This window comes from Macaca nemestrina, chromosome 13 (genome assembly GCF_043159975.1).
Source record: "Macaca nemestrina isolate mMacNem1 chromosome 13, mMacNem.hap1, whole genome shotgun sequence".
Classification (NCBI taxonomy): Eukaryota; Metazoa; Chordata; class Mammalia; order Primates; family Cercopithecidae; genus Macaca; species Macaca nemestrina.
This window is the reverse complement of record NC_092137.1, coordinates 102,945,609-103,017,697: the sequence shown is the minus strand read 5'-3', so window position 1 is coordinate 103,017,697 and position 72,089 is coordinate 102,945,609. Positions and strand designations below refer to the sequence as shown.

Below are 72,089 nucleotides of genomic sequence, written 5' to 3'. Positions count from 1 at the left end.
GATGGAGTCTCACTCTGTCACCCAGGCTAGAGTGCAGTGTGTGAGATCTGGACTCACTGCAACCTCTGACTATTTTTAGTAGAGACGGGGTTTCACCATGCTGGCAAGGCTGGTCTCGAACTCCTGACCTCAGGTGATCCACCTGCCTTGGCCTCCCAAAGTGCTGAGATTACAGGCATGAGCCACCTTGCCTTGCTGTCAGGGTTCTTTAGAGGGACAGAACTAATAGGATAGAGGTATATAAACAGGGGAATTGATTAAGGAGTATTAACTCACACAATCACAAGGTTCCAGAATAGTCTGTCTGTAAGCTGAGGAGCAAGGAAGTCGGTCCAAGTCCTAAAGCTGAAGAACTTGGAGTTGGATGTTTGAGGGCAGGAAGCATCCAGCGCAGGAAAAAGATGTAGGCTGGGAGGCTAAGCCAGTCTGATCTCTCCACATTCTTCTACCTGCTTTTATTCTGGTCTTGCTGGCAGCTGATTAGATCATGCCCACCCAGATTAGGGGTGGGTCTGCCTTTCCCAGCCCACTGACTCAAATGTTAATCTCCTTTGGCAATACACACCCAGGATCAATACTTTGCATCCTTCAATCCAATCAAGTTGACACTCAGTATTAACCATCACAGTGGATAACACATTGAGCTATATCAATGTGCCATAGTACACATTGCCCTAGTACTGCCCAGGTATTGTCACCCAGTTGATGACATAACTGAGTCTTCAAAAGGCTAATAACTGGTCTATGAAGCCCTTGCTTAGGATGATGGGAACATGACAAGACAAGCAAATTCTACGATCATAGCCCAGGGCAGTCCTTGTTTGCTGTAAAGTAAGTTTCTTAGTCAGAAGCAATGCTATGTGGGTCAGGCACGGTGGCTTGTGCCTGTAATCCCAGCACTTTGGGAGGCCGAGGCGGTTGGATCACTTAAGGTCAGGAGTTTGAGACCAGACTTTCCAATGCAGTGAAACCTCATCTCTACTAAAAATATAAAAATTAGCCTGGCGTGGTGGTGGCATGCCTGTAATCCCGCTACTGGGGAGGCTAAGGTGGGATAATCACTTGAACCAGGGAGGTGGAGGTTGCAGTGAGCCGAAATCTCACCACTGCACTCCAGGCTGAGTGACAGAGTGAGACCCCTGTCTCAAAAACAAACAAACAAACAAACAAACAAACAAACAAACAAAAAAGGAAGCAGCAGCAGCAGCAATGCTATGTGAATAAAAGTGAATAAGGCACGCTTTAAGTCCATAGGTGATGGTTTTATTAGAAGCACTGTGGGCAGAAAGGCACATCCCTATGCAGAATAAATGTCTATTTCAGCAAGAACATACCATAGCAGTGGTGCAGTGAAGCCTAATTTATACAAATACATTATCTTGGAAATGTTTTTAAAATATAAAATATAGAGAGTAAAGGGGGAATATCCCAATTCACTCTCCTCTCTTACTTCTCCCCTTCCCCATCTATGCACAATCCCAGTATTCTCCCCAGAACTCTTTTTTTTTTTTTTTTTTTTTTTTGAGGCGGAGTCTCGCTCTGTCGCCCAGGCTGGAGTGCAGTGGCGCGATCTCGGCTCACTGCAAGCTCCGCCTCCTGGGTTCCCGCCATTCTCCTGCCTCAGCCTCCCGAGTAGCTGGGACTACAGGCGCCGCCACCACCCAGAACTCTTGACTAGTCTTTCAGCTTGTATTCTTTCTGCCTTTTCCTGTACATTTACACCCATATATGTGCATACAGGAATAGACTTTTTTAAAAAAAAAAAGGGAGAATAGGCTGCTATCACAATGCTGTTTTACAACTTCTTATTAAAATTATTTTTCTTCATTAGGTCTGAAAATATTGTTTTGATGTGCAGGGAAGATTATGTGTGAGATCTCTGCCTCTAACTCTGTCTCTATGCCTATGGCTACTTTTATTTATTTATTTTTGAGATGGAGTTTCCCTCTTGTCGCCCAGGCTGGAGTGTACTGGTGCAATCTCAGCTCACTGCAACCTCCACCTCCCGGGTTCAAGATATTCTCCAGCCTTGCCTCCTGAGTAGCTGGGACTTCAGGCATGCACCACCAGGCCCGGCTAATTTTTTTTTTTTTTTAGTAGAGACAGGGTCTCACCATGTTGGCCAGGCTGGTCTCAAACTCCTGACCTCAGGTGATCCACCCATCTCAGCCTCCCAAAGTGCTGGGATTATAGACATGAGCCACCGCCCCCAGTTTATGGCTACATTTATAGCTACATCTACATCTAGATCTCTAGAAATATCGACATCGACATCTACATCTATATCTACATAAAACATTATAAAATAGTGAGCAGCCATGAACCCATCAGTGAACCTAGAACTACAACAAAACCAATAACTTACATCTATATGTATATTTCTTATCTATTCCATTTCCTGAATCTCTTGGTGACTACTTTTTGAAGTTTTGCAGTTGTTATTCCATTGCTTTTTTTTTTTTTTTTTTTTTTGAGACGGAGTCTCACGCTGTTGCCCAGGCTGGAGTGCAGTGGCGCGATCTCGGCTCACTGCAAGCTCCGCCTCCCGGGTTCCCGCCATTCTCCTGCCTCAGCCTCCTGAGTAGCTGGGACTACAGGCGCCCGCCACCGCGCCCGGCTAATTTTTTTTTTTGTATTTTTAGTAGAGACGGGGTTTCACTGTGGTCTCGATCTCCTGACCTTGTGATCCGCCCGCCTCGGCCTCCCAAAGTGCTGGGATTACAGGCTTGAGCCACCGCGCCCGGCCACCATTGCTTTTTAAAAACAACTTTTGATATTTTAAAAGTTTCAGGCTCATGAGAAAGTGTAAAAATAGTACAGAATGTTCTAGTATACCATTTACCTAGCATCCCCTAATAATAATATCTTGTACATGTTAGCATAGTACATCATCAAAGCCAGAAAATTAAGCTTGGTGTAATAATATTAATTCAAGTACAAATCTTATTGGATTTTGCCAGTTTATATGTACTCTGGTGTCTGTGTGTGTGTGTGTGTGTGAATAGTTATATTAAATTTTATCATGCATAGATTCCAGTAGCTATTACCAAAACCAGGATACAGAACTGGTCCATTACTTACAACCCTGGTAACCACTGATGTGTTCTCCATCACTATAATTTTGTCATTTTATTGTTTTTGTTTTGTTTTGTTTTGTTTGAGATGGAGTCTTGCTCTGTCACCCAGGCTGGAGTGCAGTGGCACAATCTGGGCTCACTGCAACCTCCACCTCCCGGGTTCAAGCGATTCTCGTGCCTCAGCTCCCTGAGTGGCTGGGATTACAGATGTGCACCACACCTGGTTAATTTGTGTACTTTTAGTAGAGACAGGGTTTTGCCATGTTGGCCAGGATGCTCTCAAATTCCTGACCTCAAGTGATCCACCCACCTCGGCCTCCCAAAGTGTTGGAATTACAGGCATGAGCCACCACACCCTGCCTGTTTTTTTTTGTTTGTTTGTTTTTTCACTCAGCATTCCACCCTTGAGATGCATCCAAGTTACTGCACCTAGCAATGCTTCATTCCTTTTGTGTATATGAATGTAAGTTCTGATTTCTCTGGAATAAATAGCCAGGACTTTCATTGCTGGGTAAGTAATGAGTATGTTTAAACTTTATCATAAACAGCTGAACTGCTGAGTAGCTAAATCGTTTTACACTCCCACGAGCAATGTATGAAAGATCCAGTTGCTCCACATCTTACCAGCACTTGGTATTACTAATATTTTTTTCTTTCTTTCCTTTTTTTTTTTTTTTTTTTTGAGACAGAGTGTCGCACTGTTGCCCAGGCTGGAGTGCAGTGGCGCAATCTCGGCTCCCTGCAACCTCTGCCTCCTGGGTTCACGCCATTCTCCTGCCTCAGCCTCCCGACTAGCTGGGACTACAGGTGCCCGCCACCACACCCAGCTAATTTTTTTGTATTTTTAGTAGAAATGGGGTTTCACCGTGTTAACCAGGATGGTCTTGATCTCCTGACCTCGTGATCCTCCCGCCTCAGCCTCTCATAGTGTTGGGATTACAGGCGTGAGCCACCGCACCTGGCTAATTTTTTTTCTTTTAACCATTCTTATAGATGTGTAATAATATCTCATCATAGCTTTTAGTAATATTTCATCATTAGGGAAATTTGCATTTCTCTAATGACTAATGATGTGAAATACTTTTTTATCTGCATGTTTGCCATACATATATACTCCTTGGTAAAGTGTTTCTTATCTGTTTTCTGATTGGAGTTTTTTTCCTTTCTGTTGAATTTGGAGAATTCTTTATACATTCTGCATACAAGTCCTTTGTTGGATGTGTGATTTGCAGAACTTTTATTACAGCCTGTTGTTTGTCTTTTTATTCTCTTAACAGAATCTTTCGCAGAGCAAAGTGTTTAACTTTGATGAAGAGCAATTTATTGATTTTTTTTTTTTTTGTCTTGTAAATCATGCCTTTGTTATCATGTCTGAGAACTCTTCACCTAATCCTAGGTTATGAAGATTTTCTTCTAAGAGCTGTATGGTTTTTTGTTTGGCATTTGGGAATATGATCCATTTTGAGATAATTTTTGCATGAAGTCTGAGGGGTGTAGGTCAAGGTTATTTTTTATGTTTATTTTTTATTTTTTTAGACAGGGTCTCACTGTGTTGCCCGGGCTAAGTGCAGTGGCATGATCATGGCTCACTGCAGCCTTGACCTCCTGGGCTGAAGCAATCCTCCCACTTTCTGAGTAGCTGCGACTGCAGGCATGCACCACCATGCCCAGCTAATTTTTGATTTAATTTTTTAGTTTTTATTCTTATTTTAGATGGAGTCTTGTTCTGTCACCCAGGCTGGAGGCTCATTGCAGCCTCCACCTCCAAGGTTCAAGTGATTCTCCTGCCTCTGCCTCCTGAGGAGCTGGGATTACAGGCATGCGCCACCACACCTGGCTAATTTTTGTATTTTTTGTGGAGACGGGTTTCACCATGTTGGCCAGGCTGGTCTGGAAGTCCTGACCTCAAGTGATCTCCCCGCCTTGGCATCCCAAAGTGCTGGGATTCCAGGCATGAGCCACTGCGCCCACCCGATGTTTTATATTTTATAGAGACGGGGTCTTGCCGTGTTGTCCAGGGTGATCTCAAATTCCCGGACTCACATGATCCTCCCACCTCAGCCTTCCAAAGCACTGGGATCCTGGGATTATAGTTATGAGCCACCGCACCTGGTCAGCGTTCTTTTTTTAACCTATAATATCCAATTGTTTCAAGGCTATTTATTATAAAAGTTATCCTTCCTCCATTGAATCACTTTTGCAACTTTGTCAACAATCTGTTGGTGAATATATGAGCCTAGTTTTGTACTCTTGTTCTGTTCCAGTGATCACAAGTGTCTGTTCCTCTGCCAACACCACACTGTCTTAATTACGGTTACCATGTAATAAGTAAGTCTTAAAATCAGGTAATTTGATTCCTCCCATTTTATTCTTTTTCAAAATTGTTTTAGCTATTCTAGTTCCTTTGCTTCTCTGTGTAAATTTCAGAGTCAGCTTGTCTATATCTACAAAGAATTCTGTTGAAGCTTTGATAGATCAGTTTGGACATAATTGACACTTTTATGGTTAGTCTTCAAACTAATGAACATGGTATGTCTCACTATTAGGCTTTTTTTAAACCTTTTTCATCCGTATTTCACAGTTTCTATCATACAGATGCTGTATATGTTTTGTTAGATTTATACACAGTATTTCCTCTAGTTTTGAGCAATTATAAATGTTATTGTGTTTTTAATTTCTGTTTCCAATTGCTCATCACTAATATGTGCTTTCTAGCATGATTCCTTTTTGTGTGTTGACTTTGAATCCTGAAAACCTACTAAATTCACTTATTAGTTCTTGGCATTTTTCTTTTTTGGTGGATTCCTTGGGGATTCTCTAGACAATTGTGCCCTCTGCAAAGAGGGTCAGTTTATTTCTTCCTTTCCAATATGTATGTCTTTAATTTCCTTTTAATTCATAGGCATATACACCCACTTGATTATTCATTTTCCTATTGTTGAAAACCTAATTTTTATTTTATTCTAGGTACCTCTTCTGATATCGTAAGCCCACATTCTTCATCCAAATCTCTAGGATCCAGTTGTGTGCTGAAATTCTAAACTTTTTGGATTTTATTTTATTTTATTATTGACTTGTTTATTTATTTATTTTTGAGACAGATTCTTGCTCTGTTGCCCAGACTGGAGTGCAGTGGCGTGATCTCGACTTACTGCAACCTCCGCCTCCTGGGTTCAAGCAATTCTCCTGCCTCAGCCTCCCGAGTAGCTGGGACTACAGGCATCTGCCACCACGCCTGGCTAATTTTTGTATTTTTAGTAGAGACGAGGTTTCACCATATTAGCCAGGCTGGTCTTGAACTCCTGGTCTCAGGTGATCCACCCACCTCAACCTCCCAAAGTGTGGGATTATAGGCATAAGCCACCACACCCGGCCTCCTTTTTTGAGTTTAGGAAGATCGTTTCAAAAAAAATTAACCAGGTGTGATGGTGTGAGCCTGTGGTCTCAGCTACTCAGGAGGCTGAGATGGGAGGATCACTTGAGCCCAGGAGTTTGAGGATGCAGTGAACTACGATCATGCCACTGCACTCCAGCCTGGGTGACAGAGTAAGACTCTGTCTCCAAAAAAAAAAAAAAAAAGAGAGAGAGAGAGAAAGGATGTTCATAGCATTCCATATATATATGGGAGTTTATTAAATATTAACTTACAAAATCACAAAGTCCCACAATAGGCTGTCTGCAAACTTGAGGAGTAAGGAGAGCCAGTCTGAGTTTCAAAACTGAAGAACCTGGAATCAGATGTTTGAGGGCAGGCAGCATCCAGCATGGGAGAAACATGTAGGCTGGGAGGCTAGGCCTATCTCGCCTTTTCACTTTTTTCTGCCTGCTTTATATTCGATGACAGCTGATTAGGTTGTGTCCACCAGATTAAGGGTGGGTCTGCCTTCCCCAGCCCACTGACTCAAATATTAATCTCCTTTGGAAACATCCTCACAGAAAAACCCAGACTCAATACTTTGCATCTTTCAATCCAATCATGTTGATACTCTGTTAACTAGCATAGCATCTACTGATATTTCATAATGCTTCCAACGGGTCTAGGGTAGCATCCTGTAATCAGACATATTAATTTTTTTGCAAAGAAAGAAATGAATATTCACACGAAGTAAGAAATAAAATCTACAAATAGCTTTACATCAGTCCTGGTCAGATTTTGCTGCAAATGAGTTTGTACCAAACTTAGGGGGAAAAGATCTTTCTGTTTTGAGAACCTTTTGGATTTAAGAATTGCAGACAAGAGACAGTGAATCTATTATTTGACTTGGAATTTGGTGTTTCTCTGGATTTCTTTTTCTTCATCTGTAGTTTTTGACAGAGTATGTTTGGAGTTTCTCCTCTCATTCATCTGTTTCCATTCTACATGCTGTCTTCTGGGAATTCTTCATGATTTCTGGTCTGTTAGTGACATCTGTTCTTATTTGCTATAATAAACTGATCGTTAAGCCACTTTTCTGTCATTTTACGGGATTTGGGGTTGGCGAGTTTAAGAGATGCGTTTGCACTTGCCACCTGGATCCAGTGCACACCGTATCAGCCTGCTTTCGGCTTTATACATTCATGATGCACAGATGCACACACACAATATTTTTTTTGAATGATCATGTGCTACTGTTGTATTCAGTAAGTAAACATAGTCTTAAGCAGTTATAAATGGGATCCTGCCACCCTGAAGCAAGGCGGATGTTGGCTATTCTACTTGTAAGAGAATGGTGGAAAGACAAAGAGAGAAGAGGCTTGCTCAACAGAGCTGGGTCCCTTGCCACAGCTTCACCACTTCACAAGATGTGGGTGGGACTCAAGGAGGCAGAAAAAGACCAGATGGAAGCATGCCCACGTGCCATCAGTCGTTCCCTGTGGTTGGTCAGATCCTGAAAGATATTTACTGTCTTTTTTTTTTTTTTGAAACGGAGTCTCGCTCTGTCACCCAGGCTGGAGTGCAGTGGCCGGATCTCGGCTCACTGCAAGCTCCACCTCCCGGGTTCATGCCATTCTCCTGCCTCAGCCTCCCGAGTAGCTGGGACTACAGGCGCCCGCCACCTCGCCCGGCTAGTTTTTTGTATTTTTTAGTAGAGACGGGGTTTCACCGTGTTAGCCAGGATGGTCTCGATCTCCTGACCTCGTGATCCGCCCGTCTCCGCCTCCCAAAGTGCTGGGATTACAGGCGTGAGCCACCGCGCCCGGCCTACTGTCTTTTTTCACTTTTCCATATTTTACAGATTTTCTCTGATGACCGTGTTAAGTCTATTTCTTTTTAAATTATTGAAGATTTCTTATGGCTTGGTAAAAAAATGGACACTTTGATTCATATCTTTGCTTTTTTATTCAATCCATTGTACTATGTTTTATTGCTAAATTAAAGAAATTCATGATATTTTGGGCTGAATGATTTTGAAAAAGGAAATCCAGCTTCACATGAGTATATAGTTGAAAAGGTAAAAAACTCACAGAAACCCCTGCAAAACCTTCAGAATCTTCAGGGTTCTTGGCCCACAATTTGACAATTATTTTTCTAGAGTAATTATTTTTGGGGTACACTTTATACTTTTTGTTAAGTGTACAGTTTAATAATTTTCAGTATAGTCATAGAGTTATGTAACAAATACTATAATCAATTTTAGAATATTTTCTTTTTTTTTTTTTGAGACGCTGTCTTACTCTGTCACCCAGGCTAGAGTACAGTGGTGCGATCTCGGCTCACTGCAACTTTCACCTCCCAGGTTCAGGCAATTCTCCTGCCTCAGCCTACCAAGTAGCTGGGATTACAGGTGCCTGCCATCACACCCAGCTAATTTTTGTATTTTTAGTAGAGACAGGGTTTTGCCATGTTGGCCAGGCTGGTCTCAAACTCCTGACTGACCTCAGGTGATCGCCTGCCTTGGCCTCCCAAAGTGCTAGAATTACAGGAGTGAGCCACTGAATATTTTCATCACTTCAAAAATAAATGTCACATTCCTTAGCTATTTACCCCTCAATCATTTATGCTCCTTAGCCTGAAACAACCACTAATCTTTCTGTCTGTCTACATCTGCCCATTCTGAATATTTCGTATAAATAAAATAATATGCATTTTGTGTGTGTGTGTGACGGACTTCTTAGCATGTTTTGAAGGTTCACCCATGTTAAAACATCAGTCCTTCATTCCTTTTTATGATCAAATACTATTCCATTGCATGGATATACCACATTTTATTTATCCATTTATCAGCTGATGTACATTTGTGTTGTGTTCACTTCTTGGCTATTATGAATAATACTGCCACGAATATTCAGGTACAGCTTTTTGTGTGAATGTATGTTTTCGTTTCTCTTGGATATGTATCTAGAAGTGGAATTGCTGGATCAAATAGTAACTCTACATTTAACCGTTTGAAAAACTTACAGATTATTTTCCAAAGTGGCTGCACCATTTCACACTCACCACAGCAGTGAAGGTGACCACACAGACTGCCACAACAAAAAACATTTGTATTTTCTTTTTCAAGAGAAAGAAAAGAAACATTGAAAAATAGTTATGGGTTCTAATTTTGTGTTTTCTGCAAAGAGGAAGTCACTTTGTTTTTATCAGTAAAATGGGAACAACCAACCATCTGGAATTCTCTGACCAGCACAACAGGTCTGTGCTTGCTAAATACCATGAACATAATTCTTTCACGGAAGCTCTTTGAACCTGAAACTGAGTAGTACTCAGTGACCATGGGTCCTCAATCTTAGGAAAGCCTTAATCATCCTTGGCCAGGGAGGCAGAACCGATACAGGAGTATGTGGGGTCTGCCCCCAACCCTCAATTAAAGGGCAGTTTATGCAACATGCCTTCTTTTTGAATCAGAGCCAGGGTCATTGTTGGGCTGAGGTAACATTAATTATTTTTCCGCTTGTCGGATTCCATGAAAAAGATGTGAAAATGGCCTGTTTGTGAAAGAGTGCAGGCAGAGGCTGTGAGCTGATTATGTCAAACCTAGTCAAAGCCTCCTTGGTGTGGGAGATTGTAATCAACAAAGCATGGCGGCATCTGCGCCCAGTTCAGGAGGAGCCCCGTCCAGCCTGGCTCCCCAGCAGAGACAGGAAGCCAGCTTTAACTCTTGCTGGGCTGAATTGCATTGATTATCTAAAGAAAATTTACTCTCCTCAATTTCCCAGTACACATTCAGGGGACAGGGAAATGAAGGAGGTAATTATCCTTGTTTTAGGGGTGGGAAAAGCATTGAATTGCTCTCCTGATAGAGAAGATAGAGAAGAACACAATTCTTTCTGTGACTTGGGTAGCTATACTGATAGGTCAAGACATAGAACTGCAAATCTCGAAAGATGTAGAAATAGACTGGGAACAAAAAGTCTGACAAAGAACTTAGACTTCACTAGCAGAGTGCCCCAGACTTTCTACATAGATGGGGCTCATGGCCTGTGTTCTGTTTGAAAGAGATGTCCTAAGGTGGCAACTGACCTGCACTCTCTTTATGCCAAGTTGAGATTTCTCAATTATCCTTATCAGAGAACTGAGTGGGGTAGCTAATGATGCTATGGGCAAACTAAAGCCCCTCACCCAATGCTGCCATGCCCTGCCCCTGCCCTTGGCAATCCACCCTTAGATCCAATGATATTAATCCCATTGTGCCCAGTTTTCTTTTTTCATAACCAATATTTGTTATGTCCGCTTTCCTTTTCTGAAATAAAATACATCTATAATAAAGTTTATATACATGACTATAAAAGAACAATTTGCTGTAAACATAAAATAAATTGTTACTGGTCTGCAATGAGGTAAAAACTTACACCAGAATAAAAACCAATACATCACTAAGCACACTAGTTTTGTTGACATTGTTTTTAGTCTCCATCAAGCAAGACTTTCTTTACAAGGCACAGTGGCTCATGCCAAGACAGGAGGCTAGTTTGAACCCAGCAGTTCAAGACCAGCCTGGACAACATAGTGAGACCCTTTCTTTATTTAAAAAAAATTTCCTTTTAAGACTTGTTTGTTTGTTTTCTTTTTTGAGACAGAGTCTCACCCTGTCACCCAGGCTGGAGTGCAGTGGCGCAGTCTCGGCTCACTGCAACTTCTGCCTCCTGGGTTCAAGTGATTCTCCTGCCTCAGTCTCCCGAGTAGCTGGGACTACAGGCACATGCCACCATGCCTGGCTAATTTTTTTTGTGTGTGTGTGTGTGTGTGTGTGTGTGTGTGTGTGTGTGTTTTTAGTAGAGACAGGGCTTCACCATGTTAGCCAGGATGGTCTTGATCTCCTGATCTCATGAACCACCTGCCTTGGCCTCCCAAAGTGCTGGGATTACAGGTGTAAGCCACCACGCCCAGCCAACTTTTCTGTTTTTTGTTTTTTGTTTTTTTTTGAAACGGAGTCTCCCTCTGTCTTCCAGTCTGGAGTGCAGTGTTGCGATCTCAGCTCACTACAACCTCTGCCTCCTGGGTTCAAGTGATTTTCCATCCTCAGCCTCCCGAGCAGCTGGGATTATAGGCATGTGCCACCACACCCAGCTAATTTTTTTATTTTTGGGGGGAGGATGGAGTTTCGTTTTTGTCACCCAGGCTAGAGTGCAATGGCCCGATCTTGGCTCACTGCAACCATTGCCTCCCAGATTCAAGCAATTCTCCTGCCTCAGCCTCCCAAGTAGCACCCCACACCTGGGATAATTTTTGTATTTTTAGTAGAAATGGGGATTCATCATGTTGGCAAGGCTGGTCTCAAACTCCTGACCTCAGGTGATCCACCTGCCTCGGCCTCCCAAAATGCCGGGATTACAGGCATGAGCCACTGTGCGCCCAGCCTAATTTTTGTATTTTTAGTAGAGACAGGGTTTCACCATGTTGGCCAGTCTGGTCTCAAACTCCTGACCTCGAGTGATCCATGGGCCTTGGCCTCCCAAAGTGCTGGAATTACAGGCGTGAGCCACCGCACCCAGCCAAAGACTTTCTTGATGAAAGAAGCAAGATGTTAACAGAAACATTCTAGTGCAGACGCCTTATCAGCCTACTGACACTTTAGCCTGCTCTAGATGATGTAACATTCAGAGGCTTAAACCCCTACATAGAGTCAACGTGAATGTTATAGCTACAAGCGAAGACTAATACAGACTTGAAATATTGGTAATTTAATTAAAACCTACGAGTAGTGATGCAATATTCCAAAGTTCTTGGCAAAGTTCAGAATATATCAAGTCCAACTGTCTCAATTTGCAATGTAGTTGCATTCCTGGAAATTTTAGTGCATATTAAACCATTTATGTACAGTTTGAGATTAGGTTGTAGGCTTGGATCATTGGTATCCAAAATAATCAGGTTTATGGTTTTTTTTTTTTAACCTCCTATGTGAATGTCCAGAGGAACGTTAGAAAATCATGCAACCTTCAAGGTGTGAAACTATCTGTCATGCCACAAATCTCTAGCATCCATAGACCTTTTCCATGCTACATGTCAGTAGTGATCCTCCTAGTCACTGACAAGTAAAAATGGCCTCATACATTTCCACACCCTATGGGGTAGTGCCAACCAGTCTAATTCAACCCCTCCCTTAACAGATGGTCCGGGGAGGAAAGTGGCTTCCCCAGGATGAAACATGAGTTTGAGGGGACACCAGGACTAAAATTTAGGTGCTTGATTCCTAATTCATTCCTATTGTCATCAGCCTGGAGTTTCCCAGGACATTCCTGACACTCATCCTGCCCATTTCTGCTCTCTGGCTACTAGTCCTCCTGGCCATTAACGCACTGTTACCTGTAAAGCATTAATGATCTAAATGTTAACTTAAACCCTTGAAAGTCTCTTTGCAAGATTTTGATAAAGTTACCCTCAGGTGATTCTCATATAGAATGCCTATGACTCACACTTCACCAGTCCCTAAAGTTAGTGCTGGAAAATCTATGAAAAAAAATGGTTCTATTGTCAGATATGTTTTGGAAATTCTGGATTAGCCAAAGTTAAAATATTATTTTTCAGGCCCTTTAATAAGTGAATATGTATGTAAATTCCCAATATGGAATATGACTTGACTCATTTTCCAAATTTATTTGCTCATGAACTGCTCCCAACCACCTCTTTGGTGTTTTCTGGTTAAGTAGCTTGTTGCTAATCGGACGTAGATTATTCACATCTTTACCCTCATTTTGTAGATAAAAGAAAGCGGGGAATAGATACTAACTAAAGTGAGTAGTTTCAAAAAGCTGTAGGAAGTTTGTGTATTATTTTAAGTAGAACGTAAAGGAGATAGTTGGGCACAGTGGTACACACCTGTAGTCCCAGCTACTCAGTAGGCTGAGGCAGGAGGATCGAGGAGTTGAGCTCTGGAGTTCGAGGCTACAGTGTGCAATTATTGTACCTGTCAATAGCCACTGCACTTCAGCCTGGGCAGTATAGCGAGACTCTGTCTCAAAACAAATTTTCTTTTTGACAACTGTTTTCTCTTTAAGGAAAAAAGAAAGGAGAGATATTTTTGACTTTTGAATTTTAATTTTCTAATCCCCATGAGGACAATTTTATGTTGGTTCTTTTGCAGTTGGGGAATCTTATTCTTTTCATTGCTTGGGCACAGAGCCTGGACCCTAGTTGTTACCCAAATCGTGTTTGCTAAATGAATTATTCAATAAATTAAATAATCAATAGCAGTCTACTTAAAAGGTGGCAGGATAGCTTCAGGTCATTCTGAGGAGTGGGATTGTTCTCTGTATTTCTTAGGAAGATCAGGAAGATCAGAAAACTTAAAGAATACAGAAAGAGCATCACAGCAAAACCTTTTAACCTCCACATATAAAACTAAACGTAATCAGGACAGACAGGAACAGTTGGGTAGATTATACACTATATAAATTATGGTGATGCCATTCACTATTCCTAAAACGTGTGTTTACAATTGACCTGAGCTGATATGACATATACATAGAAATAATTAAAGAACAATCAGAGATTTACAGTTTTTTTTTATGTGCCAGGGGGTGTTGTGGTTCAAGCTTTGAGATATATATATATATACACACACACACACACACACATTTATGTTTTTTGTTATAGTCTTTTTTTTTTTTTTTCCCTGAGACGGAGTCTCACTCTGTCACCCAGGCTAGAGTGCAGTGGCGCATTCTCAGCTCACTACAGCCTCTGCCTCCCGGCTTCCAGCGATTCTCCTGCCTCAGCCTCCTTAGTAACTGGGATTATAGGCATGCATCACCACACCCGGCTAATTTTTGTATTTTCAGTAGAGACGGGGTTTCACCATGAGCCACCACACCCGGCCCTGAAAATGCTTTGTCCTTCTCTACCATGGGGCCAGGTTGCAAATATTCCAAATTTTTGTACTCTGCCTCCCTTTTAATTATAAGTTCCAACTTTAAGTCATTGCTTTCCTCCTGTACCTGACCATAGGTTGTTTGACCAGGCCACATCTTCATCTCGAACACGTTGCAGCTTAGAAATTTCTTCGACCTGGCCAGGCATGGTGGCTCATGCCTGTAATCCCAGCACTTTGGAAGGCCAAGGCGGGGGGATCACCTGACATCAGAAGTTTGAGACCAGCCTGGCCAACATGGCGAAACCCTGTCTCTACTAAAAATACAAAAAATTAACCAGGCGTGGCGGTGGGTGCCTGTAATCCCAGCTATTTGGGAGGCCGAGGCAGGAGAATAGCTTGAACTGGGGAGGGGGGGTTGCAGTGAGCCAAGATCGCACCGTTGTACTCCAGCCTTGGCGACAGAATGAGACTCTGCCTCAAAAAAAAAAAAAAGAAAAAAAAATTTCTTCCACCACTCTTAAGTTAAACCTTCCACAAATTCCTAGATCATGGACACAATCCAGCCAAGCTCTTTGCTAAGGCATAACACATTCGAGGTTTGTTTTTTTTTTTCAGTTTGAGGTTCCTCATTTCCATCTGAGACTTCCTCAGACTGGTCTTTACTGTTAACATTTCATCAGCATTTGTGTCACAGCCACTTACCCAGTCTCCAAGACATTCCAAACTGTCCCTCATCTTCCTGTTTTCTTCTGTGACCTCCAAACTCTTCCAATCTCTGCCCAATACACAGTTCCAAAGCTGCTTCCACATCTTCAGATAGCTTTCTAGCAGCACCCCACTCCTCAGTGCCAATTTTCTGTGTCAGTTCATTTGTATTGCTCTAAAGGAAAGCCTGAGGCTGGGTAATTTATTTAAAAAGAGGTTTATTTGGATCATAGTTCTGCAGGCTATGCAAGCATGGCACCAGTATCTGGTCAACTTTTGGTAAAGGCTAAAGACACTTATGATAATGGGTGCCAGATGTGGTGGCTCACATCTGTAATCTCAGCACTCTGGGAGACCAAGGCAGGCGGATCACCTGAGGTCAGGAGTTCAAGACCAGCCTTGCCAACATGGCCAAACCCTGTCTCTACTAAAAATACAAAAACTAGCTGAGCATGGTGGCATGCACCTGTAGTCGCAGCTACTTGGGAGGCTGAAGCAGGAGAATCACTTGAACCTTGAAGGTGGAAGTTACAGTCGGTCGAGATCATGTTGCTGTACTCTAGCCTGGGTGATAGAATGAGACTCCATCTCAAAAAGACAAAGAAAAAAAAAAAAAAAGAAAAGAAAAGAAAATAAAGGAAGAAAGAAAAAAAGAAACTTACAATCATGGTGGAAGACAAAGGGTGAACAAGTGCAGGGGTGTCATATGGTGAGAAAAAAAGCAAGAGAGAGAAGGGGGAGGTCCTAGAATCTTTTAAACAGCCAGATCTCATTACCACTGGGAGGGGAAGGATGTCATTCATGAAGGATCCACCCTTATGACCCAAACATCCTACTAAGCCTCACATCCAACATTTGGAATCGCATTTCAACATGAGATATGGAAGGGACAAACATCAAAACTATACTATATCTGTGATCCCAACACTTTGGGAGGCTGAGGTAGGAAGATGGCTTGAGGTCAGGAGTTCAAGACCAGCCAGGGAAACATGGTGAAACCCCATCTCTACAAAACATAAACAATTAGCCAGGCATCATGGTGTGCATCTGTAGTCCCAACTACTCAGGAAGCTGAAGTGAGAGGATCACTTGAGCCCTGGAGTTCAAGGCTGCAGTGAGCTATGATGGCTCCACTGTACTCCAGCCTGGGAGACAGAGCAAGACTTCATCTCTGGCCGGGCGCGGTGGCTCAAGCCTGTAATCCCAGCACTTTGGGAGGCCGAGACGGGCGAATCACGAGGTCAGGAGATCGAGACCATCCTGGCTAACACGGTGAAACCCTGTCTCTACTAAAAAATACAAACAACTAGCCGGGTGAGGTGGCGGGCGCCTGTAGTCCCAGCTACTCAGGAGGCTGAGGCAGGAGAATGGCGTGAACCCGGGAGGCGGAGCTTGCAGTGAGCTGAGATCCGGCCACAGCACTCCAGCCTGGGTGACAGAGCGAGACTCCGTCTCAAAAAAAAAAAAAAAAAAAAAAAAAGACTTCATCTCTAATAATAATGATAATAAATGAAAGTTTTCTTAGTCTATCACTTATTTTTGGCATTGGGATTTGCTTACTTTTTTTTTTTTAATCTTATAAATGGTACTAGTAGAAATATCTTTGTCTGCTTCATTTTTGGTTATTTTTTGAGGGGGTTTATCTTCCAATGAAATTACCTAACCATGCCTATTATAATATTTGCAAGTTACTTACCTGATCCAACAATTTGCAGCTACCAAGTGATGTGCAAGCGAACCTGTTTCTCGTAATCACAGAATGTTACCCTTTTCATTTTTGAAATCAACTCAGTAGAGATATAATAATATCTTACACCTATTTGGTGTTGCATTTTTTTCCCCTCTACTGGGAAGCTTGTAAGTTTTTGAAGTGATCATAGACTGTCTGCATTTTCTTGAGTATAAACTATATTTGGTCATATTGAGTTAGTTACTCACTGTCACCCGGTTCTGTTGAACATTTAATAATAATGAGACATAGTCAGAGATGGAGGTGATGATATTGACCAATATTGGGCAGAACATAGCTGCTCATTTAGTCAAAGATTAAGAAAGATAAAGAGCTATTTTAAACCCCCCAAATAGAAGATATTTACAACAATCACTAAATGGAAAGGATTAATGGCAGACAGGACTTCCACGCCTCTTGAAGATTTGCAGGGTCCATCCATATACCAGTAGAAATCCTGAATACAATCACTGTCTTTCTTGTCTTCGATTCTAAAATTCAGACGCCTACAGGGACAAGGTAAGGAACATAAATGTGTATTGGGCCAGAGGATCACAAGGTAGTGGGGGGCGAGGACTAGGAAAACTAGCAAGTGATGCCCACCTGTGGCATTCTTATTAAGGAAAACATTCTTTGGGCCAAGCAAAACACATCTGTGGGCAGAGTTTGGCCATTGGCCAAGACTTCTTTTAGAGACAGTGTACTCGAAGGAGTGTACAGGAGCCACACACAGGAAAAGAAAATAAGACAAACAGGAGAGGTGTGAAAAACATGTCAGTAGACTATCTTTTTTTTTGTTTTTTTGTGAGACAAAGTCTTGCTCTGTCACCAGGCTGGAGTGCAATGGCACGATCTCAGCTCACTGCAATCTCTGCCTCCTGGGTTCAAGCGATTCCCCTGCCTCAGCCTCCCTAGTAGCTGGGACTACAGGTGCGTACCACCATGCCTGGCTAATCTTTTGTATTTTAGTAGAAACGGGGCTTTCACCATGTTGGCCAGGAGGGTCTCAAACTCTTGGCCTCAAGTGATCCACCCGTCTCGGCCTCCCAAAGTGCCGGGATACAGGTGTGAGTCATCACATCCGGCCATCAGTAGACTTTTAATACTACTAAGACAAATAGTAGCTCAATTCCAGTGAATGGTAACCAACACTCTGCCTCAATTACATAGCACAAGGTGGGGACTGTGGCCAATTGAAGAATGCATACCCTGACTTTTTTTGTTTGCTTTAAACCTATTATTATAGACATCTAAAAATACATGCAAAGAAGAGATGACAGCATAATGCAGCCCCTTGAACCCAACACCCAGTTTATCAATCCTAGGCAGGTATGAAAGTCTTGGTCCATTTGTGCATCTGATGAGTGGAAACAGCTACTATTCTATGCTAGCTTGGAGTTATATGCCAGTAGAGAGGTCCAGCACTGCCAGGTTTTTAAAAAATATATTTTATTTATTTGTTTATTTTAAACACAGTATATTGCTGTGTCACCCAGACTGGAGTGCAGTGGCATGATCATAACTCACTACAGCTTTGAACTCCTGAGCTCAAGTGGTCCCCCCTCCTGAGCCTTTCAATTAGCTGGGACTATAGGCACACGCCACCATTCCCACCTAATTTTTGTATTTTTGTGGAGACGGGGTTTCGCGTGTTGCCCAGGCTGGTCTTGAACTCCTGGGGTTCAAGCAATCCACCTCCCAAAGTGCTTGGATTGTAGGAGTAAGCCACCACACTCAGCCCAGCCCAGGTTTTTTTTTTTTTTTTTTTTTTTTTTTTTGAGACAGAGTCTTGCCCTGTCACCCAGGCTGGAGTGCAGTGGCGTGATCTCTGCTCATTGCAACCACCACCTCCCAGGTTCAAGCCTCCCAAGTAGCTGGGATTATAGGTGTGTGCCACCACGCCTGGCCAGTTTTTGTATTTTAGTAGAGACGGGGTTTCACCCTGTCGGCTTGGCTGGTCTTGAACTCCTGACCTCAAGTTATCCGCCTGCCTCAGCCTCCCAAAGTGCTGGGATTACAGGCATGAGTCACGGCACCCAGCCCAGATTTTTAAAAGAAACTAGACATTTTGATTTTTATTTAAAACCTTTTAATTGTTATTACACATTTATTTATTTATTTTTATAAACTAATTTTTTTTTTTTTGTAGAGTACAGGGTCTTGCTATGTTGCCCAGACTGATCTCGAACTCCTGGTCTCAAGCAATTCTCCTACATTGGCCTCCCGAGTTGCTGGGGTTACAGGCATGAGCCACTGTGCCTGGCCACTATTTTTTATATGTTGCCGATTTGTTTAAAACTTTTAATTTTGGCCGGGCACGGTGGCTCATGCCTGTAATCCCAGCACTTTGGGAGGCCAAGGCGGGCGGATCATGAGGTCTGAAGATCGAGACCATCCTGGCTAACACGGTGAAACCCCGTCTCTACTAAAAAATACAAAAAATTAGCCAGGTGTGGTGGTGGGCGCCTGTAGTCCGAGCTACTCAGGAGGCTGAGGCAGGAGAATGGCGTGAACCCGGGAGGCGGAGCTTGCAGTGAGCCGAGATCGCGCCACTGCACTCCAGCCTGGGCGACAGAGCCAGACTCTGTCTCAAAAAAAAAAAAAAAAAAAAAAAAAAAAAAAAAAAAAACTTTAATTTTTATTTATTTGTTTTTCCTTTTTTTTTTTTTTTTGAGACGGAGTCTCGCTCTGTCGCCCAGGCTGGAGTGCAGTGGCGCGATCTCGGCTCACTGCAAGCTCCGCCTCCCGGGTTCACGCCATTCTCCTGCCTCAGCCTCCCGAGTAGCTGGGACTACAGGCGCCCACAATCGCGCCCGGCTAATTTTTTGTATTTTTAGTAGAGACAGGGTTTCACCGTGGTCTCGATCTCCTGACCTTGTGATCCGCCCGTCTCGGCCTCCCAAAGTGCTGGGATTACAGGCGTGAGCCACCGCGCCCGGCCTTATTTGTTTTTCTTAAGACAGGCTCTTGCTCTGCCACCCAGTCTAGAGTGCAGTGGTATCATCATAGCTGGCTGCAGCCTCAAATTCCTGGGCTCAAGGATCCTCCCATCTCCGCTTCCCCAGTAGCTAGGACTACAGGTGCACCACCACTCCAGGCTAATTTTTTAAAAGACAGGGTCTAGCTATGTTGCCCAGGTTAGAGTGCAGTGGCTATTCACAGGCATAATCATAGTACAGTGTAAGGCACCCCTGAAGTCCTGGGTTCAAGCAATCCCCCTGGGCTGAGCCTCCCAAGTAGCGGGTCCCATAGGTGATGTGCTACTGTCCATGGCTACTTACTTCACATTTTTAAAACATTGTAGAGGTCACGATTGTGCTGTCAGTTGATGATTTGGGGTAATAACATATACCTGGAGAAAATGCTGCTGGTGAGAGAGGAAATGCAGTTAAATGCTGGGCTGATTCTGGGACCTTTGAGAATATCTGTGCGTGAAAACAATTGCACTGTCAGTCAGGCCACTGCTGGACCTAGAACATTGCGTGATGACCCTTCTAGCACATTATCCTCAGCACTACAAGGATTTGGTCACAGGTTTACCTCTTACCTTAGACATTGAGGTCTTTGAGGAAACTCACAGTCTCTCCCCAGGGCCCAGCACATATTAACAACCGTAGTAGTTTGAGAGATGAATAAGTGAACAAATCAGAACATGAGAGTCTTTGTGTCATGTTTGAGTCCTAAAGTCACTCGTCACATCATCGTGTGGAGGTGTCTCCAGGTCTACCGACATGACTATTATTTTCCTTGTTGCTTAGGAAAAATGTTTTACATTCTTATTAATTAAAATTTGAATAATTAATGCTATTTATTTTCTGAACTTCTTTCCATTTTTTGTCTTTTAGGAGGTCATGAATCAATTAATTCATCAAGAATAATGTGATTTGTGGTCACCTCAGAAAATAAAAACCTAAGTTATTGATAATTAGATGATGTTGAACAGCAGTGTTTGAACACTGAAGACCGTCAGCTGTTTGAGAGAACTGTGCTTTAGACTTAAAAAAATGGATATATAATTTGCATGCCATAAAAGTCATGCTTTAGAAGTGTACTACTTGGTGGCCTTTAGGGTATTCATAAAGTTGTGCAATCATTACCACTGTCTAATTTGAGAACCTTCCATCAACCCCCCCAAAATCCTCATACTCTTGAACCCAGGAGGCAGAGGTTGCAGTGAGCTGAGATCATGCCAGTGCAGTCCAGCCTGGGTGACAGAGCGAAACTCTCTCTCTCAAAAAAAGAAATCCTCATACTCCTTAGCAAGCACTCCCCATTTCTTCCTCCCCTAGCCCCTGGCAATCACTAATGTACTTTCCGTCTCCATGGATTTGCCTATTCTGTTCATTTCACATGAATGTAAATAGAGTCATACACGGTTGGCCTTTCGCAACTGGCTTCTTTCACTCAGCATAATTTGTTTTGTTTTGTTTTGTTGAGACAGAGTGCTCAGGCAATCTTGGCTCATTGTAACCTTCACCTCCCAGGTTCAAGAGATTCTGGTGCTCCAGCCTCCCAAGTAGCTGGGATTACAGGCATGCACCACCATGCCTGGCTAATTTTTGCATTTTCAGTAGAGATGGGGTTTCACTATGTTGGCCAGGCTGGTCTCAAACTCCTGCTTTGGCCTCCCAAAGTACTGGTATGACAGGCTTGAGCTACCACATCCACCTGTAGCATAATGTTTTTCAGGCTCATCCACATTGTAGTATGTATCATACCAAATTTGTTTTCATTACTCTGTAATATTCCATTGTATGAATACACAGGTTGAATAGCCTTTATTCAAAATGTTTGGGACCAGAAATGTTTCAAATTTTGGATTTTTAAAAAATTTGGGAATATTTGCATTATACTTACTGGTTGAGCATCCCAAATCCAAAAGTCCAAAATTCTAAATGTTCCAATCAACATTTCCTTTGAGCATCATGTCAGTGCTCAAAAAGCTTCAGATTTTATATTTCAGATTATCAGATTTGGAATACTCAACCTGTACTACATTTTATTTATCCATTTATCTGATGATAGACATTTGGGTTGTTTCTACTTGCTGGATATTGTAAATAATGCTGCTATGAATATTCATGTTCAAGCTTTTGCATGGACATAACGTTTTCAGTTCTTGTGAACTAAGAGTAGAAGTGCTGGTCAATTTTATTCATAGGATTGTATAGTAATTCCATGTTTGACTTTTGAGGCACTGCCATACTTTTTCCAGCATGTAAGTGGCTGCACCATTTTACATTATCAGTAGCAATGTATGAGGTTCTGATTTTTCCTTGTCTATACTTATTATTGTCTATATGTCTGATTATAGCCATCCTGGTGGATGTGAAATGGTAGCCCATTGTAATTTTGGTTTGCATTTTCCCAATGATTGTGTTGAACATTGTTTCATGTGCTTATTGGCCATTTGCATTATTTATTGATTTATTTTTTGAGATAGGGACTTGTTCTGTTGCCTAGATTGGAGTACAGTGGCTCAGTCTCAGCCCACTGCAGCCTCAAATTCCTGAGCCCAAGTCATCATTCTACCTCAGCCTCCCAAGTAGTGGGAACTACTGGCACAAGCCACCATGCCCAGCTAATTTTTTTTCTTTTAGTAAAGATGAGGTCTCGCTATGTTGCTCAGGCTGATCTCAAACTCCTGGCCTCAAGGGTTCCTCCCTCAGCCTCCCAAAGTAATGGGATTACAGATATGAGCCACTATGCCCCGCCCAATTTGTATATTTTCTTTGTAGAAATGTCTGTTCAAATCTTTTTCAATTGGATTATCTTTTTTTTTTTTTTGCCTTGCCTTTGTCAGGCTAGCATTGTTTTTTTCTATCATTAAGCTGTCATTGTTCTTTATATATTTTCGATACTAGGCCACTGTCTAGTAGATAATGTACAAATATTTTCTCCCATTCCGTGATGGGAATCATCTTCTTGATGATTATAAATTACAGGATTTGATTTTCCAAGTTCAAGCTAGTTTATATTTGTCAAATTTACTCATGCTATAATGTGTGGTTTGGTTTATCATATTTTGTGTTGGATTTTTACTTAGGTACTAATGTGTTTTTCTCTCTTATTTTAAAGGTATCCATTTATCATATCACATAATGAGATCCAGACATGGATGGGCTTAGATGCCCTTTCTCTGAAGTTCTCTGGGCTCTTCCACTTTCCAGGAACACACTTTTTTTTTCTTTCCTTTTTTTTTTTTTTCCAGCTTCAGACTGTTTGTTGTCAAATAGAAGTACTATCACTCAGGTCTACCCATGAACCACCTGGACACTAAGCATGGCTGGCAAGTAGATCCCAGGGCTGAGCCAGTACAGCTGGCACGAGGCATTGATGATCAGGGTAACACCACCCAGTAGAGAGGCAGTAAAGGGTGGTGTCACTGATGCAGGCTTGCTGAGGTCACCAGCATCTTCAGCTTCTGTGAAGGGGCTGGCGGGCAGGCATGCTGCACCTCTGCAGGCTGCCCTGAGTTTGCCCAGGGTGGCAGTGGTGGGAAGTGCCAGCCAGCACAGAATGAGGGGAACCCAGGTAGCAATTAAGTGGGGATAAATAGCCATTACCAAGGAGGCCTGACAACTGCAGGAGACCGCAGTCTATTCACAAGCAACTGCTTATTTTCCCATTGATCCTTGGCGGGATAGGGCCTTGCCTTCTGCAGCGCCCCAAATAACAGGCTCGCAAAGCCCAGTGCTAAGAGGTGGCATCTGAGAAGAATCCGCTCAGGTCTTCCTGTCTGTTTCATCTTAAGGCCTGCCAGGAGAAGAGATAATTACGGGTCTGAGATTTTGTTCCATCATAGACAATGGAGGGATCAACACATGCCTCTCTGAAATCAGATTAAAAAATTTTTTAAAAGGTTTCAGCTCAGGAAGATACCAGCATTTCCCACAGGTTTCAGTTGGATGAAAAAGGAGAGATTGAGAAAAAAGAAGGAAAGGAAGGAAGGGAGGGAGGGAGGGAGGGAGGGAGGGAGGGAGGGAGGAAAGGAAACTTGATGATTCGAAAAACAGAAATCAACATGGAGTGTGCTAAAGAGACTTTGCTTTCCTATTGTCCCGTCCCTTTCCCCCAGAATATCTTTCCCTTGGCTTGTCACCCAACCCGAAAGGCACCCATTCAGGACTTATTCCATTTGGAGCCAAGAATCCCTAGTGAGCCGGGCGCGGTGGCTCACGCCTGTAATCCCAGCACTTTGGGAGGCCGAGGCGGGCGGATCACAAGGTCAGGAGATCGAGACCACGGTGAAACCCCGTCTCTACTAAAAATACAAAAAATTAGCCGGGCGCGGTTGTGGGTGCCTGTAGTCCCAGCTACTCGGGAGGCTGAGGCAGGAGAATGGCGTGAACCCGGGAGGCGGAGCTTGCAGTGAGCCGAGATCGCGCCACTGCACACCAGCCTGGGCTGGGCGACAGAGCGAGACTCCGTCTCAAAACAAACAAACAAACAAACAAACAAAAAAAAAAACCAAGAATCCCTAGTGAAGCCCAAGCTCTCCAGGGAGGTTTCCCTGGATGTTAGACCCTCTGCTGGACCTGCGTTTATCCTTCAAGGTCACTGTAAGGCATGGTTTGGGTCTCTTTAGGGAGGCGGTACAGTCTAGAGTTAAACGCACAGGGTTCAGAATTAAATTTCTACATTTGACTAGAGTCCTGTATTCACTAGTGTTGACCTTGCACGGGCTACGTGACCCATGCCCTTATCTGAAAAATAAGCAGAGCAGTGCCTTTCCTCTAAGGCTAGTCCCTGGGATCTGATGACGTAATACATGGAAAGGCACTTAGTTCATAGCAGGGACCTGTACATGTTAGCTGGAATTTTCCCCACCCCAATGAGGGGAGTAACCAGTCCATCGATGAGGACTGAGCGTACAGAAGGGGTTGCAAACTCACATGGCTTCAGGGGCCCAGTGAGTGATGATGATGGAGACTAGTTAAGCAGGCAGGATGTCACTTTATCTTTCTTTTTTTTTTTTTTTTTTTGAGACGGACTCTCGCTCTGTCCCCCAGGCTGGAGTGCAGTGGTGCGATCTTGGCTCACTGCCAACTTTGCCTCCCGGGTTCAAGCGATTCTTCTGCCTCAGCCTCCAGAGTAGCTGGGGCTACACGCATGCACCACCACACCCAGTTAATATTTGTATTTTTAGTAGAGACGGGGTTTCACCATGTTGGCCAGGATGGTCTCAATCTCTTGACCTCACGATCCGCCTGCCTCTGCCTCCCAAAGTGCTGGGATTACAGGAGTGAGCCACCAGATCTGGCCAGGGTGTCACTTTTTCAACAACCACAATACTTTTTACAGCAGTGTTATGTAATTTGTTGCCACTGTAAATGACTCCCTATTGAAATTAGAGGCATTTACCACTCCCCCCAAATCTAAGTCAGAAATGTTTATATTTCTTTGGTTTGGTTTTGTTTCTACAATAAGAATGCATACTTTTATAATAATTTTTTAAAAACCAATGAAGATTTAGGCTTGCTTCCACAGCACATATGCTAAAAGTTAGAACAATACAGAGAAACTTAGCATGGCCTCTGCACCAGGATGGCATGCAAATTCCTGGATCATTCCATTAAAAAACAAATAAATAAAGATTTGGGGTAATGAGAGAGAGAGAAGGGGAAATTGAGATGAATAAAGCCTAGTTTAAGCCAGAAAGGAAAAGTCCTTTTTCTTTTCTTTTTTTTCTTTTCTTTCCCTCCCTCCCTCTCTCCCTCCCTCCCTCCCTCCCTCCCTCTCTCTCTGTCTCTCTGTTTGTTTCTTTTTTTTTTTTTGAGACAGGGTCTCACTCTGTCACCCAGGCTGGAGTGCAGTGGCACCATCTCGGCTCACTGCAGCCTTGACTCCCTGGGCTTAGGAGATACTCCCACCTCAACCTCTTGAGTAGCTGGTACTACAGACTCAAGCCGCAATGTCCAGGGAATTTTTGTACTTTTTGTAGAGACATCGTTTTACCATGTTGCCCAGACTGATCTTAAACTCCTGGGCTCAGGAAATCCATCTGCCTTGGCCTCCCAAAGTTCTGGAATTATAGGCATGAGTCACCATGCCCGGCCAGAAAAGTCCTTTCATATTAAATGATTTTTTTCAACTTTATTGAGGCATAATTGAAAAATAAATATTGTGTATATTTTAGGTGTACGATGTGATGTTTTTATATATGTATACATTGTGAAATGATCACCATAATCAAGCTAATGAGCATATCCATCACCACTCATATTTACTTTTTTGTTGTTTTTGGTGGTAAGAACACACCAGGTCTTTTGTGACAGTTTTAAGAGTGAAAGGAGTGAGTGAGGTGCTGTCTCCTGTCTGTAATCCCAGCACTTTGAGAGGCCAAGGTGGATGGATCACTGGAGCTTAGGAGTCAAGACCAGCCTGGCCAACATATTGAGTGTCCCTCTCTACAAAAAAACAAAAACAAAAACAAAATTAGCTGGGCATTGTGGTATGTGTGTGTGGTCCCGGTTACTTGGGAAGCTGAAGTGGGAGAATCCCTTGAGCCCTGGAGGTCGAGGCTGCAGCTACTGCTTTCCAGCCTGAGCAACAGCGTGAGACCCTATCTCAAAAAAAAAAAAAAAAAGAAAAGAAAACAGTGGAAGGAGTTCGCTGGGTGTGGTGGTTCACACCTGTAACCCCAGCACTTTGGGAGGCCGAGGTGGGCAGATCAATAGGTCAAGAGATCAAGACCATCCTGGCCAACATGGTGAAACCCTGTCTCTACCAAAAATACAAAACAAATAGTCGGGCGTGGTGGCGGGTGCCTATAGTTCCAGCTACTCTGGAGGCTGAGGCAGGAGAATCGCTTGAACCCGGGAGTCTGAGGTTCCACCAGCCTGGGTAACAGAGCAAGACTCTGTCTCTTAATTAAAAAATAAATAAATAAATAAATAAATAAATAAATAAATAAATAAATAGTAGAAGGAGTCACGGGACCCGAGTCTGCCCACAATGGCTATCCCTAGGTCTGAGAAGGCTGTGAGGAGCTTCAACAGGGATGGCTCACACAGAAGCTGTGGCTCTGGGCCTGGCAAAGTTCTGATCCGTAGAACAAGGACTCAGAGAGGCCGTGAGGTGGTGCCAGGTTAGATGTGGAATCACAAAAACCAGGTCCCAGTACCATCCTCTGAACTTGACTAGCTCTGGGTTCTTCAGAAATCCTCCGAACTTGTTTGAATCTCACCTTCTTTGTCCCCAGGATGAGGATCCAGGCAGATACCTCGCAGGGTGGTTGGGAATATTAAAGGGATTATATGTGTGAAAATCATCTGTAGGTTGTTAAACTCTGTGTAAGTGTACATTACAAAAGAGCTGAATTTGTCATCTGAATGTCTAGTCCTCACTTCCTCACTTGCCAATCTAAGCATCAGTTATCTCCTATAAAAAAGGGATTTAGAAACCTTCCTCCTCTACCTTAGCAGGTTGTTTGGGGGTGATGTCCAGTCTACTCAGTGTACTTAGGAGTGCATTGGTTGTGGAACAGGTAAAATGTAACAAGAATAAATGACTTTTATTTGTATTATTTCTATGAGAATTGCTGCACTATCTAGCACAATGCCTTGCCCCAACAGCTATTTGGTGAATTAAAATGATTCTGATCGGCCGGGCGCGGTGGCTCACGCCTGTAATCCCAGCACTTTGGGAGGCCGAGGCAGGCGGATCACAAGGTCAGGAGATCGAGACCACGGTGAAACCCCGTCTCTACTAAAAATACAAAAAATTAGCCGGGCGCGGTGGCGGGCGCCTGTAGTCCCAGCTACTCAGGAGGCTGAGGCAGGAGAATGGCGTAAACCCAGGAGGCGGAGCTTGCAGTGAGCCGAGATCGCGCCACTGCACTCCAGCCTGGGCGACAGAGCGAGACTCCGTCTCAAAAAAAAAAAAAAAAAAAAAAAAATGATTCTGATCAATTTCATCCTATCACTCTCTGGTAAGCAACTATGGTGGTTTCTTATTGGCTGCAGGATGCAACACAAGCTCCTCTTCAATCTTCATACCTCTTTCTAATTTGGTCCCACCCATGTAAAAATAAATAAATAAAATTTGAAGGCCAGGTGCAGTGGCTCACGCCTATAATCCCAGCACTTTGGGAGGCCGAGGTGCGTGGATCACCTGAGACCAGCCTGATCAACATGGTGAAATTCTGTCTCTACTAAAAATACAAAAATCAGTCAGGTGTGATGGCACACGCCTGTAATCCCAGCTACTTTGGAGGCTGAGGCAGGAGAATTGCTTGAACCCGGGAGGCAGAGGTTGCAGGGAGCCGAGATCACGCCATTGCACTCCAGCCTGGGCAACACAGCAAGACTCCGTCTCAACAAACAAACAAACAAACAAACAAACAAAAAAACAACCAACCAACCAAACAAACAAAAAAACCTTGATTGAGGTATAGTTATGTACAGGAGAGGGACCCGTTTTGGTAGTCAGTTGGCTTTGTTTTGGTACTTATAAAGCCATTTACCCACCACCCAGTCAAGACGTAGAACACTTCCTTCACCTCACAGAGCTCCCTCCTGCCCTTTTGTGGTGACTGCTCACCCAGCTCATGGCAGACCTTATTTGTGTCACCATAGATCAGTTTTGCTTGCTATAGAACTTTATATAAATGAAATACACAGTCTAGTCTTTTTGTCTGGCTTCTTTCACTCAGCATGATAATTGTGAGATTAATCTGTGTTATCGCATGTTATCAATAATTCATTTTTTTTTCTTGTTGAGTAATATTCTACCGTGTAGATGTACTTCAGATTATTTATCTAGTCCCCCATTGATGGACCTTTGGTTGATTTCCAGTTTTCGGCTATTATGAATAAAGCTACTGTTTTAGTCTGTTTTTGCTTCTATAATATTAGAATTCTAGACTGGGTAACTTGTAAAGAACAGAAGTTTATTTCTCAGGGTTCTGGAGGCTAGAAAGTCCATGATCAAGGCATCAGCATCTGGTGAGGGCTGCTCTCTGCTTCCAAGATGGAGCCTTGAACACTGCATCTTCCAGAGGGGAGGAACACTGTGTCCTCACATGGTAGCGAGTGGAAGGGAAAAAAAGGGTCTAATTTCCTCCATCAAGCCCATTTATAACGGCATTAATCCATTCATGAAACCAGAGCTCTCCTGGTCTAAATACCTCCCCAAAGGCCCTACCTCTCAGCACTGTTGCATTAGGGATTAAGTTTCCAAAACACGGCCAGGCATGGTGGCTTGCGCCTGTAATCCTAGCACTTTGGGGGGCCTAGGCAGGAGGATGGCTTGAGCCCAGGAACTCAAGACCAGCCCGGGCAATATAGTGAGAACCTATCTTTACAAAAAATAAACAACCAGCCAGGCATCGTGGTGTGCACTTGTGGTCTCAGCTACTCAGGAGCCTGAGGCAGGAAGGTTGCTTGAGCTCCGGAGGTGAAGACTACACTGAACCATGATCGCACCACTGCACTCCAGCCTGGGCAACAGAGCAAGACCCTGTCTTTAAAAAATAATAATAAAATAAGTTTCCAATACATGAATTTTAGAGGGACACATTCAGAACATGGCAGCTACTATTATATAAACATTTATATGGAAGCGATTTTGTAGACATCTGCTGCTACCTGGAAGTGGAATTTGCTGGATCGTAATATAGGTGTTTTTGCCTTTTTTTTTTTTTTTTTGAGACAGAATCTCGCTCTGTCGCCCAGGCTGGAGTGCAGCGGCACGATATCGGCCCACTGCAACCTCTGCCTCCTGGATTCGAGCAATTCTCTACGAGCAATTCTCTGCCTCAGCGTCCAGAGTAGCTGGGATGACAGGCACCTGCTACCATGCCCTGCTAATTTTTGCATTTTTAGTAGAGAAGGGGTTTCACCATTTTGGCCAGGCTGTTCTTGAACTCCTGACCTCATGATCCACCCACCTCGGCCTCCCAAAGTCCTGGGATTCCAGGCATGAGCCACAGCGCCCGGCCGTGTCATTTTTGTATGAAACTTAAAATCGGTGTTCAAAGGTGGTTGTACCATTTTACCCTCCCATGATCTGTGTATGAAATTCTCATTGTTCCACATCCTTGTCAACTATTGCAATTATCAGTCTTTTAACACTTAGCTATTATTGTGGTTTTCATATGGATTTCCTTGATGACTCATGATGTTGAACATAACTTCATGTGCTTATGAGCCATTTGCATATCTTTTTTGGTAGTTTCTGTTCAGAATTTTAAACATTTAAAAAACTGTGTTGGGGGCTGGGCATGTTGGCACACACCTGTAATCCCAGCACTTTGGGAGGGATTCTTGAGACATTCTCTGAACCTTTTTGAATCTCACTTTCTTTGTCTCCAAGATGAGGATACAAGCAGAAACCTCATGGAATCGTTGGGAATATTAAAGGGATTATATGTGTGGAAATCACACATATAATTTCCATACAAGCTGAAGTGATCCTGTGGCCTCCACAGCTACTTGGGAGGCTGAGGTGGGAGGATCCCTTGAGCCCTGGAGGTTGAGGCTACAGCTACTGCACTGCAGCCTGAGCTGATCACTTGCAAGGCGAGAAGATCACTTGAGCTCAGGAGTTCAAAAACAGGCTGGGCGACATAGCAAGACCTCATCTTAAAAAAAAAAAAAAGAGTTGGTTTTCTTATTATTAATTTGTATGAATTATTGTTATTAATTAATTTACTTATTTATTTTTGAGACAGAGTTTTGTTCTTGTCACCCAGTCTGGAGTGCAATGGTGCAGTCTTTGCTCACTACAACCTCTGTCTCCTAGGTTTAAGCAACTTACCTGCCTCAGCCTCCCAAGTACCTGGGATTACAGATGCCCACCACCACACCTGGGTAATTTTTTTTTTTTTTTTTCTTTGAGACGGAGTCTCGCTCTGTCGCCCAAGCTGGAGTGCAGTGGCCAGATCTCAGCTCACTGCAAGCTCCGCCTCCCGGGTTCCCGCCATTCTCCTGCCTCAGCCTCCCGAGTAGCTGGGACCACAGACGCCCACCACCTCGCCCGGCTAGTTTTTTGTATCTTTTAGTAGAGACGGGGTTTCACCGTGTTAGCCAGGATGGTCTCGATCTCCTGACCTCGTGATCCGCCCATCTCGGCCTCCCAAAGTGCTGGGATTACAGGCTTGAGCCACCGCGCCCAGCCGTAATTTTTGTATTTTAAGTAGAGACATGGCCGGGCACGGTGGCTCAAGCCTGTAATCCCAGCACTTTGGGAGGCCGAGGCGGGCGGATCACAAGGTCAGGAGATCGAGACCACAGTGAAACCCCGTCTCTACTAAAAATACAAAAAATTAGCCGGGCGCGGTGGCGGGCGCCTGTAGTCCCAGCTACTCAGGAGGCTGAGGCAGGAGAATGGCGTGAACCCAGGAGGCGGAGCTTGCAGTGAGCCGAGATCGCGCCACTGCACTCCAGCCTGGGCAACAGCGTGAGACTCCGTCTCAAAAAAAAAAAAAAAAAAAAAAAAAAAAAAAAAAAAAGTAGAGACAGAGTTTCACCATGTTGGTCAGGCTGGTCTCAAAATCCTGACCTCAGGTGATCCTCCCGCCTCAGCCTCCCAAAGTGCTGGGATTACAGATGTGGGCCACACACCGGGCCTGAATTATTTCTTATTGGGATTCAAGACATTTGCTACATATGCACATTGTGAATATTTTCTCCCAGTCCCTGGCTTGCCCTTTTATTATCTTTGGAGAATAGAAGTATCTATAAAGTCAAATGTATTTATTTTTTCTTTAACATTTTTTGTGCCCTGTTCGAGAAATCTTTGATAACTTCAAGATTGCTTTTTGTTGTGTTTTGTTTCTAGAAGCTTTCTGGTTTTGGTTTTCATGTTTTGTCTGTGATTAATTTCAAATTAATTTTACATGTAGAAAGAGATTGGGTTGGTATTAAATTTTTTTCCTTAAAAGATATACAGTTGCAGCACTGCTTTTTAAAAAAAACTTTCTTGGCCAGGCCCAGTGACTCATGCCTGTAATCCCAGCACTTTAGGAGGCTGAGGTGGGTGGATCTTCTGAGGTCAGGAGTTCAAAACCAGCCTAGCGAACATGGTGAAACCCCATCCCTACTAAACATACAAAAATTAACTGGGCATGATGGCAGGCGCCTGTAATCCCAGCTACTCAGGACGCTGAGGCAGGAGAATCACTTGAACCCAGGAGGCGGAGGCTGCAGTTAGCCAAGATCATGCCACTGCACTCACTCCAGTCTGGATGACAAAGCAAGACTCTGTCTCAAAAAACAATAATAACAATTCAGCATATTTAATAGATATGAAACTATTTGGATTTTAAAATTTCTCCTTGGGTTAATTTTGATGTTACTTTTTTCTTTTAATTTTTAATAATTTTTCTTCTTTTAATTCTAATCTGATGACAGATAAGATAAATTATGTTTTTGAAGGAAACTGTCCATTTTATCTAGGTTGTTGAAATATTGGCATGAAGTTGTTATGATTCTCTTATTATTTGTTTATATATGTAAGATCTATAGTAAATAAAAAGAACACTCCTGTGCTGAATGGGAGTTGGCAGAAAATCTCTAAGAATCTTTCTAATGGGAGACTTCAGGATTGATAATCTGTCATGGAATGAGAGACCATATGGCCTTTGTCTGCAGTCCTCTGCTTCTAGATTTTCTTAGTTCTTCAGCTATTGATCAAAAACAGGAATTGTGTTCTCACCAGTAACATCCTTTCCTTTTTACTTCATCTTCCTTTCTCTCTCTCCCTTTCAGAGGAGTTGCTCCAATCTTTTGCTCTATTGCAAATGAACTTAAAATGGCAATTAAAATTTGCAATGGTAATTTGAATGCAGTGGTTTCCTTAGCAACAAAAACTTATTTGTGGTTCAGATTTTGGAATTTAAAAAATCTCAGAGGTCTAATTAGTACTTTTCCTGAGCAAGTCATTTACAGCCAATATTTTAAAAACCCAATATAATTTTAAAATAGTGAATTAAGATTATTTTATCACAGCAGGTACGTGGGGTTTTGGATTCCCCAACCCTCTTCCCACAAACTTCCTGGAACTAAAACTTAACAAAAATTCATAAGAACACAGTGCCAGCTTCTACAACCCAGCAAGTCCAGCATGGATGAAATGCTGACCACAAAAAGACAGCCATTCTTGCCAAATCCCTGACCATTTTAACCCAGTAACAGACATAGCTTAATATTAGAAACATTTCATTCCTGGGTGGCACAGGCATATGGGGTAAAATCCTCCTCCCAAACCACCTGCTATCTCCTACCTCCAACACATACACACAGACACACACACACGCGCGCACACACACACACACACACACACACACACAGCAGTGTTCTGCACTGTTTCTTCTCCAAATTATCAAATTATCCAGTGGTCAAAAGGTATTTGGTCCCATCCAGTCTCTCTCAGTTTGTGGTATGACTAATTTGTTAATGGGGCTCCAGAAGGAAAGTGTCTAATGTTTCTTCTAATTGGACATGACTGCTTCAGAATGACTGCGGCTGCCAGCCAGTTCTCACTGTCCCCGAGGCTGGATAATAAGCTTCTGCCATCGGGTCCTGGGTCCTGACCAGGACCATCTGCGGTAATGAACTTGGAAGGCTCATTGTAGATTGCAAAAAAGGAAAAGAGAGAGAAAAGCACAGTCCAGCTCTTGTCAGGAGGCTCAATTATGGCTTCTGTCAGCTTAACAAAAGAAATTCAGAAAAGCTAGGATTGGAAGAGGTGGGAGGGAGCAGGCAAAGAAGGACGGGTGATGGGGGAGACCCATGATGGCAGAACCAGACTGAAATTCTTCCAGGATCAAGGTTTCTGGAAGGAGAAGCTCAGAGGTCACCACAATAGGGATTCAGTTCCCAGCGTCCAAACGTGAGGCTCTGCAGTCGTGGGCACCAGGGGTCAGGGTTCACTGCGTGTCACTGATTTGAGGGTACAAGCTTTTCCCTACTCGCTGCAAATCCCCATCACCCATACTGCAGAGGGATGGAGCCTACGTGCACATGATAGGCTGATTAGTATTATCATCATTGTTGATTGTTTTCTAAGACAGGATCTCGTAGCATTAAGATTTTTTTAAAAGTCCTTTTATTGTGAAATGATACATATACAGAAAAGTGCCCAACACGTAAATCTATGGCTTAAGGTATTATGTAAAAGGAAACAGTTGTAACCAGCACTCAGACACAGAAATAAAACTTTGTCAGAAGCTGCATCCTGCCCCTTCCTGATTGTAACACCTTCCATCACCCCAAAAAAGAAGTCACTCCCCTGAGTCTTATGCTGATAAGTTCATTGTTTTCTTTATAGTTTTATCACCTCAGTAGGCAGCCCTGAACATTTTAGTTTAGATTTGAGTGTTTTAAGCTTTATCTAAATGGGAACTAACACAGTGTATATTGGTCTGGCTTCTTTTGTTCAACATTGTGAGATTCATCTAGGTTGCTGCATATGGCCATAGTTGGTTAATCATGAGAGTGGGTTTATAGTTGGAGTATTATGTCATATAACTATAGCACAACTTATGTGGTTAATTGCTGAATGGTGCTTGGGCTATCAAATATTTTTTGTCCAAGAATAATGCTTTTAGGGATATTCTTGTCCATTAGTACACACATCTCCAGAGAATACAGCTAGAAGAGAAACTGCTGAGTGATAAGCATCCCAGAGAGATTTGACAAGACTAATTCTTGAGTCACTGTAAAGAGCTAGAGAAGAGACCACTCATCGGAAATTTATCTGTTAGACCAGGTGAGGTGGCTAATGTTTGTAATCCCAGCACTTTGGGAGGCTGAGGTGGGAGAATTGCTTGAGCCCAGTTCGAGATCAGCCTGGGCAACATAGCAAGATTTCGTTTCTACTAAAATAAAATAAAATTAGCTAGGCATGGTGTTGAGTGTCTATAGTCCAAATTATCTGGGAGGCTAAGGTGGGGAGATCACTTGAGCCCAGGAGGTTGAGGCTGCAGTCAGCCATGATTGTGCCACTGTACTCCAGCCTAAGTGACAGTGAGCAGTGGGACTCCATCTCAAAAAAAAGAAACTTTTCTTCTGCCTTGTGTGATTACCAGCCTCCAAGATGGCCTTGAATGAGCCCCACATTCTGATATTCCTGTTGTTCTGCAGTTCCCTTCCACACTGTATAAAAGGTGGGTGTAGTCAACTGAATAGGGTAGAAGTGATGGTCTGTGACTTCTAAGGCTAAGTCCTAAAAGACATTGTGACTTCTACCTTGCTCTCTTGGATCACTCCTTCTGGGGGAAACTTGCTGCCATGTCATGAGGATCCTCAAGCAGTCTTATGGAGAGGCCCATCTGGCAAGGAACTGAGGCCTGTAGTCAGTGTAGATGAAGCATCTGATTCTCCAGCCCCAGTCAAGCCTTCAGATGACTGCAGCCCTGGCTGTATCTTGACTTCAACCTCATGACAAACTCTGAGCCAGAATTATCCAGCTAAGCAACTCTTGCATTCCTGACTCTTACAAACTGTGTGAGATAATACATGTTTGTTGTTTAAGCTACTAAGTTTTGGGATAATTTGTTATGCAGCAATAGACACCTTGGTTTATTTAGACTGGCTGAGGTCAGAAAGCAAAGCATTCCCAAATATCAGCTGTTCAGAAACAACCTATAGTGTATATTCATCTTGTCCTCCTACTTGGCTTAGAAATTAAAATGGTAGTCACCATCAGGTTGAGTTTTTATTCCTGTTCTCTGTTCTCTCTTCTGTTTTGTCTTCCCTTCTTTCTTTCCATCCTTTCTCAAGTGCCCCTCTTTGACCTAAAATTTGAGTGATAAGAATTCCTTTCTTTTCCTCCTCTCCCCTCATATTTCCTCCTTTCCTTTTCCTTCCATTCCCTTCACATTTCCTCTCCACCTTCTTCTCCTCTCCTCTGCCCTTGCCTGTCCCATCCTGTTCCCTTCTCTCTTCTCCCATCTGCTCCCCTTTGTTCTTCTCCTCTCTTCTTTATTCTCCTGATTCATTTATTCTTCCACTTCTACTTTCTCATCTCCCGGCCCCTGCCACTCTCCCCATTTCCCTTTCTTGCCCCAGGGAAGAAAAACAAGCTTTGCCTTGGCTGGGAACCCCAGCAAGAAGAAATGAACCATTTCTAACTGTAGGGTTTGGATGTGGTCCTTGCTAAACCTCATGTTGAATTGTAATCCCCAAAGTTGGAGGTGGGGTCTGGTGGGAGGTGATTGGGCCATGGGGACAATTTCTCATGTGCCATCCAACAGCTTTATGTCAAAAGATGTGATCCTGTTCTGGAAGATAAGCGTTATTTATTTATTTATGTATTTTGAGCCAGTCTTCTCTGTCGCCCAGGCTGGAGTGCAGTGGCACGATCCCAGCTCACTGCAACTCCCGCCTCCCGGGCTCAAGCAATTCCCCTGCCTTAGCCTCCTTCAGCCTCCCAAGTAGCTGGGATTACAGGTGCCCACCACCATGCCCAGCTAATTTTTTGTGTTTTTAGTAGAGATGGGGCTTCATCATGTTGACAGGTCTCAAACTGCTGGCCTCAAGTGATCCACCCGCCTCGGCCTTCAAAGGTGCTGAGTTTACAGGCATGAGCCACCGGGCCTGGCCATGGACAGTAAGCATCTAATTGACAATTCAAACACCAAGGCAATGGGTCACATCTTACCTGTTCAGCTCAAGGAGGTGCCAGGGAGGTTGCTTTAAACTTTTGGTATCTCTTTGGAAGGTTATATTTCCCTAGCACGACACCAATTTGCAGACAGCTCTTTGCCTTCAAATTTACCTCAAATTTCTATTATTACATAAACACACAGTTTACTGTAAAGTGCTCACACAAAATAGGAATAAGTAGAGGAAAAGAAAAATGTTCTTTTTCCTATTCTTCCACTCCTGCTTGGTGTGAGGCTCTCTGGACCTTTTTCTATATCCACACAGACTGGTGGCTTTGCTGTTTTTACATGAATGGGAAAACACACTCTATATGTGCTGTGATTTTTTTCTTTGACATGCAATATTCAGTACCAGGGACCTCTACCCATGCCGGGACTTACTGATCTACTTCACTCTTTTTAATGGCTGCATATGTACAACCATTTTATCATTCCTTTCTTGAAGGGCATTTAAATTCTTAACAATTTTTTTTCTCTTAAAAAATGGCCAGGCTGGGCATGGTGGCTCATGCCTATAATCTCAGCACTTTGGGAGGTGGAGGTAAGAGAACTGCTTGAGCCTAGGAATTTGAGACAAGCCTGGGCAACATAGTGAAAGCCCTTATCTATTAAAAAAGGAGAAAAAAAAAAAAAAAAAAAAAAAAGACTGGTGTGGCGGCTTTCACCTGTAATCCCAGCGCTTTGGGAGGCCAAGGCAGGAGAATTGCTTAAGCCCAGGAGTTCAAGATCAGCCTGAGCAACATGGTGAGACCCCCCATCTCTACAAAATAATTTAAAAATTAGTTCGGCATGGTGGCACATGCCTGTAGTCCCAGCTACACAGGAGGCTGAGGCAGGAGGATTGCTTGAGCCTGGGGAAATCAAGGCTGCAACGAGCCATGATTGTGTCACTGCATTTCAGCCTGTGCAACAGAGCAAGACCCTGTCTCAAACAAACAAAGAAAAAAATGCTGGGCTGGGTGTGGTGACTCATGTCTGTGATCCCAGTGCTTTGGCAAGCCAAGGTGGGAGGATTTGTTGAGGCCAGGTGTTCAAGATCAGCCTGGGCAACAAACTTAGACCCGTCTCTATAAAAAGTAAAAATAAATAAAAAATTAGTGACGAGTGGTGGCGTGCCTATAGTTCCAGCTACCAGGGAGGCTAAGGTGGAAGGATCACTTGAGTTCAAGAGTTCAAGGCTGCAGTAAGCTATGATTGCACCACTCCACGCCAGCCTGGGTGACACAGCGAGACTCTGTGTAAAAAAATAAAAATAAAAAATGTTGCAATAAGCATCCTTTTAATGTTGTGGGGTACTATATGAATATTTCTTCATACGGGCTCATAGGTAGATATCTTACATCTTACATCTTTTTTTTTTTTTTTTTTTTTTTTGAGACGGAGTCTCGCTCTGTCGCCCAGGCTGGAGTGCAGTGGCATGATCTTGGCTCACTGCAAGCTCTGCCTCCTGGGCCCACGCCATTCTCCTGCCTCAGCCTCCCGAGTAGCTGGGACCACAGGTGCCCGCCACCACACCAGGCTAATTTTTTGTATTTTTAGTAGAGATGAGGTTTCACCGTGTTAGCCAGGATGGTCTCGATCTCCTGACCTTGTGATCCGCCCGCCTCAGCCTCCCAAAGTGCTGGGATTACAGGCGTGAGCCACCACGCCCGGCTGATATCTTACATCTTGACAGTTACTGTCTAACTGCAACAAACCGGAAGAGAAACAGGCAGTCAATCACTGAAGGAGTCTGGAAAACACTTCAGGCTAAAGGACCTGGAAGGTGAAGGCAGAGGAGAGGGGCACAAGAGAGCTAGACCTGTACCAGAGGCTGAAGGACAGTGGGGTGATTGACTTTAGTGAGAAAGGAGAAGAGGAAAGTGACCTTCACTGAGTTTAGTAAGGTAAGGTTGGCTCAGTCAAGGAGGGAAATTGCGAGACTGCGTTTTGTCCTCCGCAGTATTTGGCACCACTGAGAGGTATTAAACAATTGTGGCCCTGAAGGGCTGTGTTTACCTGATGCCTTCAGGCACTCACCTTGAGGTCAAAGTCAGCCTTCAGCCTTAGGTCACTCATAGACAAAGATACAGGAGGCTGCCTGGATTGTTCTGGATATAACCTGAATGATTCAAGGTCCAATACAGTCAGATCTCTGTTTCCGTGGGTTCTGCATTGGTGGATTCAACCAACTGCAGATTGGAAATATGTGGATCAACACTGACACTGGAGAAAGAAAAAAGAAAAAAAAAATTGGAGAAAAAAAATTGCTTCTGTCCGTGTGTGGTGGCTCACGCATGTAATTGCAGCACTTTGGGAGACGGAGACGGGCCGCTTGAACTCACAAAGGTTCAAGACCAGCCTGGGTAACATGACAAAACCCATCTCTACAAAAAAAATACAAAAATTAGCTGGGCACGGTAGTGTGCACCTGTAGTCCCAGCTACCAGCTACTCGGGAGGCTGAAGTGGGAGGATGGCTTGAGCCTGGGAGGTGGAGGTTGCAGTGAGCCGAGATTGCACCACTGCACTCCAGCCTGGATGATAGAGACAGATCTTGTCTCAAAAAAAGAAAAAAAGTCTGTACTGAACACACAGACATTTTTCCTGTCATTATTCCCTAAACAATACAGTACAACAACAGTGTACATAGCATTTACATTGTATTAGGTACAATAATAAATCTAAAGATGATTTAGAGTATACAGGAGGATGTGTGTAGGTTATATGCAAAATACTATGCCATTTTATATAAGGGACTTGAGCATCCACAGATTTTGGTATTTGAGGGAGGTCCTGGAGCCAGTCTCTCTTGGATACCAAGGGACAAATGTACTTTTCAATTAAGTGACTTAGATGATGGCAGTAAAAGTTCATTTTAGTCATGAAGGTATAAATCCTTTCAAGTTTACATGCAGCTCAGAGCTCCAACCAGGCTGAGAGGGACTTGGACTTTAGGATGATGGGAAGGGAGTTTGGGGAAGGGTAGGAGAGATGGAGGCAGGGACAGGTGCACTGTTGAACCAGAAAGGGAAGAGGGCCTAAGGTTGATGGGGTGGATCAAGTGGCTCATTGTGGTAGGAAATCTTGAAAAAAAGAATTTTTTAAATCAGTAAATATTTCAAGGCAGATGTTAGGGGAGAGGAGTTCCCAAGATTCTATACTTTCCTGAAGATAGGCCACCTAGAGGAATGGCTTCCAACATTTTTGGCTCATGTACCCTGTGATATAATTTTTTAAACCTATATACTATTGTATATAATAGACATTACAATTTTTAAATTTGTTTAGTTTGAAAAATATGATTTTTGAATATGTAAACACATATACACACATACATAATTTTAAAATATGATTGGCTAATTTATACTTACCCAGTGTAATCTAAATTCCACAATGACTATAATCAGCCACTGAAAAATACATAAACAACCTTTGTAAAGTTGGAAATTTTATATTTCTTTTTTTCTCCCAGAATCTTATCCTAATACATTTTTGCTTGAAAGTCTTTTATTGACCAGCCATATGGCTCATTCCTGTCATCCCAGGACTTTGGGTGGCCAAGAGGGGAGGATCGCTTGAGCCCAGGAGTTCCAGACTAGCCTGAGCACCATGATGAGACCCTGTCTCTATGAAGAAGTTTAAAAATTAGCTGGATGTGGTGGTGCATGCCCCTGTAGTCCCAACTACTCTGAGGGATGAGGTGGGAGGATCACTTGAGCCCCAGAGGTCAAGGTTGTCGTGAGCTATGACCATGCCACTGTACTCCAGCCTGTGTGACAGAGTGAGACCCTGTGTCAAAAAAAAAAAAAAGAAAGAAATTTATTATAATAATGAAGGCTTGAGATCATCATGGCTTGGACCAGATAGGTGGCAATTTTGGATCCTACCTCTTTGTTGGCGGGGATAGAACTCAGGGAGATAACCATACCAATTACACAATGCTGAAACATGGTGGAGTAGGATTCTCGGTAGCCTGTGGGTAGTTTGTGAGGATTAAAGCAAGTCAACATATGAAAAGCAAAAAAAGGACTGGGCACGGTGGCTCATGCCTGTAATCCCAGCATTTTGGGAGACAGAGACCGAGATGGGCAGATCATGAGGTCAGGAGATTGAGACTATCCTGGCTAACATGGTGAAACCCTGTCTCTACTAAAAAATACAAAAAATTAGCCAGGTGTGGTGGCGGGCACCTACAGTCCCAGCTACTCGGGAGGCTGAGGCAGGAGAATGGCATGAACCCGGGAGGCGGAGCTTGCAGTGAGCCGAGATCCCACCACTGCACTCCTGCCTGGGCGACAGAGTGAGACTCCATGTCAAAAAAAAAAAAAAAAAAAAAAATCAAAGAAATAGAAATCATTCAATGAAGAAAATAAAGTGTTACCAATTTATTAGTGTTATTCCCTCTTTGAGTTCCTAAGACATATATCAAAAAGGCTTTTACAAAGTTAACAAATAATTTTTAATTATATCTGTTACTCTTTCTCTTAGAGACACCTTTTTGATGAAACCAGGTTAAAAGCTATTTTCAAATGGGTAATGGTGCATTTTATAATTTTTCCTGACATCTGTGAACAAAGTTCCAAATATAAATGCCACATTTTATTTTATTTTAATTAATTAATTACCTTAAAAAGAAAATATTGCTATGTTGTCCAGGCTAGTCTTGAACTCCTGACTTCAAGTGACCCTCCCACCTAGGCCTCCTAAAGTGCTGGGATTAAAAGTGTGAGCCTCTGTGCTCAGCCCACATTTTAGTTTTAAAGATAATTTTGGGGCCGGGCGCGGTGGCTCAAGCCTGTAATCCCAGGACTTTGGGAGGCTGAGATGGGCGGATCACGAGGTCAGGAGATCGAGACCATCCTGGCTAACACGGTGAAACCCCGTCTCTACTAAAAAAATACAAAAAAACTAGCCGGGCGAGGTGGCGGGCACCTGTAGTCCCAGCTACTCGGGAGGCTGAGGCAGGAGAATGGCGTGAACCCAGGAGGCGGAGCTTGTGGTGAGCCGAGATGGCGCCACTGCACTCCAGCCTGGGCGACAGAACGAGACTCTGTCTCAAAAAAAAAAAAAAAAAAAAAAAAAAAGATAATTTTGGAATATCTTCAATGAGCATGATATACAAACAGCATAACGGACACCTGAGAATTGAAGTTTAGTAACTTCATTTTATAATGGAACATGATTATGTTTAATAATAAAATATTTACAGATATAATGTCTAGGTTTTATTTCAAAATAATGGAAGTAAAGAAGTAGGTGACAGTATAGATGAAAATATTGTCCATTACTTGAAATTTGTTGAAGCTGGATGTTGTTACATGAGATTTCATTACACCATTCCTTCTAACTGAGCATATTTATAATTTTCCAAAATAAAAAGGCCAGGTGTGGTGGCTTACACATGTAATCCCAATACTTTGGGAGGCCAAGGCGAGAGGATCACTTGAGCTCAGGAGTTTGAGGCTAACCTGGGCAATATAGTGAGCCTTTATCTCTACTAAAAAGTAAAAAAAAAAAAAAAAAAAAAAAAAATTAGCCAGCTGTGACAGTCTGTGCCTGTGGTCCTAGCTACTCCAGAGGCTGAGGCAGGAGGATCACTTCAGCCCGGGGAGTTCAGGGCTGCAGTGAGCTATGATCACACCAGCTTGGGTTACAAAGTGAGACCCTGTCTCTAAATAATAAATAAATAAATAAATAAATAAATAAATAAATAAATAAATATTAAAAATACAAAAATAAAAGTTAGAAAAAAGAGACAAAAAACAAGTTATGTTTAAAATCATGGGTAAGCCGGGTGCGGTGGCTCATGCCTGTAATCCTAGCATTTTGGGAGGCTGAGGCGGGCAGATCACCTGAGGTCGGGAGTTCGAGACCAGCCTGACCAACATGGAGAAACCCCGTCTCTACTAAAAACACAAAATTAGCTGGGCATGGTGGTGCATCCCTGTAATCTCAGCTACTTGAGAGGTTGAGGCAGGAGAATTGCTTGAACTTGGGTGGCGGAGGTTGCGGTGAGCAGAGATCGTGCAATTGCACTCCAGCCTGGGCAACAACAGTGAAACTCTGTCTCAAAAAAAAAAAAAAAAAAAAAAATTACGGGTAAAAGCTGTGTGCAGTGGCTTACACCTGTAATTACAGCACTTTGGGAGACCAAGGCAGGTGGATCACTTGAGGTCAGGAGTTCAAGACTAACATGGTAAAATCCTGTCTCTGCTAAAAATACAAACATTAGCCAGGAGTGGTGGCACATGCCTGGAGTCCCAGCTACTCAGAAGGCTGAGGCAGGAGCTTGAACCTTGGGAGGCAGAGGTTGCAGTGAGCCAATATTGCGCCACTGCACTCCAGCCTGGGCAACAGAGCGAGACTCTGTCTCAAAAAAAATAATAAAATAAAATCATGATTGGGACAGAATTAATAGACATATGAACAGTTTAACAGGATGAATTAATCTTAATAAACTAAAACTCATTTTTAAAACTTCTGGTCATTATGTCTTAGATTGCATTTAAAGGAATGGAAGAGGCCAGGTGTGATGGCTCATGCCTATAATCCCAGCACTTTGGGAGGCCAAGGTGGGCAGATTGTTTGAGCCCAGGAGTTTGAGACCAGCCTGGGCAACATGGTGGAATCCCCCTCTCTACAAAATATACAAAAGAATTAGCCAGGCATGGTGGTGCGTGCCTGCAGTCCCAGCTACTTGGGAGGCTAAGGTGGTAGGATCACTTGAACCTAAAAGTTTAAGGCTGTAGTGAGCCAAGAATCACTTGAACTGGGAGCAGAGGTTGCGCTGAGCTAAGACCACACCACTGCACTTCAGCCTGGGCAATAAAGCAAGACCCTGTCTCTAGAAAGAATATTAAAAAAATAAATAAATAAAAGAATAGAAGAAAAAAATGAAAAGAGCAAACAAAGAAAGGCATTGGCAAATAAAGCTTATAAAAGTTATATGGTATCCGCTTCAGCAGCACATATGGTAAAATGAGAATGATGCCAAGAATATTAGCATGGCCCCTGTGCAAGGATTTTTTTTGTTTTGTTTTTTGAGACAGAGTTTCACTCTTGTTGCCCAGACTGGAGTGCAATGGTGCGAACTTGGCTCACTGCAACCTCTGCCTCCCGGATTCAAGCAATTCTCCTGCCTCAGCCTCCCAAGGAGCTGGGATTACAGGCATGCGCCACCACGCCCGGCTGATTTTGTATTTTTAGTAGAGACGGGGTTTCTCCATGTTGGTCAGGCTGGTCTCGAACTCCCAACCTCAAGTGATCTGCCCGCCTCAGCCTCCCAAAGTGCTGGGATTATAGGCGTGAGCCACTGCGCCCGGCCAAAGATATTCTTTAAATAAATTTTAAAAAATTAAAAGTTATACCCATAACGGTTATTGAGAGTATTATTTATAGTCAAACCCACCACATAAGGCAGAGAGGTTCAAAGGTTCACTCTCCTGCTCAGACCTATCAAAATCTTCCCAAAGTCGCTCAAGATAGTCCAAACCCCCTGATAGACTCTTATCATGACTAGTTCTTGCCCATTTTCTCCAGCCCGCCTTTCACCAAGCACCACCCCATCCCACACTCTGCTCTCCAGCCATTACATGATTTTCTGACATTTCCACTCAACTACACATTTGGGTGTTGGAAAATTTGGAAGAATTCACTTGTAAATCCACTTGGGTTTAGTGTATTCTTTGCGGGAAGATTCTCAAATAGTCATTCAATTTGTTTTTTTTTTTTCTTTCTTTCTTTCTTTTTTATTTTTGAGACGGACTCTCGCTCTGTCGCCCAGGCTGGAGTGCAATGGCGAGATCTCGGCTCACTGCAAGCTCCGCCCCCCGGGTTCACGCCATTCTCCTGCCTCAGTCTCCCGAGTAGCTGGGACTACAGGCACCCGCCACCACGCCCGGCTAATTTTTTTGTATTTTTAGTAGAGACGGGGTTTCACCGTGTTAGCCAGGACGGTCTTGATCTCCTGACCTCGTGATCCGCCCGCCTCGACCTCCCAAAGTCCTGGGATTGCAGGCGTGAGCCACCGCGCCTGGCCCGTCATTCAATTTCTTTAGTCGTTACGGAGTCTCCATGTTTTGTCTTTATTCTCAAGTATTTATTTATTTTTCTTTTTCAATCCCAACTAATGTGTAGTATCAAGTAAGTTTTTTTTTAAACTTGAGATAAAATTCACATCATGTAAAATTAACCATTTTAAAGTGTATGATTCAGTGGCATTTAGTATATTTATAATGTTGTACAACCACCACCTCTATCTAGTTCCAAAATATTTGAATTACCCGCAAAGGAGATTTCATTCCCATTAGCAGTCACTATCTTCCCTTCTGCTCAGGCCCTGGTAAACCACTCATCTGCTGTCTGACTTCATGGGTTCGCCTATTGTGGATATTTCATATAAATGGAATCATGTAATATGTGACCTTTTGTGTCTGGCTTCCTTCATTTAGCATGTTTTAGAGGTTCATCTGCATTGTAGCATGTATCAGTTCTTCCTTTTTTTTTTTTTCTTTTTTGAGACAGAGTCTCACTTTGTAGCCCAGGCTGGAGTGCAGTGGCATGATCACAGCTCATTGCGGCCTCCATCTCCTGGGCTCAAGTGATCCTCCCACCTCAGCTTCCCAAGTAGCTGGAACCAGGAGCATGTGCCACCACACCCAGCTAATTAATTTTTTTTTTTTTTTTTTTTTTTTAGAAACAGGGTCTCCCTATGTTGCCCAGGTTGGTTGCAAACTCCTGAGTTCAAGTGATCCTTCTGCCTCAGCCTCCCAAAGTGTTAGGATTACAAGTGTGAACCACCATGCCTGGCCTTTCATTCGTTTTTAAAAATTGTGATAAAATATAAAGAACATTGGCTGGGCAAGGTGGCTCATGCCTGTCATCCCAACACTTTTGGACGCCAAGGTGGGTGGATTATCTGAGATTATGAGTTCGAGGCCCAGCCTGGCCAACATGGCGAAACTCCATCTCTATTAAATATACAAAAAATATTATCTGGGTGTGGTGACAGGCTCCCGTAGTCCCAGCTCCTCAGGAGGCTGAGGCAGGAAAATGGTGTAAACCTGGGAGGCGGAGCTTGCAGTGAGCCGAGATTGCGCCACTGCACTGCAGCCTGGGCGACAGAGCGAGACTCTGTCTATAAAAAACAAAACAAAAAAGAAAAACGAAAACAAAAACAAAAAAACCTTCCCAGCAGCCTTTGTGTGAACAAAACGGCAGCCCCCATATCTCAGGGGTTGTCTCTTTTATCAAGGGTTTTGGGCTAGTGGTCTCGTCAGCCAGTTCTGGTGACTCAGTTCCAGTAAGAACTAAAAAACATTTCACTCCTCCTATTTACCAACCTAAATACAAAACAGAAAAGGAGTTTATGGAACATGCCTGGAAAGCAGGACTGGTTATTCCTCCATAACTTTTGGATCGTCCCATACATCTGGCCTGTACAGCTGCTATCTTTGATGCCTATGTTCCTCCTGAAGGTGATGCTCATATGCCATCTCTTTCAAAGGAAGGACTGAAACAGAGAACTGAACGAATGAAGAAGAATGTGGCATCACAATTGTCAATCCAGAAGATAAAAGAGTATGATGACAATTTTAGAACAAAGGACTTCCCTGAAAAAGCTAAGGATATATTTACTGAAGCTCACCTTTGTCTAAACAACTCACACATGACTGACTGCATACCTTGGTACCTGAACACTGTTTTCCAGACATGATCTGAGACATCAAATATAAGACCATCTGCTGGAGCTTCGTGGAATCTTTAGAGCCCTACCTTGTGGTTCAAGTTCACTGTTCAAGTCTGATGAACCAGGACAACATATATGGCCAGGTCACCGTAGGCATGCACACCCAGCAGACTCTGACCATCTGTGACTGGTTTGGCTGGCTGATGTATGGATGGGAAGATGTACCCAAGAATGGCCTGGAGTATGCCGTATTTGAAAAGCATCGGACAAATCCCTATAGAAGCTGGAGAATGCATGGCAAGATCATTCTCCCATGGGCACCCGCTAAGCACCATCCTTAAGATGGTTATGATCCCTGGCCCTCAGCTGAAACCAGGGGAAGAATATGAAGAGGCACAAGGAGAGGACCAGAAACCTCAGCTAGCCTGATGGCAAGAATAACTTCTGGGGTGAAGCCTGGGTGATGAGGCTGCTGGAAGCTTTGAAGTCTTCCATCTCCATCATGCTATAGAAAGAACTACCTTTGTTCTCTCCCATCCTGCTTGGCTCTTTTCAGCAGTCTCACCATCAACAACTATGGCTGATGGCTGGCCCCAGGCAGGTGGCAGGTATAACACAGCCATGGATCCTCTTCTTCTTTTTAAAATTGTATGTCTAGCTTCTGAGTATAGATGAAAGACAATATGTTTCAGAGAACACAGGATACCAGTTTTTCCCACAGCAGGGACTGTGGGAGATAACCAGCAGTATTCTCTTTGTAATCACAGGGCAGGGATGAGTTTGAAATAAAACACTGTCAGAGTGTGTGGGGGTCGGGGGGCGGGGAACAGAACATAGAATTCATAATTTTTTTTTTGAGATGGAGTCTTGCTGTGTTGTCCAGGCTGAAGTGCAGTGGCATGATCTTAGCTCACCGCAACCTCTGCCTCCTGGGTTCAAGCAATTCTTGTGCTTCAGCCTCCCAAGTAGCTGGGATGATAGACATGCGTCACCACACCCAGCTAATTTTTGTATTTTTAGTAGAGACGGGGGTTTCACCATTTTGACCAGGCTAGTCTCGAACTCCTGAACTCAGGTGATCCACCCACCTCAGCCTTCCAAAGTGTTGGGATTACAGGTGTGAGTCACCACGGCCGGCCCAATTTAACCATTTTTAATGTACAATTCAGTGGCATTGAGTATATTCACATTGTTGGGTTACCTTCACCACCATCTATTTCCAGAACTTTTTCATTATCCTAAACTGGAAGTCTGTACTCATTAAGCAGTAACTCCTCATTTCCCCCTTGATAACCACTATTCTACTTCCTGTTTCTATGAATTGGACTATTCTAGGTTTTCCATATAGTGGAATCATACAATGTTTGTCCTTTTGTGTCTGACTTATTTCACTTAGCATGACATTTTTAAGTTTCATCCCTGTTGTAGCATGTATCAAAATTTCTTCCTTTTTAAGGTTGAATTATATTCCATTTTATGTATAGACCACATTTGTTTATCCATTCATTTGTTGATGGACATTTAGGTTGTAACTACCTTTTGGCTATTATAAATAATACTGCTATTGGCCAGGCACAGTGGCTCACGCCTGTAATCCCAGCACTTTGGGAGGCAGAGGCAGGCGGATCACCTGAGGTCAGGAGTTCAAGACCAGCCTGGCCAACATGGTGAAACCCCATCTCTATTAAAAATATAAAAGTTAGCCGGGCTCAGTGTCAGATGCCTGTAATCTCAGCTACTCTGGAGGCTGAGGCAGGAGAATCGCTTGAACCCGGGAGGCGGAGGTTGCAGCGAGCCGAGATCACACCATTGCACTCCAGTATGCGGGACAAGAGCAAGACTTTGTCTCAAATAATAATAATAACAATACTGCTATTAACCTGGGTGTACAAATATCTGTTTGAGTTCCTATTTTCAATTATTTTGGGTATATACCCCAAGTGGAATTTCTGAGTTCTATGGTAATTCTACATGGTTTAACTTGTTTGTTTGTTTTAATTTATTTTGCATTTCAATAGGTTTTTTGGGAACAGGTGGTGTTTGGTTACATGAGTAAGTTCTTTAGTGGTGATTTCTGAGATTGTGGTGCACCCATCACCCAAGCAGTGTACACTGTACCCAAATGTGTAGTGTTTTATCCTTCACCCCCCCGCTCACCCTTTTCCTCAAGTCCCCAAAGTCCATTGTGTCATTCTTATGCCTTTGTGTCTTCATAGCTTAGCTCTCAATGATGAGTTAGAACATACAATGTTTGGTTTTCCATCTCTGAGTTACTACCCTTAGAATAATAGTCTCCAATTCCATCCAGTTTGCTGCAAATGCCATTGTTTCATTCCTTTTTTATGGCTGAGTAGTATTCCATGGTAGATATATCTACCACATTTTCTTTATCCACTCATTAATTTAACTTTCTGTGGAGCCACCGGACTGTTTTCCACAGCTGCTGCACCATTTTAAATTCCTACCAGCAGTGCCTAGGGTTTCAATTTCCCCACATCCTAATCAACACTTGTTATTTTCTGTTTGTTTGTTTTGAGATGGAGTTTTGCTCTTGTTGCTCAGGCTGGGGTGCAATGGCATGATCTCGGCTCACTGCAACCTCCGTCTCCCAGGTTCAAGAGATGATTCTCCTGCCTCAGCCTCCTGAGTAGCTGGGATTACAGGCACTCCCACCATGCCCAGCTGATTTTTGTATTTTTAGTAGAGACGGGGTTTCGCCATGTTGGCCAGGCTGATCTTGAACTCCTGACCTCAGGGGATCTACCTGCCTTGGCCTCCCAAAGTGCTGGGATTATAGGCGTGAGCCACTATCCCTGGCCTCTGTTTGTTTTTAGTGATAGCCATCCTAATGTGTGTGAAGTAGTATCTCTTTGTGGTTTCAATTTGCATTTCCTTAATAATTAGTAATGTTAAACATCATTAAGAATACAGAACATTAGAACAAAACCTATTGACAAGGTTGATCTGATGGGCACATATAAAAACAATTGGAGAATATAACATCTCTTAAGGGACATTAGAAAGCTTTATAGGCCGGCGCGGTGGCTCAAGCCTGTAATCCCAGCACTTTGGGAGGCCGAGACGGGCGGATCACGAAGTCAGGGGATCGAGACCATCCTGGCTAACCCGGTGAAACCCCGTCTCTACTAAAAATACAAAAAACTAGCCGGGCGAGGTGGTGGGCGCCTGTAGTCCCAACTACTCGGGAGGCTGAGGCAGGAGAATGGCGTGAACCCGGGAGGCGGAGCTTGCAGTGAGCTGAGATCCGGCCACTGCACTCCAGTCTGGGCGACAAAGCGAGACTCCGTCTCAAAAAAAAAAAAAAAAAAAAAAAAAAAAAAGAAAGCTTTATAAACTAGGGCCGGGCGCTGTGGCTCACACCTGTAATCCCAGCACTTTGGGAGGTCAAGGTGGGTGGATCACGAGGTCAGGAGATTGAGACCATCCTGGGTAACACAGTGAAACCGCGTCTCTACTAAAAATGCAAAAAATTAGCTGGGTGTGGTGGCAGGTGCCTGTCGTCCCGGCTACTCGGAAGGCTGAGGCAGGAGAATGGTGTGAACCCAGGAGGCAGAGGTTGCAGTGAGCCGAGATGGTGCTACTGCACTCCAGCCTGGGCGACAGAGTGAGACTCCGTCTCAAAAATAAATAAATAAATAAATAAATAAATAAATAAATAACAAAACAAAACAAAAAACAAAAAAAAAGCTTTATGAACTTGACTAGGCACTACATCATAATATAAAACTAAACTTCAAAAATCTGGTCTAGACTTTATGTTCTTTGTCAGTAAAGATTTTCAGTAAGACATCATTAATAAATAACTAAAAAAATCACCTGGAACCTTAAAAACACACTTCTAATTATCTCAAGGGTCAAGAAAGAAATCTTTAAATTGAAAGAAATGTTGATTTCCAAATCTGTTGAATATTAGAAATCATTTATAATTTAATTTTAGCAAAAATATAAACAATCATGAGATGCAGCGAAAACTCTCATCAGCTCTAATCAGCTAAAGCTCTCCTGCTGAGGCAGGAGAATCGCTTGAGCCCGGGAGGTGGAGGTTGCAGTGAGCCGAGATTGCACTACTGCACTCCAGCCTGGGCGACAGTAGGAGACTCTGTCTCAAAAAAGAAAAAAAAAATTTAGATCTTCAAATGCTTGTATTAGAAACTAAGAAAAATTGGCCAGGCACAGTGGCTAACACCTGTAATCCCAGTACTTTAGGAGGCCGAGGTGGGTGGATCACCTGAGGTCAGGAGTTTGAGACCAGCTTGGCCAACATGGTGAAACTCTGTATCTACTAAAAATACAAAAAAATTAGCTGGGCGTGGTGGCAAGCGCCTGTAATCCCAGCTACTCGGGAGAATTGCTTGAACCTGGGAGGTGGAAGTTGCTGTGAGCTGAGATTGTACCACTGCACTCCAGCCTGGGCAGTAAGAGTGAAACTCCTCAAAAAAAAAAAAAAAAAAAAAAAGAAAAGAAAGAAAGAAAAAAAAGGAAAGAAAATAAAAGAAAAGAAAGAAAGAACTAAGAAAAATGAAAATTAATGTAATAAACATCCTACTAAAAGTTAGGAAAAGAATACTATCTGACTTGCTATGCATTACAGTCTCTGAATTTGTAATTTCAATTATTGGAATTTTCCTGTCTACCATTTCCATCTTTTTTTTTTAAGTTTGCCTCTTTTTTCTGATGTTTTCCTATATTATGCTCATCTTTGTGATTGCATCTTTTATTTCTTTATTTCTCACACACAGCCTTTCTGTACTCTCTACCTGACGTTTCCACCTCTTTATAGTTGGGGATCTAAATCTATTGTCTTGTTTCTATAAACTGCCTCACAGTGGCTTGCTTTCTTATGTGTCGTGAGTTCTTCATTTTTTACTTTATTCCTGATTTTCATTTATGACAGTGCTATAGGCCTACTTTGGGAATGTTTTTCAGATTGGAGTTGCCTTTGCTTCTGCAGGGGATCGGGTACAGCCCCACCCTTCTTGTTATTTAAAAAAATCAGTATACTATTTTAGCGCTGGGGTAGTAAGGGCATTATTAGGAATGGAATGTTTGTGTTCTCCCAAATTCATACGTTGGACTCCTAACCCTCAAATTGATGATATTCAGAGTTGGAGCCCTTGAGAAGTGATTAGGTCATGAGCTTGAAGCCCTCATGAATAGGATTAACGCCCTCATAAAAGGAAATCCCAGAGAGCTCTCATCCCTCTCTACCACGTAAGAGCACAACTAGAAGTTGGCCATCAGCAACCCAGAAGAGGGTCCTCATCAGAACCTGACCATGCTGGCACCCTGATCTTAGACTTCCAGTTTCAGAACTGTGAGAAACAAATTTCTGTTGCTTATAAGCTACACAATGAATGGTACTATGTTATAGCAGCCTGAACAGATTGATACAGACACCGTGCTGTCCCTGCTGCCAGCTTGTCAGGTCTGACTTCCTGACTCTCCCACTGCTGTCCTCCTGCTCTGGGCCATTCTGGCCCTGATCTCCTGCCAGCATGGCTTCACCTACCTACATATATAGAGCTGGCCTCTGACACCCTAGGCCCCAGGGCCCAGATTTTCCAAGCCCCCTATTCCTCCCTCACCCAGGATTTAGCTTTTTAAATTATTTTGTCTGGCTAGTTAATTTTAGGGAGTTGTCTTTGGGGATCTCTAGTACCTCCTATAAGACTGAGAGATTGATCAGCGTTTCCTACCAAAGTGCATCATATCTGGAGTCTTACTGTTTTGGAACAGAATTCCTTTTTTTTTTTTTTTTTTTTTTTTTTTTTTTGAGGAGTCTCGCTCTGTCACCAGGCTGGAGTGCAATGGTGTGAGCTCAGCTCACTGCAACCTCCACCTCCCAGGTGCAAACGATTCTCCTGCCTCAGCCTCCCGAGTAGCTGGGACTACAGGCATGTGCCACCACGCCCAGCTAATTTTTGTATTTCTAGTAGACACAGGGTTTCACCATGTTGGCCAGGATGGTCTCAATTTCTTGACCTCATGATCCACCTGCCTCGGCCTCTCAAAGTGCTGGGATTACAGGTGTGAGCCACCACACCCAACCTGGAACATAATTTCTTGGAGCTCCTACTCACTCATGATTCTTGAAGTAGAGAAGTTGGATTAGTCTTTTTCTTATCTACTATAATATCTGTTTACATCATTTTACTTTCAAATGTTCTAAGGTTTTTTGGTTTTATTTTTAGGTGTGTTTTCTAATAACATATAGTCTGACAAATTACACCCCTTAACTGCAGGGCTTAATCTGTTTCCACATATTGTTACACATTTAGATTTATTTCTATCATATATTTTCTACATTTTGTTTTTCTTAACTTTTCTGCATTGTGATTTTATTTATTTATTTATTTATTTATTTATGAAATAGGGTCTTGCTATGTTGCCCACCTGGCCTCAGAGTGATCCTCCCACCTTGGCCTCCCAAAGTGCTGGGATTACCAGCATGAACCACTGTGGCTGGCCTAATTTGCATTTTTAACTTAAAGGCTAAAGTTGAGTTATTATCTTCAGGCTGCTCTTGGACAATTCAAATATATCTGAAAGCCTTACCTCTAATCACCAAGCTTCTAGCTTATAAGCTATTATTTGTTGTCCACTGTTTTACTACTACTTACTTTTATTTTTATTATTATTATTATTTTTGAGACGGAGTCTTGCTCTGTCACCCAGGCTGGAGTGCAGTGATGTGATCTCAGCTCACTGCAACCTCCGCCTCCCGGGTTCAGGCGATTCTCCTACTTCAACCTCCCGAGTAGTTGGGATTACAGGTGTGCACTACCACACCTGGCTAATTTTTGTAGTTTTAGTAGAGAAGGGGTTTCACCATGTTGACCAAGCTGGTCTTGAACTCCTGACCTCAGGTGACACACCTGCCTCAGCCACCCAAAGTGCTGTGATTTTAGGTGTGAGCCATCACACCCCGTCTGTAGTATTGTTTTGTAGTGGAAATGTTTGTTCAACAATTCCCTTCTTCTTTACCATTTTCTTTGCTGAAACTGCTTCGACATCAAAATTTGGTTTCTTGAAATACACACTTTAGGAATTCCATTAGTGAAGTTTTTTTTTTGTTTTTTTTTTTTTTTGTTTGTTTGTTTGTTTTGAGATGAGGTCTCGCTCTGTCACCCAGGCTGGAGTGCAGTGGCCGGATCTCAGCTCACTGCAAGCTTCGCCTCTCAGGTTTACGTCATTCTCCTGCCTCAGCCTCCCAAGTAGCTGGGACTACAGGCGCCGGCCAACTCGCCCGGCTAGTTTTTTGTATTTTTTAGTAGAGACGGGGTTTCACCGTGTTAGCCAGGATGGTCTCGATCTCCTGACCTCGTGATCCGCCCGTCTCGGCCTCCCAAAGTGCTGAGATTACAGGCTTGAGCCACCGCGCCCGGCCCATTAGTGAAGTTTTATTGCTATAAACTCACTCAGTTTTTTCTTGTCTAACAAAGGTCTTCATTTTTTTCAATGTGAAGATAACTTCACATTGAAGATATTTTCCACTGTCTTTGATATTCATTTGTTTCTGTTGGGAAGCTAGCTTCCAATGCAATTCTTATTACTTTTTTTTTTCTAATTTCATGTTCATCTCTGCTCCATTCTGTTACTTTTCAATAATCTTGCTGTCTTCAATGTTTTTCAGATTTATTAAGATATGTCTCAGTATGGAGTTCTTTTTATATGTTCTGCATGAGAGTTTTTTTTTTTTTTTTGAGGCGGAGTCTCGCTCTGCCGCCCAGGCTGGAGTGCAGTGGGGTGATCTCGGCTCACTGCAAGCTCCGCCTCCCGAGTTCACGCCATTCTCCTGCCTCAGCCTCCCGAGTAGCTGAGACTACAGGCGCCCGCCACCTCGCCCGGCTAGTTTTTTTTAGTAGAGACGGGGTTTCACCGTGTTAGCCAGGATGGTCTCGATCTCCTGACTTCGTGATCCGCCCGCCTCGGCCTCCCAAAGTGCTGGGATTACAGGCTTGAGCCACCGCGCCCGGCCAAGAGTTTTTATCTTTTCAATGTTTATCATCAATTTTGAAAAATTCTAGCAATCATCTTTTTTTTTTTTTTTTTTGTGAGACAGAGTCTCGCTCTGTCACCCAGGCTGGAGTGCAATGGCACAATCTTGGCTCACTGCAACTTCTGCCTCCCAGGTTCAAGCAATGCTTCTGCCTCAGCCTCCCTAGTAGCTGGAATTATAGGCGCCTGCCACCATGCCCAGCTAATTTTTGTAGAGACAGGGTTTCACCATGTTGGTTAGGCTGGTCTTGAACTCTTGACCTCAGGTGATCTGCCCACCTCGGTTTCCCAAAGTGCTGAGTTTACAGGTGTGAGCCATCGCATGCAGCCATCTTTCATTTCTTTTACTTAACCTCTTTATTATATTTTCCACCTTTTTTTCTCCAAGTCACATTTTTCATAATTTCTTTGTATTTATCTCCCTTTCATCAGTTTTCACTTCACTGTATATTCTTCTATTTAATTCTTCTATTGCATCTTAAAAATCAACTATAATTCTTGTTTATAGAGATATACTGTATACTTATACTAATTCTTATTTATAGAAATATACTAAATAAGTGTATTCATACTAAGATAACATTTGTATATGAGTCTGTTTCTGAACTCTTTATTTCGTTCCATCAGTCTACTTGCTTATCCTTTGCCAACACCACAATTCTATCACAATTACTTTACAATAAGTTTTGATATCAGCAAAAGTGGTCCTCCTGCTTTGTCTTTTTCCTTAAGATTGTCACAGTTATTCTTGACCCTAAGCAATTATAAACACACACACACAGGCACACACACAGTTGAGATTTTGATTGTGATTGCATCAAATCTATAGATTATGTTGGGGGAAACTAACATCCTTATAAACTTGAGTATTCAAATTTATGAAGGAGGTATGTCTTTGTATTTATTCAGATTTTAATTTTACTCAGTAATGATTTTAGTTTTCTCTGTAATGCTCTGTTCTTCTTTTGTTAGATTTTTTCTTAGGTATTTGGTGTTTTTCAATGCTATTGGAAATTATATTTTTAAAATTTGATTTTTGAATTGTATATTTCTAGTATATAGGAATGCAATTAAATTTTCTAAGAAGATTTTGTATCCAGCAATTTTGCTAAGGCCACTTATTAATTATTTTGTATTTCTGTCCCTAATAATACTCAAGTAATGAATATTTTATTTTATATTTATTTATCTTGAGACGGAGTCTGGCTTTATCTCCCAGGCTGGAGTGCATGGGTGCGATCTTAGCTCACTGCAGCCTCTGCCTCCTGGGTTCAAGTGATTCTCCTGCTTCAGCCTCCCGGGTAGCTGGGATTACAGGCGTGTGTCACAACTCCTGGTTAATTTTTTTTTTTTTTTTTTGAGACGGAGTCTCGCTCTGTCACCCAGGCTGGAGTGCAGTGGCGGGATCTCGGTTCACTGCAAGCTCCGCCTCCCGGGTTCACGCCATTCTCCTGCCTCAGCCTCCTGAGAAACTGGGACTACAGGCACCCACCACCACGCCCGGCTAATTTTTTTTGTATTTTTAGTAGAGACGGGGTTTCACCGTGTTAGCCAGGATGGTCTCGATCTCCTGACCTTGTGATCCGCCCGCCTCGGCCTCCCAAAGTGCTGGGATTACAGGCCTGAGCCACTGCGCCGGGCCCTGGTTAATTTTTTTGTGTTTTTAGTAGAGACGGGGTTTCACCATGTTGGTCAGGCTGGTCACAGACTCCTGACCTCAAATGATCTGCCCGCCTCGGCCTCCCAAAGTGCTGGGATTACAGGCGTGAGCCACTGTGCCCGGCCTTCCATTTAATATTTTTGAACCATGTGAACTCATGATAGAGATTTCCAAACATATGCAAAATTAGAATAGTATAACATTCCATCTCTCCATCACCTAGCTTCAGTAATTGTCAACTCATGGCCATTCTAGTTTCCACTGATAGCCTCTATCCATATCCCCCTCACTTATCATTACGTGTAAATTACAACATCTTATAATTTATAATTGTACCTATAAATATTTCACTATGTACAGCTAATAGATAAGTACTTTATTAAAAGCCCCGGCCGGGCGCGGTGGCTTAAGCCTGTAATCCCAGCACTTTGGGAGGCCGAGACGGGCGGATCACAAGGTCAGGAGATCGAGACCATCCTGGCTAACACGGCGAAACCCCGTCTCTACTAAAAACACAAAAAATTAGCCGGGCGAGGTGGCGGCGCCTGTGGTCCCAGCTACTCGGGAGGCTGAGGCAGGAGAATGGCGGGAACCCGGGAGGCGGAGCTTGCAGTGAGCTGAGATCTGGCCACTGCACTCCAGCCTGGGCGACAGAGCGAGACTCTGTCTCAAAAAAATAAATAAATAAATAAATAAATAAATAAAATAAAATAAAATAAAATAAAAGCCCCAAACCACATTACCATTATTACACCTAAAGAAACTCAGGCCTTTGACTATGAGTTTTCTGAGAAGACTCTCCCTGAACCAGCTAGAGCCAAGGCCAAGACAAATTCTTTTCCGCGCTGTCTTCTTCCTATACAGATTTTTTTTTTTTCCTGTCTCACTCTTTCCCTGTGGTGTGGCCCTTTGTGGAGGTCCAGCTTTAAAAGCAGGTCTCTGATCTTACTCCTGGCTCTTTGTCTGGTTCCCAGCAAGTGGTCTAAACTCAGGCACCAGGGTGAAATGGTGCCCTCAGGGCCGCTGAGGATTCAGAGCTGGTGATTACCCAGCATTGCCTCTTCTCACAAGGCTTTCCCTTTGTTGTTGTTTGACTTTCTTTTTGTAAGCGCATCCAGGCATTGGAAAGGGTGAAGCTGTTTTATACTGGAGGATTTCAGTATCTTTAGGTTCCCTTATTTCTGGAAATCCTGAACTCATACTTAATCATGTAGTTTTAGAATTATCATTTAACGATCCCTTATCTAGAATTTTGAGCAGAAAGAATGGGGTGTCACATGGAGAATTCCTCCATAAAATGATGTTAAATCTGAGACCTGAAGGATGCGTGTGAGAGGGGGCTGGGTAAGGAGCAGGAGGGACACAGTGTTTTGAAAATTGGGAAGAGTGTTTTAAACAGAGGAGGCAATCATATGAAGCCTTCGTGGCAGGAAGGGGAGGCACAAAGGAAGAAGGCACAGTATGAACCAACCCAGAAAGACCTACTCCATCTAGGCTGGGTTGGAGCAATGAGATTCCCACTGCAGTTGAAATCTTTGGTGTGATTTCCCCAGGTAGCCTCTCTTATCTTTATGAAGGTTCCAGGATGTACAGAGGACCTTCCCCGCTCTCTTCAACAGCAGGTGGTTATTCTCATTTATCAGTTAGGACATTGTGGCTGGAAAACCTAAACTGCCCACAAACTTGGGTCCATGCTTAATAGATGAGATTACCCTGTACATATTTTAAGACTTAAAGCAAATGGCTGGTCTGGGTGGTAAATATCACACCCTCAGATTCCTTTACTCAATGTCCCACCTTCCTTTACTTGTGCTGTTTGAGAGGCATTTTCCTCAGCAGGTAACTGCAGCCCCAAACTAACGCAGGAAGCTTGGGTGGCTTCCCCTTGGGGGGCAGCTGCCTGGCAAGGCAGCCAACTTGCCTTTTGGTCTTCGGAGGGAAAGCCAGGGTACAGCTTGGGGCTGGGGAGAGGGGGGCTCAGCCCTCTCATATGCCTGCCAGTAGCCTTGCACACTTATGTTACCAGTATCATTCTACTAAAAATACAAGAAGAATGACTCCATTAAATATAATTTACTTGGTGGTGAGTAGATTTTAAAAGAACTCACTCAAATAATGCATGAACCGTATTTCTCTTTTGTTTAGAGAATGCATTGGTTTCCCAGGGTTGCCACAGCAAAGTACCACAAACCGGAGGACTTAAAACAGGAGAAAGTTCATCTCACCCAGTTTTGGAGGTTAGAAGTCCAGAATCCAGGTGTTGGCAGGGTTGGTTCCTTCGGAGGGCTCCCCGGGAGAATCTGTTCCATGGCCCTCTCCTAGCTACTGGTGTTGCTGGCAGCCCTTGGCATTCCTTGGCTTGTAGGTGCGACATTCCAATCTGTGCTTCCATCTTCACATGACTTCTCCTTGCGCGCAATTTTGTTTTTTTCTTTTTTTTTAGATGGAGTTTCGCTCTTGTTGCACAGGCTGGAGTGCAATGGCACCATCTGGGCTCACTGCAACCTCCGCCTCCTGGGTTCTAGTGATTCTCCTGCCTCAGCCTCCCGAGTAGCTGGGATTACAGGCATGTGCCACCATGCTCGGCTAATGTTGTATTTTTAGTAGACACGTGGTTTCTCCATGTTGGTCAGGCTGGTCTCGAACTCCTGACCTCAGGTGATCCACCTGCCTCGGCCTCCCAAAAAGCTGGGATTATAGGCATGAGCCAGTGAGGCACCGCACCCAGCCCCTTGTGTGCTTTTTTTTCTTTTTTTTTTTTGATATGGAGTCTCGCTCTGTTGCCCAGGCTGGAGTTCAGGGGCGCAATCTAGGCTCACTGCAAGCTCCACCTCCCAGGTTCACGCCATTCTCCTGCCTCAGCCTCCCGAGTAGCTGGGACTACAGGCGCCCGCCACCATGCCCAACTAATTTCTCACCACGCCCAACTAATTTCTTTGTATTTTTTTAGTAGAGACGGGATTTCACCGTGTTAGCCAGGATGGTCTTGATCTCCTGACCTCGTGATCCGCCTGCCTCGGCCTCCCAAAATGCTGGGATTACAGGTGTGAGGCACCGCACCCGGCCCCTTGTGTGCTTCTTGTATAGACAACAGTCATACTGAATTAAGGACCCACTGTAATTGAGTATAACCTCATTTTAGCTTAACTAATTACATCTGTAATGATTCTATTTCTAAATGAAGTTACCCTCTTTTTTTTTTTCTTTTCTTTTTTTTTTTTTTGAGATGGAGTCTGGCTCTGCCATCCAGGCTGGAGTGCAGTGGCGAGATCCTGGTTCACTACAACCTCCACCTCCTGGGTTCAACTGATTCTCCTGCCTCAGCCTCCCAAGTAGCCGGGATTACAGGTGCCTGCCACCACACCTGGCTAACTTTTGTATTTTTAGTAGATATGGGGTTTCATTATGTTGGCCAGGCTGGTCTCGAACTTCTGACCTCAGGAAATCTGCCCGCCTCGGCCTCCCAAAGTGCTAGGATTATAGGTATGAGCCACCATGCCTGGCTAAAGTTACCTTCTGAATGAAGTATTGAGGGTTAGAACTTCAATATATCTTTTTGGGGAATGCAACTCAACCCATAACAGAGAAAGACGATATACGTGACATACAGTACTGTGATCTCTGTGGTACAAAGTTCTCTCCTCAGCAATCTGGCAGAATGTCATCTGCTGGTTTTAACCTCTGGTATTCTAGGCTTCTGTGTCAGGATATAACAGCCTGACCCCTCAAAGAAGGCAAAGATATTCTCCTCATTTTCCTTACTCATGAACTCAGGCAGAGTCTGGGTTCACCAGTGTCAGTGTCCATGGGTTTCCATCCTTGATGAGGCCTTTACCTACAGATGCAAGGCCTGGCTCATGAGAACTCTGGCAAGAAGACTGAAAGTCACAAGCAAGGGAGGAGAAATACTAGAATCTTTTTGGAACTGATTTTGGAGTATGATGGGATCTTATTTTATAATTATTCTAAATGATTATCCAGTTCTCTCTCTATTCTTTTTGGGAATATATGCATAGTAGGTTGATTTGAAAGTGCCTTCCCTTACTACACACTAAAGTTTTATGTATATTTGTGTCTTTCCAACTAGAATTGTAAGTGTCCTTCAGAAAGTGCTGACATTTTAGCCTAGTCAACAGAGTGAGACCCCATCTCTATAAAGACTTTTTTTTTTTTTTTTGATTAACAGGAGTGGTGGCATGCCCCTGTCATTCTTGTTTACTCGGGAAGTTGAGGCAGGAGGATTGTTTGAGCCCAGGAGTTCAAGACTGCCATGAGCAATGATTGTGCTATCATGCCACTGCACTCCAGCCTGGGTGACAGAGCAAGATGGCCAAAAAAATACAAAGTGCTGGGGCCGGGTGCGGTGGATCACGCCTGTAATCCCAGCACTTTGGGAGGCCGAGGTGTGCGGATCATGAGGTCAGGAGATGGAGACCATCCTGGCTAACATGGTGAAACCCCATCTCTACTAAATAATATAAAAAATTAGGGTGTGGTGGTGGGCCCCTGTAATCCCAGCTACTCGGGAGGCTGAGGCAGGAGAATGGCGTGAACCTGGGAGACGGAGCTTGTAGTGAGCTGAGATTGCGCCACTGCACTCCAGCCTGGGCAATAGAGTGAGACTTCGTCTCAAAAAAAAAAAAAAAAAAAGTGCTGAAATTTTGTTCATCAACATTCTGCACCTTTATTTCTTGCTCTTTTGCTTGTTGTTGCTATTGTTATCAAAAGGAAAACCTTTTTGCTCATTGCTTACTTCTAGGATTAAAAAAACAAACTTGATTTTTTTCAGGTATATTTTGTAATCAAGTCTAATTAGCTCTAATACTTTTTTAGATGATTCTTTCTGGGTTCCTAGTGTAGATCTTCACATCATCTGAAAATAGTAATACTATTCTTCAACTATTGTCTGCACTTTCTTGCTTCAAGGTCTTTGATTCTGAAGTTATTGTCTGAGTTTCTATCATTCCTGTCCTTCAAATGCCTACTCTTCAGCAGGACCCAGTTTCTCTGTGAAACCTCTTTTAACGTCCCGGGAAGAGTTAATGTCCCTCTCCCTGAACTTCCAAAAAACTTGGTACATGCCTTTATTATAACCGTATCATACTGCATTGTAATTATCTGCTTATAAAACTGCTTTCCCCAAGAAAACTCAAAACAACACACGTTTCTTCTCTAGGCCATGAGTCAAGCTGGAGGTGTTCTCTGTGGAAGAGGGAGGAGTGATGCTCTCTTATTCATCCAGGTGTTCCCTCTTCAGCAGTTTGGTACCGATAGAGCAGAGAGAGGGCAGGGGTGCTCTAGGAAATCAATGAGCAGACAAGGGAGCCCACCAGTAGGGGACATGCTGGAACCAGATCTAGGACCCTGGCTTTTCTGCCCCACTGTTATGCCTCTCTAGATGCTGAAATCCAGTTCGGGGACCTTTAGTCTCTGGGCTGCCTGTTAGCTCTTGTGGGACTTGATTCACTTGGAAAAGTGGCTCTACTCTGTGCCCTGTACCCTTCCCACGCCTCACTCTATGCCACAGCCGCAGGCCCAGCCAGGGTTTCACCCACGCGTCCTCGGGAAGAATCGCGCCACCTAGAGGCCCGACATAGAACTCCTCTTCCTGCTAGTGGGTCAGCGGACTGAATTCCAATCCCCCCGCCGGCGCCGCCGCGGCGCAGGTCCATCTCCTCCCGCACGATGCTAGGTGTTTGAGGCGCGGTCCCCTGGCTAGGGGCTGCCCAGGCGTTATGGGGCCACACTGGCTGAGGTAGAAGCTGGGTCTGATCTTCCTCTGCTCCCCACTGCGAATTCCCAGGTGGGCCAGAACAAGTGGCAGGAAGAAGGCTCGCGGCTCACGGTGATTCAGCCGGGTCGCCGCTCTGGGATCCTCCCTCTCACCAAGAAAGCCTCCGGGAAGCCCGGGGTTACCAGGCGCGGGAAACAAGGCGGCTTTATTTTGCATAATGCCTTCGGACAAACGGCCCGGGAAGGCGGCGGGGGAGGCGGCTGGCGGGCCTGGAATGCACACACCTGTACCTGAGAAGGCTCCTTTGAATTCCTTCTACTCTGTGGTCTCCTGGGGGCTTCGCCGGCGGCGGTGGGTGGGAGTTTGGCAGCCTGTGCCCTCGGGAGGAGCACCCCACCCAGACCTCCAAGTGGGGCGGCCACCAGGGGAGGGGAGGGGTGGCGCCAGCCTGTTTATGAACTTCCCTCCCCCACTCCCTCTCCACCTGCAGTTCCCACCCCTCCCCCGCCCCAGATCCACTGCAAGCAAAGCTTTCGGTAAAGAAATAGTTCGGTGACAGTTTCCTGAAGGGATTTCAGGTCGGGAACGGGGCGTCCGGCGCATGCGGCGGGGCCCTTTGTCCTGCCAGCCTGAGTGTAGCTTGTCCTTTTTCTTGCTTCCCAGTGCTTCACCTGACAGGTGAGGAAACTAAAGCCCAGGAAAGTCTATTCTCCGGCGATGAGTGGCAGAGCAGCATTCGTATCTATTTACCTTTTCTAGCCTGTTCTGTAAAATTATTTCATAGCTTAGCCTTGCTTGACATTATCAGGTTAGAACTGCGCACAAATCAATAGCTGGGAAACTCCAGCTGGAAGTCACTCTAAGGTGGTCATCGGAAATACCGCGTTCTTTGAACCTGGCCTAGTCCTCCAGAAGGCGGCCCCACCCCATCTGCAAGGAGAAGTCCATCAGCTGTCACTCAAGAGAGGCGGGAGGCGAGGACCTCCTTCCCTTCACCCTGAGCTTATCAGCACCTGCACCTGCCTACCTTCAGTCAGAAGGTGGCCAGAGTAGGAGAGAAACACATCAATTGTATAAAGTTGTTCAGGCTATCCTTCCAGCAGTTGCCTTCCTTTAAATCTACAGAGATCCTTTCAAAAAGTTTAAGGACAAAGCAGGTTGTTGTTGTTTTGAGATGGAATCTCACTCTAGTGGCGGTATCTTGACTCACTGCCACCTCCGCACCTCCCCCCCCCCCCCCCCCCCCCCGCTCGTTTCAAGGGATTCTCCTGCCTCAGCCTCCCGAGTAGCTGGATTACAGACGCCTGCCATGGCGCCTGGCTAATTTTTGTGTTTTTAGTAGAGAAGGGGTTTCACTATGTTGGCCGAACTCCTGACCTCGTGATCCACCGGCCTTGGCCTTCCAAAGTGCTGGGATTACAGGTGTGAGTCACCGCGCCTGGTCCAAAGCGGGTTTTCTTCTGAGTCAGGGCAGGCAGAGGTGAGACAGTGTGCTCAGGGACCCAGAGTCTGTCACAGTTCAAGCAGAGTTCCCAGGAGAGAGGGAACCAGAGGGGGTGGCAGCCCCTTTGGCCCCAGGCCACCACTTCTCCTAGAATGGGAGGTTGTATCTCACTTCCAGTGGATCCCTCTGCAGCTAGAACAGAGAGTCAAGGTTACATTCCGTTTTTTTTGTTTGTTTGTTTGTTTTTTCCTTTTTTTTTTTTTGAGACGGAGTCTTGCGCTGTTGCCTAGGTTGGAGTGCAGTGACATGATCTCGGCTCACTGCAGCCTCCACCTCCTGGGTTCAAGTGATTCTCCTGCCTCAGCCTCCTGAGTAGCTGGGACTACAGGCACCCACCACCACACCCAGTTAATTTTTGTGTTTTCAGTAGAGATGGGGTTTCACTATGTTGGCCAGGCTGGTCTCAAACGCTTGACCTCATGATTCACCTGCCTCAGCCTTCTGAAGTCCTGTTCCGGGGTTATAGGTGTGAGTCACCACACCTGGCTTTTTTTTTTTTTTTCACTCTTTTCTAACTTTTATTTTAGATTTAGGGGGTAGATGTGTGAGTTTATTACCTGGTTATAGATTGCATGATGCTGAGGTATGAGGCATGAGTGAGCCCACCACCCAGGTACTGAGCAAAGTACCCAACAGCGTTTTAACCCTTGCCCTCCTCCCTCTCCCCACCAGTAGTTCCCAGTGTCTATTGTTCCCATCTTTGCATCCGTGTGTAATGTTTAGCTCCCACTTATAATGGAGAACACGCAGTATTTGATTTTCTGTTCCTGCACTAATTTGCTTAGGACAATGGCCTCCAGCTGCATCCATGTTGCTGCAAAGGACACGGCTTCATTCTTTTTACGGCTGCATGGTAAGGCTCCATTCTTGAATAAGGCCTGGTGCAGAATGAGAAAGTGAGTGAGGAGGGGAAGAAAGCAAGAGAAGGAAGCAGGGGAGGAGACAGCATGGCCACAGGGGCCACTAGGTCTCTCATTAAAAGGGCATTTCTTTGAGGCAGAGGAGCCTGTGCAAGATATGGTGAGCTGGCTGATGATGATGGAGTTGAGCATGGGGGCTCAGGAGGGTCCCCCAGCTAAAGCAGGGGAGGGAGGGATTTGCTCATGGCTGAGCACAGGACTCCCACTGAGGGTATAGAAAGTCCTGGGCTACAGTTACAGCCCTTAGGCCAACACAGCCAGGCCCACATCTTTCAGATGGGATGTCCATGTTGACCAGAGACAAGGGAAGTAATATGATGAATGAGAAACTGTAGCTAGAAAACAATCCTAGACGTTTCTCATCCCTCAAAGGCTTCTGAATGAATAGCAGTGTGACAAACCCCAAGAGCTCCAAGAAGGCAAACAGATGTGAGATCACTGGTTCCAGAGCTAGAAACCTTTCCCTATGTCTTTTGGGCCCAGCCGGGCAAGTGGTTGGGGCAGCTATGAGACTCCACTGCTCTCATGAGGAACAGAAGGCTCATCGAGGGCTGGGGTTACAATCTGGACACTGAGTCCAAAGCAAGTCACATTTTGACTCCTGTAGCACATTGTCATTTCCAGAAATGGCTCCAACAGTATTTTCAGTCTCATATGCCTTGTCTCTCCCCCACAAACAGGTGGAGACTATTTCCTCTCCCCTTGAACCCTGGCAGGCCTTTGTGACTGCCTCAGCTGATAGAATGCAGGGTCGTGATGATCCCTGACTTCCAAGGCTTGGTCTTAAAGGTGATAAGCATCGCTTCCACCTGGTTTTCTCTCTTGAGATGTGTGTATTGAAGTTTAAGAAATCTGGCTATCCTGAGGCCATTTTCTACAGAAACAAGAGAGATGGGGTGAGAGAGAGAGAGAGGGAGATGGAGGGAGAGAGGAGAGACAGAGAGAGGGGGAGAGAGAGAGACAGAGAGAGAGAGAGAGAGAAAGAGAAACAAGAGAGATGGGGAGAGATGGGGTGAGAGAGAGATGTTCAAATCGTCCCAGCTCAGGTGTCAAGCATGGGAGAAAGTGAGCTTCAGAGGACTGCAGCCTCCAACCCCTCCAGATGATGCTTAATGGAGCAGAGATGACCTGTCCCTGCCAATCCCTGCCCAGACCACAGACTCATGAACAAAAATGCTGTTTTAGGGCCAGGCATGGTGGCTCACACCTGTAATCTCAATACTTTGGGAGGCCGAGGCAGGTGGATCACTTGAGGTCAAGAGTTTGAGACCAGTCTGGGCAACATGGCAAAATCCCATCTTTACTAAAAATACAAAAATTCGCCAAACATGGTAGCACACGCCTGTAATCCCAGCTACTTGGGTGGCTGAGTCAGGAGAATCACTTTAACCCGGGAGGCAGAGGTTGCAGTGAGCCGAGATTGTGCCACTGCACTCCAGCCTGGGTGACAGAGTGAGACTCTGTCTTAAAAAAATAAAATAAAATAAAATGCTGTTTTAATTCACTAGGTTTTTGGGTAGCTTGCTGTGCAGTATTGAATAATCAGAACAGTAAAGTTTCTTGGTCTTATTTATGCTTTCAGTAACTCTGAAGAAGAGTGAGTTACCATCCTTAATTTACAGGCAAGACCACCAAGGCGCAGTGGGCATCAGTCACAAGATTTTATGGACTGAATTGTGTCCCACAATTCATCCGTTGAGGCCCTAACTCCCACTATGACTATTTGGAGATAGGGCCTTTAGGGAGGTCATTAAAGTTAAACGAAGTCATTAGGGAGGGGTCCTAATCCAATGGGACTGGTGTCCTTGTAAGAAGAGAGACACCAGAACTCGTTCTTTCTACACCATGTGAGGACACAGGGAGAAGGTGGCCGTCCACCAGCCAGGAAGAGAGGCCCCGCTAGAAACTAACCCTGATGGCACCTTGATCTTGGACTTCTGTCTTCCGGAACTGTGAGAAAATGAATTTCTGTTGTTTAAGCCACCAGTCTGTGGCATTCTGTTATGACAGCCTGAGAGGACACAAGATAAGTGGCATAGCCTTGATTCATCACACAGTTCTCTGACTCCAAAACTGGCAGCCTACCCAGCACTCCGCTGAAGGTCAGAATAGGACCCTGCTCACAAGCAATGATACTCCTGGGTCCAGACTCACACAGCAGGGTCATTACTGAAGCATCAACAGAACCAGATTCGCTTGCTCTACTAAAAGCTCAAGGGCAAGGCCAAGAAACAACCCCAAGAAGTAGTTTCAGAAGGCAAGGGAGGCATCCAGTTCTCACCTAGAATAGGACAGGCCTGGGGCAAAGCCTGGATGATGTTAGGGACCCTGGAACCGGGCACATAGCTAGGCTATTTTCTCTGGCTTCCTCTCTTTCACGGGCATTTGTTGCATGTCAGTGATCTGCCAGGCGCTCTTCCAGGCATTGAGAAAAGAGCAGCCAACAAGCCAGACAGGGTCCCTGATCTCATGGAACTTGCATTCCAAAGGGGACAGAAGGCAAGTGAATAAACACAAAGCAAATTCCCTTCTAATTGTAATAAGTGCTGTGAAGCAAATGAACAGTGACCTAACAGAGAACATCTTGGGGAAAAGGGGATCTGTGGCGGTGACGTTTGAGTTGGGATGTAAAGAATGAGAAGTAGCCACCCATGAAGAACAGGGAGATTGTTCCAGGCAGAGGGATGACAGGTGCAAAGGCCCTGCAGTGGGAAATCACAAGAGTCATCTGGAAAATACACAGGAGGGAGTTGCTGAGATTCGAGCATAGCGATGAGGTGAGGAGAGGTTGAAATGAAACTTGGTGAGGCAGGCCAGACTTTATAGGCCTTGTAGGCCACAGCAAGGAGGAGTCTCATTTTAATAAATTAAAGGTAGATATTTTGTCACTGTGGTGCAGAACAAAGGGGATAAATGCCCAGATGTTCCCGGAGGGGGGGCGGAAATGGAGCTCAGGTGAACTGAGGAGACACTATTGTTGAAAAGCATGCTTTACTGGGCACGGTGGCTCACGCCTGTAATCCCAGCACTTTGGGAGGCCGAGGTGGGCAGATCACTTGAGATCACGAGTTCGAGACTAGCCTGGCTAACATGGTGAAACCCCATCTCTACTAAAAATATAAAAATTAGCCGAGCATGGTGGCAGGTGCCTGTAATCCCAGCTACTCAGGAGGCCGAGGCAGGAGGATCACCTGAACCTGGGAGGCGGAGGTTGCAGTGAGCCAAGATCATGCTGCTGCACTCTGGCCTGGGCAACAGAGCGAGACTCCATTTCAAAAAAAGAAAAGCATGCTCATCCCTTTGAGGTCATCACAAGGCCTGGTGATGAGCCCTTTGAGTCCCTGTTTGCCTGCTCAGCTGGGACTCTGTCTCCCACTGTTGGGGATGTGGGAAAGAAGTAACCATTTGCTTACATCCAAAATTGATTCCCAGGGCATAGGGACATCAGAGCACTGAGTGCTCAGTGCTGAGATTAGGGACTCATCCCCAAATGCAGCCAGGAAGCAAGCAAAGGGAACTACAATGCTTGCATTAGTTTCCTATTGCTAAACTTCTGACATGCTTAGTGGCTTAAAACAACACAAATTTATTATCGTACCGTTCTGTAGGATGAAATTCCAACACACGTGTCATCAAGCAGAGTCTAGCTGTCAGCAGGGCTGCATCCCTCTCTGGAGCCCTTTGGGACAATCCATTTTCATTTCCTTGACTTTTGGCTTCTGAAGACTCTACATTTCTTGGTTCATGGCTCCTTCCTATGTCTTCAAAGCTGACAGTGGCAAGTTAAGTCCTTCTCACACTGCCATATCTCTGGCTCTTTAATCACATGTCCCTCTGATCACAGTCTGGGAGGGCTCTCCATTTCGAAGGACTCATGTAATCAGATTCAGCCCACCTGGATAATCCAAGATACCTTCCCCCTCTCAGGATCCTTAATCACATCTGCAATGTCCCTTTTGCTATGTAAAATGACTTACAGATTCCAGAGATTAGGATGTGGACATCTTTTGGGATCATTATTCTGCCTGCCACAATGCAAGTTTATGGCTAAAGGAAGGATAAAAGTGGATGGATCTGGGATTCTTCAGATTGACAAGATTCTACTAAATATATATTTTTAAAATTTCAATTTATATTTTAGATTCAGGTGGTACATGTGCAGGTTTGTTACAAGGATATATTGGCTAGGTGCAGTAGTTCATTCCTGTAATCCCAGCACTTTGGGAGGCTGAGGCAGGAGGATTGCTTGAAGCCAGGAGTTCAAGACCAGCCTGGGCAACGAAGTGAGACACCCCCCCATCTTTACAAAAAATTAAACAATTAGCCAGGTGTGATGGTGCATGCCTGTGATCCCAGCTACTTGGGAGGCTGAGGTGGGAGGATTGTTTGAGCCTAGGAGGTTGAGGTTGCAGTGAGCTGTGTTCATTGCCACTGCACTCCAGCTTGGGTGACAGAGTGAAACCCTGTTTCAAAGAAAAAAGAAAGATATATTTTGTGGTGCTGAAGTTTGGGCTCCTGTCAATCTCATCAGCCAGATAGTGAGCACAGTATCTAATAGGAAGTTTTTCAGCCCTTTCCCCCCTCCCTTTGGAGTCCCTAGTATCTATTGTTCCCATCTTTTTGTCCATGTGAACCCAAGATTTAGCTCCCACTTTTAAGTGAGCACACGCAATACTTGGTTTTTTTGTTTGTTTGTTTGTTTTTCCTTTTTTAGATTTTATTTATTTATTTTTAGATACAAAGTCTCACTCACTATGTTGCCCAGTCTGGTCTTGAACTCCTGGGCTCAAGCAATCCTCCTGCTGCAGCTTCTCAAAGTGCTGAGATTACAGCCATGAGCCACTGTACCCGTCGATATTTGGTTTTCTGTTTCTGCATTAGTTCGCTTAGGATAACGACCTCCAACTGCATCCACGTTGCTGTAAAGGACATGATTTCAATCCTTTTTATGACTGTATAAATCCTTTTGATGGGCTCTTTTTTCTAAAGTTTTATGCTCTGTCATATACAAATATGAACAGTAGGAATAATCATTTACTGGGAGCCCATCTGGCACCAGGTATTTTCTATAACTTCTATTACTACTCATAGTAATAAACAGTATTTTATGTTTGTTGAGTGCTTGCTACATGCCAAGCATTGTAAGGAGTGCTTTGCATGTGTCATAAGAATGAAAACTACTTACATGTTAACAGTCTCTTTTTATCTCCCTCCAGCAGCTGAAGAAACTTTTGCCTTTGCCCACTTGTCTTCTCCCACTTCCGTGCTGTTCAAAGGGTATTTCATCTTTGTAAACTATGTTCTTTTTTTTTTTTTTTTTTAATTTTTTTTTTTTTTTGAGACGGAGTCTCGCTCTGTCTCCCAGGCTGGAGTGCAGTGGCGCGATCTCCACTCACTGCAAGCTCCGCCTCCCCGGTTCACGCCATTCTCCTGCCTCAGCCTCCCGAGTAGCTGGGACTACAGGCGCCCGCCACCGCGCCCGGCTAATTTTTGTATTTTTTTTTAGTAGAGACGGGGTTTCACCGTGTTAGTCAGGATGGTCTCGATCTCCTGATCTTGTGATCCGCCCATCTCGGCCTCCCAAAGTGCTGGGATTACAGGCGTGAGCCACCGCGCCCGGCCTGTAAACTATGTTCTTAAACTTCAGGGGTTCAAAATCAGAAGAATGGGTAAACAGAGACTGCACTGTTACCTCAGAGCTTCCTTTCACTGTCATTTCAGAAGTGCCTTCCCAGGTCTTCTATATTGGGTCTCCCGTGTTCCATTTTATTTAGCTGCTGTTGCTCATTTTCAGTGTACCTGTATATACTCTGCTCTGGGAGCTGGGCCTGAGACCCTGCACACCACACGTCTGCTTTGCCAGCTTGCTCTCCGTTAGACTTTGCCCAGAGGGGTGCCAGTGGGAGGCTGGGAGGTTGAGGGAAGGAAAGGGATCTGCTCCTTCTGTTTGCTCCTTTTTCCTGTCAGTGTCATCACGACAGCATTTTCTCACCCTGGAAGCCACAGTTGGTTCCAGTGGCAGTGGCTGGTTTTCAGGTGCATTTTCCCCCACATTCTCAGAATCAGCTTCATTGTGCCCATGAAGTGCCACCAGCAAATCCCAGGTGACAGATGCATCCTCTTCAGAAATCTGATTCTCAGCGCCTTGTGGTTCCTTCTCTGAGGTCTTGAGGCACAGCACCAAAACAGCAATGCCTCTTTCTCAGACATCCTGGTGCCAGCTCTGTAGAACTCTTCTTCAAATTTGCACATCCCAATACTAATACTCTTCCTTTAATTATCCCATCCTAGGTGGTTGCTGCTTTCTGGAGCTATTACTTTCTCTTTTAATTTTTTAAATTATTATACTTTAAGTTCTAGGGTATATGCGCACAACGTGCAGGTTTGTTACATATGTATACATGTGCCATGTTGGTGTGCTGCACCCATTAACTCGTCATTTACAATAGGTTTATCTCCTAATGCTATCCGTCCCCCCTCCCCCTACCCCACGACAGACCCCAGTGTGTGATGTTCCCCACCCTGTGTCCAAGTATTCTCATTGTTCAATTCCCACCTATGAGTGAGAGTATGCAGTGTTTGGTTTTCTGTCCTTGTGATAGTTTGCTCAGAATGATGGTTTCCAGCTTCATCCATGTCCCCACAAAGGACATGAACCCATCCCTTTTTATGGCTGCATAGTATTCCATGGTGTATATGTGCCACATTTTCTTAATCCAGTCTATCATTGATGGACATTTGGGTTGGTTCCAAGTCTTTGTTATTGTAAATAGTGCCACAATAAACATACATGTGCATGTGTCTTTATAGCAGCATGATTTATAATCCTTCGGGTATATACCCAGTAATGGGATGGCTGGATCAAATGGTATTTCAAGTTTTAGATGCTTGAGGAATCACCACACTGTCTTCCACAATGGTTGAACTAGTTTACAGTCCCGCCAACAGTGTAAAAGTATTCCAATTTCTCCACATCCTCTCCAGCACCTGTTGTTTCCTGACTTTTTAATGATCGTCATTCTAACTGGTGTGAGATGGTATCTCATTGTGGTTTTGATTTGCATTTCTCTGATGGCCAGTGATGATGAGCATTTTTTCATGTGTCTTTTGGCTGCATAAATGTCTTCTTTTGAGAAGTGTCTGTTCATATCCTTTGCCCACTTTTTGGTGGGGTTGTTTGATTTTTTCTTGTAAATTTGTTTAAGTTCTTTGTAGATTCTGGATATTAGCCCTTTGTCAGATGGATAGATTGTAAAACATATTCTACCATTCTATAGGTTGCCTGTTCACTCTGATGGTAGTTTCTTTTGCTGTGCAGAAGTTCTTTAGTTTAATTAGATCCCATTTGTCAATTTTGGCTTTTGTCGCCATTGCTTTTGGTGTTTTAGTCATGAAGACCTTGCCCATGCCTATGGCCTGAATGGTATTGCCTAGGCTTTTTTTTTTTTTTTTTTTTTTTTTTTTTTTTTTTTTTTAAGACAGAGTCTCGCTCTTTTGCTGGGCTGGAGTGCAGTGGCTGGATCTCAGTTCACTGCAAGCTCCACCTCCCAGGTTTACGCCATTCTCCTGCCTCAGCCTCCCGAGTAGCTGGGACTACAGGCGCCCACCACCTCGCCTGGCTAGTTTTTTGTATTTTTTAGTAGAGGCGGGGTTTCACCATGTTAGCCAGGATGGTCTCAATCTCCTGACCTTGTGATCCGCCCATCTTGGCCTCCCAAAGTGCTGGGATTACAGGCTTGAGCCACTGCGCCCGGCCCTCTTCTAGGGTTTTTATGGTTTAGGTCTAACATTTAAGACTTTAGTCCATCTTGAATTAATTTTTGTATAAGGTGTAAGGAAGGGATCCAGTTTCAGCTGTCTACATATGGCTAGCCAGTTTTCCCAGCACCATTTATTAAATAGGAAATCCTTTCCCCATTTCTTGTTTTTGTCAGGTTTGTCAAAGATCAGATGGTTGTAGATGTATGGTATTATTTCTGAGGGCTCTGTTCTGTTCCATTGGTCTATATCTCTGTTTTGGTACCAGTACCATGCTGTTTTGGTTACTGTAGCCTTGTAGTATAGTTTGAAGTCAGGTAGCGTGATGCCTCCAGCTTTGTTCTTTTTGCTTAGGATTGTCTTGGCAATGAGAGCTCTTTTTTGGTTCCATATGAACTTTAAAGTAGTTTTTTCCAATTCTGTGAAGAAAGTCATTGGTAGCTTGATGGGGATGGCACTGAATCTATACAT

The 72,089-nt window shown here is 44.0% G+C and overlaps 1 non-coding gene and 1 pseudogene across 1 annotated transcript; both read left to right on the top strand.

Moving 5' to 3' along the window:
• The first annotated feature begins 25,220 nt into the window (after positions 1–25,220).
• Positions 25,221–25,324, top strand: LOC139358041 (U6 spliceosomal RNA). Its single transcript, XR_011612257.1, has one exon. It is a non-coding gene; the product is annotated as a U6 spliceosomal RNA (small nuclear RNA).
• Positions 25,325–26,699: 1,375 nt separating this feature from the next.
• LOC105496038 (large ribosomal subunit protein mL45-like) lies at positions 26,700–46,452 on the top strand (annotated as a pseudogene).
• Positions 46,453–72,089: the final 25,637 nt, after the last annotated feature.